A 71,668-nucleotide genomic window follows, 5' to 3' on the forward strand; every position below is an offset into this window, starting at 1 on the left:
CTATTATTATCTTTTGTACTGGCAAAGCTATAAGTAGAGAGAAAAATAAACATATTGATAAGAATTTGAGGGCCACAACCACCATCAGACCAGTAAGGTTTTTTATTCCACTTTTATAAATTTGGACTCTTTAGTATTGTGGTTAGGTTTGTTTTTATTTAGGAATTTGAATTAGTGCGTAGGCCTTCATTTGGGAAGAACAGACTCTTGAAACCTATACTTTTTCCCCTGAAAATAATCATTGTGTATTAGATTATATAAATACCTACATGCTATCTTCAAAGTTCAAACCCATAATTGATATTTTGATCAACTTTACCATCCCCTTTGGGGAAGTAGCTACTTATGCACATAGATATTAGTATATGTGTTTGACTAAATGCTCAAGTTAAAATCTAGCCAGGCAACATAATTATGCACACAGAGAATTAGTTTGGCTATCTCTTTGGTTGCAACACCTATATGTTCTATGATATCTATTTTTGATGTCTTTGTTTTAGACTAGGTTGAGAAGTCTACAAACAAAGACTCTTTGTTTTGTAATTTTTATCCCTGTACAAGATATATATTTTTTATGTTGGAATGCTTGAAATAAATAATGGAAACCAATAGACTTTGATAGTTCTTCATGCATGAGAAGAGAAGAGAGGCCAACCCTTCACCCTCAAAGTGTTCGACAAAATGCCTGAGCCAAACTGAAAAAAAAAAGGGGCCTAGGCTTGGAGGCTTGGCTTATAAAGATAGTGTTGACATTAAGCATCGTTCAAGTTTTATTATGTATCATCTTTAAAGGATGCCAACAATATTGATCTTATGGGAAAAGTTACATAAAATATTGAGAAAAAAATGTTTTATATTACAATTTACTAAAAATGGTTTTTAAATATTTAAAACTTTCTATTTTTTATATCACTAACGTGTTTTACAGCTACCACATATACATGTGGTAACTTAAGTTTTAATATTCTTAAGTTGTTTCGGCCAAAAAAAAAAAAAAGGTTGTCACAAAAGAGGAGTTCATGTAAAGTTTTTTACAAAATGAAATACCTATTTTGTAAGGCCACTAAACTTGATAATTTGCAAATGGTGGAACCACTTGCAACAATATTTGCATAGTTATATAGCTCCAGTTAAAGCAATCAAGCATACTTTTAGCCTTCAAAGAACACATACTTACCAGTGGTTAAACGTTCATCTTGGGTGGTTTTAACTTTTTATATAATTTACCTTCACATATTCATCTATTTTAATTTATATTTTTCTATAAAAAAAACTTTAATGATTCATGAAGAATCAGAAGCAAAAAAAATATTATCTATACATTTTCATCTTGTGCAATTGTAATGTTATATATAATTTTGCATTTATATATTCATCTACTTTAATTTAGATGTTTATAACCAAATAATGAAATCTATGAACAAGGTAATTAAAAAAAATCATATTTCTACTCTTCAAAAAGTCACCAATTTTTTTTTTTTTCAAAAAAATACCTTTTACATTTCCTTGGAAAATCATTTGAAAAAAAAAAAAAAAAAAAAAACTTTGACATACCACTAACCTAACCACTTCATACTTTAAAAAAATTAAGGCTCATTATTACTTCCATTAAGATATTAATTATGGGTGTCTTAATTGATTAAGACCAAACTAGAGAAATGCCTTTATATTTCTTTGAAAATTTAGAAGGAAAAAAAAAAAAAAAAACATTTGACACACCACTAACGTAACTACATCGATCCATAACTATTTAAGACATCCATAATATCTATTTCTTATTGATAATCATAAAAAGTACATCTAGTAAGGGAACATACAAAGTAATCTATTTATATATAATAATAATAATAATAATAATAGGTGAAACTGAGAGAAACTCAAATTAAAACTCCAAATTAGAGTTCCAATTTTGCGTCATGTGTTTTAAATTATTTATTCTTAAAGAGTTTTATTTCTTAATTTTAGAATTAAATGTGGGACCACATCATAAATGTTCATCCAAGTGAGTTATTAAGTATAAAAACCAAATAGTCTAAAATAAATTAATCCTAAAAAAAAAAAAAATAGTGCTTCACAATAATAAAAAAGGGTTGGGTTCAAATTACACTTGGTGTAACTCTAAACAATGTTACATCACTCAATATTTTTTAATTGGAAGCGAATATTTACAAATCCATCATTAGATTACATTATCTTTGTATATTTTTTATGCTTGCAAAATTTCAAGGTGATTAAAAATTAATATCCATGTCATCAATCAATTGTTAAAATTCAAATTTTTGTAGTTTAAAATAATACATAAAATATGAGTTTATGGGTCAAATGGTAAAAAACATTTGATTGATATGAAAATTGGCATGCATGTTAAGAACATATAGAACATGTAATTCAACGGTTGGATTTTCAAAATATTAATTCAATAACAAGTTATTAGGTGGTGTAATATTGCTTAGAGTTACACCAGGTGTAACTTGAACCCAACTCAATAAAAAAAATGGACAATTTACATTTTATACCTAATAATATCCTTACAAATTTTTTTAAAGAGTTAACAAAATATAAAAATAACTATCAATAGTATTTAAATTATATATGTAAGGGACGGATTTTGGGGCCCAAGCCCAGCGAGCGAGCGATTCTGGCCCAAAAGACCCTCAACAATGAATTTGTAGAGAGTGGGACGTAGAACTAGGTCTTGACAGAGTAAATGTAGTTGTTAGTAAGCCATGCAACCATTTGAACGTGGGAATACTTCATTAGGTTTCCTGGGATAACAGTTCGTAGGGCTGTACCCCAAAGTTTCGTTTACAGAATTCATTTCTTTCTCTCTCCTCCTTTCTTTTCTTTTTGCTCTCCAGCTTCCGATCCCTTGATCATGGGGGTTTTCTTCTCTTATATAGCATCCTTTGAATGATAATGACCCTACACTTGTTGATCATCTAAGCCTCTACTTGAGTGCCTGTCCCATAGGACATCCTCCCCCTTTTCTGTGAGTTGCACTGGCCAAGATAATACTGTTCTCCTGTCCTCTCCACATTAATGCGGCTGGAAAAGTAGTTTCTTTGCATTTAATGCGGCAGTTGTGGTTGCCCCCTGAACGTCTAGCATTTTCCTTTGATTTTAGATGACCTTTCACTTCGTAAAGGGTGTGAATTGGACTCTCGTTTGGTGCGTCCGAGGAGGCACTCCTCCTCTGAAGCCCCTTAAACAAGCCCGGCCCAACATGGTTGGGTTGGGGGTCCTCTATCTGTGTTTTCGCTTCCTATTATGGTTGGGCTTTGTACGGGTTCCACGGCCCACAGTTTACTGGCGAATTTTACCCCCCACAATATATATATATATATATATATATATAGGAATTATATTATATATCTTATTGTATATCTTTAAGTGTATCCATGCATATGCATGAAGTTACAAGTTAGTAAAGAATAAACAAAGGAAAAAAAAAAGAAAATAAATAAAGTGAAATCAAACGTCAATTAGTAACCGTTAAATGAAAAATAAAGTCTTCTCTAGAAAAAATGGAAAATAAATAAGTGGTTAAGAGGAGTAAAAAAATAAAATAAAGATGACTATATAGAGGACATTAAAAACTTTATAGTACAATAAAATCAACCATTACATTCATTAATTAAATCAATAATCTGCTCCAAAAAAAAAAAAAAATCAATAATCAACAATTAAACATAATAATACAAATTTAAACTTAAAACTAATTAAACTCTAACTAGAAAAATTATATTTCCTATCATAAATAAAAATGAGATGTTCTCCAATTAATAATAATAGAAATCATATAAGAAACAAAGTTGAAAAATTTTATAATCTCATTTTTTGACATTTCATTTAACTTTATATATATATATATATATATATATATATGAGTAGGGTTCAAGTTACACCTGGTATAACTTGAACCCAAACTTATATATATTTATATATAGTCTTCATACACCATAACTTTTAAAAATCTAATGAATAATTCTACCTCTCATTTTATGTCTGTGTTATGCAAATTATCAACCAGTAAATATATGATAATAATAAAAAAAAACGTTATGGATGAGAACATGAAAAATATGATAAAACTAATTATAAAAAATAAAAATAAAACTCTTTACAAAGTTTAGAGACTAAAATAGCATTTTACCTAAAACATTATAACGCGTAATGCACAGGTTTGCGACTTGTAATAATAATAAGCCTCTCACCTAGCACAATTTTGTTTTTTTTTTTAAAGACTGGTCAATAGAATATCTTGTTAATTTGTCCTTACAATATAAAAAAAATTTACTCAATTTTTTTTCTATCCAAATTAAAATTAGAATTAATAGTTTTCAGAAAATTTTATTATTAAAATCTATTGTTCATACCTAAAATCCTACATATGGCCAAAAGAGACTTTGAATATCTCAAACTGTGTATCCACATATTTGTGCAATATGTTTTTCCTTATTAAGAAAGATAAATAGATGTTACATCATGCAAAGGAGACGGAAGAAGAAAATTGGGGTGGTTGATGAATAGCAATATATATATATATATATATATATATTTTTTTTTTTTCTCCTCATTATATAGAAGGATCGCTTATCAACTAATCATTATCAAAGCCACCTTTTTTTTTTTTTTTTTTCTTTTACTCCTAAATTTATTTTTAAGAGTGACATTTAGAGAAAATAAGTTTATTTTATATTTTATGATTTATATATAATTGGTATGAAGAGTTTTGGTATTGCTTTTATTTTAAGTGAATTCAAAATTTTATATTTGCTTTTGAAGTTTAAGGATGTTATTTGGTTTTTTTTATTGTTAAGTGAAGTTGTAATAGTGCTTTGATAAATTAGGTCTAATAGATGAGGAGAAATTATATAAAAATAATAGACTATTTTTCAAATGTATGTATCATCACTTTTTGAAGATTACTAACAATACTTGTTACAGTTGTTTTATGAAAATAATTTTTTAATAAAAATAAAAATTAATTAAATCCTATATAAGATTGACTATGTTGCAAGAAAAATTAAGTAATTAGTCATATTATCAATTAAAAAAGAGAATTTAGCACACAATGAAAAGTAGGAATATATGGGTGATAGAATATATTCAAATTTAGAAAAATAAATGGATCCAATTGCCTACTACTTATAAGGTGGTCTCACCAAGATTGATGTGTGTACGTGCTCTCATTGATCTGGGTACACAAAATTGGAACCATGTACTTATTGATGAGATTTTTCTCGTGTGTGATGTTTCTATTATAAAGAGTATTCCATTTTACAAATAAACTCATCGCCTCCTTCCTTCATGAAGCTAGAGAAGGCCTAAGGATGTGCTATTCTGGAATAGAAATGTTAGGGGGAGTTCTTGGAAAAAAAAATGCCTATTATACATTGCAACAAATACAACATATAGCTAAGTTGGGGGAGTCTTCAAATGCTATTGTATGATTAGGCAAATGTGCAAAGGGCAAAAACAGTTCCTCAAAAAATAAAGAGAGCTTGTTAACCGTTGGGAAAGACCAATCTCTACTCTTCAAAAGAAAAGGTGCTGAAAAATTACGATAACACAACAATACCTCACAACATTTTCATAATTCTCTTGTTGTGAATTGTGGTGAATCTCAATATAATTTATTTATATTTTATTTTGACTTATGAGGAGTTAATGACTCAATGAAAATATAATGAGAGATCAACCAAATTTCATTATTAAATAAAAGAAACAGTCTTTTTTTTCCCCTTGGGCTGAGCTTAAAAACTTCAAAATTCAAATCATAGATGGTGTGTAAATTGGTTAATTTTCCCAATTGCTCCTCCAGTTTAATCAAACAATTAAACAAACAAAGAATACAGAAGGGCAGTTTGGTAATGATTTAAGATTCAAAATATAGTACTATTTGTTAGTCGTTATGGAGTACATAAAACAACCAAACCATGGACAAGCTTCCGAGCTTGTTGCCGCCATTCCAACCGCTACTGCTCTTTCTCTCTCTCTCTCTCTCTCACATTCCCAAAAAAAGAAAACCAAAATAAATATCCTATTTTTGCATCGAAATCCAATCCCTCTCAAGAAATCAAATCTCACCCACCCCAATAAAAAAAAGAGCATTCACAGGGGTGGCCAAATCTCCAGGTATTTCTATTTCCTGAGAAACTCCTGCGTCTCTTTTTTTATTTTATTTTACATACTGTTTGTTTCCAGGGAAAATGTGGGAAAATACGATATGGGTTTTCTTTGGGGGGCATGAATATGATAAGAACGAGAAAGATTAGTCTGCTGAGACTCACAAGTTGTGGGGGCTTTTCATGTTTTTGAAACTAGGGCTATATATAATAAAACAGAGGGATCAAAGTTTTCTGATTTTATTTTCTTTTATTATCAAGCTAGCTTCTTTTTTTTTTTCATTGATTCTGGTGAATTTTGCTAAGTATGTGGTATATTCGTATTTTTATGTGTTAAAAGATAATATTAACATATGCTTTTACCCATAATTTTATTTTCAGGAATTAGAGAACTAGTTCTTAATCATGTTTTGTGCGTGTAGGGTTAAACTTAGGTATAGTTGCTTAGGTGATGTATTTTAGGTTCTCTAATTAAATTGAACTAGATGGTTGTATTGATTAATACAGAAAAAAAAAAATGGTATCTACTCAAAGGACAATTAAGTTCAACCATGTAATTTGTTCGTCAATCCAAACACAATGCTGAGTTTTATTGAAGGGAATTTAAGGGCTCTTGTTTGGATTGAGAGGGGAGGGAGAGGGAGTGGAGTAAAGTAGAGTTGGCTAAAAATAGGCTAATTTTGAAACAATTTTACTTTATTCTACTCTACTCTACTCTACTTTTCCTCCCTCCCCTTAATCCAAACAGGCCCTTAGAGTAAAGTTGACTGAAAATAGGTTAATTTTGGACCAATTATACTCTACTCTACTCTATTCTCCCTCCTTTCCCCTCAATCCAAATGGACCAAAAGATACAATACCGAATTATACCTAATTTTTACCTCTATATATATAGCCATGGCCTGCCATAAATTTGATAAGTCACATTACAAAGCTATGACTACAAGAATCTTACAACTATCATTCAGTGACTTTGAAAAATTTACCCACAATCCATCACATGATATTTCTTCCAAAGATTTGAACCAACCATATAATACACACACACATATGAAGGAAGAATGATGGTCGTATTACTATAGTTCTGCTTCTCTGGTGTAAAATTTCCAATATGTCCTGGTTGTTATAAGCGAATGGAATGACAAAGATAGTTTATATTCTCTGATTGTAGATTGCAAATTTGTAACTTATGTCCCTTCTATTCCAGCCAAAGAAAGAGGATTTCTTGATTTATATAATGCGGTACCTTTTTGTTGTTGATTTTCTTGTTTCTGTGTTACCTCGTACAGCATTTTTCCTATACTGAGCATAAATCCAAAATTTGGTGAAATAAGCTGGAGTAACTGGTTGTTGTGGGAAAAATGAGCTTTGAAAAATTTTAGTTTCAAGTTTGGATAGTAACTCTTGCATTATTACTTGAGTAATATACCCTGGAGGATATCGACTCTTACATAATAACTTTTGGTATCAAAGTAAAAACTCACTGAAACAGGCATTGTGGCATTGGGGTTGAATAAATTTTAGATAGGAAAATCTAACATGTGGTATCTTAGTACCATATATCTCACAACTATAGCTCCTTGGTAGTTAGCAACTGAGATGTTCCTTTTTTGTTTATGCTGAATCATGCAGATCAATAATTTTCAAGGAAACAGATGGCCACCCTTCAAGATATTTGTGTTGCAGCTGCTATTAATATTCTGTCTGCATTTGCATTTCTTGTGGCGTTTGCAATATTGCGGCTACAACCTGTCAATGATAGAGTTTACTTCCCAAAATGGTATCTCAAGGGTTTAAGAAGCAGCCCAAAGAGCTCTGTGGCTTTAGGCAGATTCGTCAACTTGGACTTCAAAATGTACATGAGGTTTTTGAATTGGATGCCTGCTGCATTGAAGATGCCAGAACCTGAGCTTGTTGAACATGCAGGGCTTGATTCTGCTGTATATATTAGGATCTACCTTCTTGGGTGAGTTCATAGTTTATAGTTCCTGTGAATTTGTATCTCTGTATTTTCCACTGTGCATGGTATCCTAATCCTTGTGACTAAAACTAATTTAAAGACTCCCTTTTTTTTTTTTTTTTTTTTTTTTTTTTGCAGTTTGAAAATTCTTTTCCCTATAACCATTCTTACTCTTGTGGTTTTGGTACCCGTAAACTGGACTGGGAAGACACTAGATTTAGCAAAGTTTAAGAATCTTACATTTAGCAATATCGACAAGCTTTCAATATCCAATATTCCTACAGGATCGAAAAGGTGAGAAATGATTCAGTTCCACAAACATGTATATATTCAGTTTAGATTCTCAATTTGTATGTTTTTTTTCTTATAGGCTTATAAGCTTTTTTCAGTTATTTTGTAAAGCTGTGTAACAATTCTTTCTCTTGCAGATTTTCTGTTTTCTTATTTTTGATAATTAAATTTTCTTGACATTATTTTTCTTCAAGTACAAAGGGCTAAAAGTGATAATTTCATTATGGTTCAGTGGAATGAAGGTGCATAATTCTTTTCACTATTATATCTAAAAATTGAATGGAATTATATGATTTTGAATGCTATTTCAACTAAGTTTGACATAGTTTGAAATATCTCAAACTTTACACCTACATTACTTGTACTACTTGCCGTCACTACTAATGGAAAAACTTATCAAAGATTGAAATCATAGAACTGTTCATAATTTAAGTTTCCATATTGAAATATGGTATACCGGAGGAACCTTCTTGAATGTTGATTTCTCATGAATGGTACAAAACACCATTAACAGCTCTTATCCTAATTTTTAGCATAATCTTGGGTTTTCTCAATTTAGTGAGTGAGTACTTGAGTTTGTCTCATTGATTTCTTTGAAAAATATGTTCTTCTGTTTCTTTTTGTTTTTATTTTTCATTTTTTACGTAGTCCAATTTGGAAATGTTGGTCCATACTGCTAAGAAATTTTGTGTTATTCTCTTCCAGGTTTTGGGCTCATCTTGTAATGTCGTATGTCTGCTCATTTTGGACATTCTATGTTCTTTACAAGGAATACAAGAAAGTAGCTACTATGAGGTTGGAATTTTTGGCATCTGAATGTCGTCGTCCAGATCAATTCACTGTAAATTTTAGAAACTTGTCTTACATTATGGTTTTTTCTGTTTCTTCAGGCTTGTAGACATATTCTATAAGGAGCAAATTATGATTAATCGAATAATCAAGTACTATGATTCATAGAATAATTACATGTATGGAAATACTAATTAATAGGAGAGATACTATAGCCTCTTATCATAGATGAATATTAGGAAATGCTAAACCTTCAATCCAAGTTCAATCTTTATCTGATTATGGGACTTATCCATGTTGATCTATTGCGGAGAACGTAGAATTTTATAGAGAAACATTCACTTGTGCACAATGATATCAGATAAACTAATCTCTTGCTTTTTATTAATATTTCTTTAAATTACCCTTATAATGCTTCAAAAGTTGAGGGCTTATCTGAAACCTACACTCCAACACATGAATAAAAAGTGCCAGTCTTTAAAAAGTGAAAAACCATATTATTCAAATGGAGTTATTCACAAGTTATTAGAATGTTTTTCTGCTTTCCTGTATCATATTATCTCTCCATGAATTTATACCGTGTATTTAAAAAAAAAAATTATTCAGTCAAACAGTAAAAAATTCCACGTAAGACTGCATACTACTAATAACGCATCTAAAGATTTAAAGAAAAAAATTATTTGTCATCATTGTTCTGGTTCCAGATATCAATATTCTGCATGTATGGCATATAACTCCATTTTAATGACAGGATTAAAAATAAAAATAAAAATAATTTTGCCTGATTTAATTCAGTGGTCCATTTGAATTAGAATTCATGAAAACTTGCAAACACTTACATAACTCTCTCTCATGCATGTGCGCATACTTGCTCATTAATTTGTAGTATATAGCCCTTGTTTTACCTATATTAAACCATACCTTGTGAAATTTTGTTTAATGCAATCTCAACTATTAAAGAGTTTCATTAACATGTTGCATTTGTATACCATACACTTCAAAACTTTTTGTGAGAACTTCATCATATACCTTCACATATAGCTGGCCAACCAATTTATTTATTGGTGACAAAGATGCTCCTAATTTGGTATCTGTTAGAATAATGGTTAAATAATTAAATTCACCATTTGCTAACAGCTTAAGGTTTTAGGACAATTGAGAATTTATCATGTATCAAAGCAGGTGGCCCTAAGTATAAACCTTGTCTCCACTCTACCTCCCAATATAAAAGTTAAAAATTCCATTTTTTGGGGCCCATTTATTTAGGGAGAGTCTGGGCCAATACGTGAAGGGGAGTGTTAGAATAATGTTTAAATGATTAACTTCACCATTTCTTAATAGCTTAAACTTTTGGAAGAATTGGTAATTTAATAGTCATTCTATATTCTTGCCACTAGCATATCTGAAGAAAAATGTGTATGTGTGTCCATTGGTTGCTCCCATTAGCATTTTCTTATATACGAATTTCATTTCAGCCTTCTGTTTATAATATTTACTCTTAAGTCCTTTTGCAGGTTCTCGTGAGAAATGTTCCCCCAGATCCGGATGAATCAGTCAGTGAGCACATTGAACATTTCTTTTGTGTAAATCATCCTGATCATTATCTGACACATCAAGTGAGTAACTGTATCAAATTCTGTTAATAGTTTGACTGGTGCAGGCAATAGCATATAGTTACATGAAGCTCCATGTATTTTAAATTTTGTAGGTTGTACACAATGCAGTTAAGCTTGCAAAATTGGTTGAAAAGAAGAATAGCTTTCAAAACTGGCTTGTCTACTACCAAAATAAGTACGAGAGAAATCCTGTGAATAAGCCTATTATAAAGGTACTTCTCTCCGAATGGTAAAATTTGGCTTTTGTTCTTGTTGAATTAGACACCTTTCTAATTGAGCCCCTTGTCTTACTTGCATAAAATGAAAATGATAATAAATTCATAGTGATTTAAGACTCTTGAGTTCATCTGACCTCCATTTATATATAGACAGGTTTCTGGGGACTTTGGGGAAGTAGAGTGGATGCTATTGACCATTACACTGATGAGATTACAAAGTTGAGTGAAGAAGTAAGTCTTGATTTTGCACTGGCAAATGAGGTTTAGTGTCATCTTTCTAGATTCTTTTTTAACATTTAGTGTCCTATTTCTTGTAGGCTTGTTATTTTTCTGTAAGTACTTTATTCTTTTTTACTGTTATTATTGTTGTTACTGTGGCTTTGCTATTATTTGTTTTATGTCCTTTGCTTTGCCACCTCATTATTTGCTCATGTGATTGTGTTTACATGGTTAATGGTCTGCTTCATTCTCCGTGTTGATGGTAGAAAGTACAGCCTTTTTTTCAAACTCAGCTAGTATGTTTGTCATCATAAAGTACATGATGAGGCCTGATAAAATTTTATGATAACATCTAAGAAAATTTAAGAGTAAATTAAAGACTTGCCAGCATCATACTATAAAATATGGACAAATTTTGTTTTCTTACTAGTTTGGTTTAAATTATTGGAACTACAAATTTTTTTTTTTTTGGTGGGGGGATATTGGGAATGGCTAGGTGTTAAGAATGTTTGAATAATGTCCCTGTTTACACAGGTTAGAGATTTGCAATTTTTCTTTAGTGGAAGAGTGTCACTCAGGCTATATTATGTTTGCTATTTGAAAACACTGTCTTTGGAGAAGGATGACATTGACATATAAGAAGTGATAAAATAATGTTAAACCTTCTTAATGCCTGTATATCTTCTTGACATATAATGATATAACAGAATGTGCTAATAATTAGCTATTATTATACATTGTTTATATTAGCCAATGCAGTCCTTATATCGATGCCTCTGGATCTTCTCTTCTTTTCTGAAAAATGAAACTGATTGATAAGGATGTTTCTCTTTTTTGTCCTTTAGATGTTTAACAATGTTACTTTCATTCAGGAAGAAGCAGAAAGAGAAAGGGTAATTATTGATCCCAAGGCTATAGTTCCAGCAGCATTTGTTTCATTCAAAACACGATGGGGAGCAGCTGTCTGTGCTCAAACTCAGCAATCAAAAGACCCTACAATTTGGTTGACAGATTGGGCTCCTGAGCCACGTGATGTCTTTTGGGACAATCTTGCGATTCCATATTTTGAACTCACTATTCGTAGATTGCTTATGGCTGTTGGTCTATTTTTCCTTATTTTCTTCTTTATGATACCAATAGCGTTCGTTCAATCTCTGGCCAACATTGAGGGCATTGAGAAGGTTCTTCCTTTCTTGAAGCCACTAATAGAAAAGTAGGAACCTTTTCCTTCTATTATTAAATGCCTTCTTTCAGTATGTCAAACCCATTCTATTCTTGAATTGAATGAATCAATTTTTTTTAAATGCTATACTGAACCTCTTGGCTTTTACTGTGCTATTTTCTTGGTTTCATCATCAAACGAAATTGTGAGCTTTCCAAGCTAAAAGGAGAATCATGATATTATTATTATTATACTAATATTAGGGGGCACACTGCAACTATAAGTTAACAATATTGACAAATTCATGCTCATGTTTGAACTGGCTTTCTTATGGAAAGAATGTGGTAGGATGTAGACACGGAGAAAGTGCATATTACTTAATGATTTCAATGTCTACATGTTTTATTCCTATTCATATGCTGAAATTTAGGAAAAATATACTTATTTTATCTTCTTCTTATTTCCTACAGTATAAAAGCACATCAAATTTTATTGTCGTGCATTAATAACTGAGGCTTGAAATCTTTGTGCAGGAAAGTTGTCAAGTCTGTAATCCAAGGATTTCTCCCAGGCATTGCATTAAAGATATTTCTTATTGTACTTCCAAAAATTCTTATGACTATGTCCAAAATAGAAGGATTTACATCACTCTCATCATTGGAGAGGAGATCTGCTCAAAAATATCATCTATTCATACTAGTTAATGTGTTTCTTGGAAGTGTTGTCACAGGAACAGCACTTCAGCAACTTCATCAGTTTATTGACGCCCCTGCTGGAGAGTATGCTGCTCCTTTATTTGCTCATTTGTAAAAATGGTCTAAGAATAAGTACATTATGTTACTTTTTAGTCTTTTCCATCAACGCAACCGGAAAAGGACAGAATATAATATTTTGTTCGGCAAAGCATAGTTGAGATCAATATTTTGTGTCAAGAAGATCCCTTCAATCCTCAATTTCCATTTGAAACATTTTCAGAGAAATAAATCATACACTACCCTGAATTAATGTGATTGAATATAATTTCCAAAGAGCTAAACTCAGCACCTGCTCTCTCCAAACTGCAGAGCATGCTTGTGTTCATAATATTCATATCTGGATCTATTTATGATGCAATGTGTTAATTACAATAAAATATTTATTGAAAACTATGAGTACTTTATGCTTGCATTTTGAAGTCCTGGGATTCTTTCTAGTGTTCCTTTTCTTGTGCCATATCATTACAGATTGTCCTACTGAAAATGAGAATATCCAACATCAAAGGTTCTGCTGCTCATGCAGGTTTGCCAAAACCATTGGTATGTCTGTCCCAATGAAAGCGACATTCTTCATCACCTATATAATGGTCGATGGATGGGCTGGGATTGCTGCAGAGATCCTCAGAATGGTTCCATTAGTTATATTCCACCTTAAGAACACATTTTTGGTTAAGACAGAGCGAGATAGGGAGCAGGCAATGGATCCTGGTTTTTTGAGCTTTGCTACTTCTGAACCTCGGATACAGTTGTATATCTTGCTGGGGCTTGTTTATTCTGTCATCACACCCGTACTTCTTCCATTCATAGTTGCCTTCTTTGCCTTTTCCTTTTTGATATTCCGTCATCAGGTACATCAAGATATAGGGTTGGCTGTCATCTTTAAATGTTTTAACACGTGTATAAATGCATCAGATAGAAGCTAGGATGTGGAGAAGATAAAAGAGAAAAAAAAAAAAAAAAAAAATCAAATGAATGTGTATTGAAAGTTAGTGCAATATGTTTGCAGTTAAGAGTTCATTTTTATTTTCACTTAACCCCTGGCAACTGACATGCCTCTCTTACGGTTTCAAGCTATAACATAAATTTCTATATTTATTCTAACCAATCAACATCATACCTACTAGAATAATTCTTTATATGTTATGAGTTCTAGCATACTACTAAAAAAAAAAAAAAAGGGAAAATGTTGTGGCTCCCTATGTGGCAGTTCCACATTAGTCAAGTTGTAAGTGTAACCCTTAAATTATGCATTCCACGCACCTTGAAATGAGTGATACACATGCAATGACAACTTAGCCGTGAAATGTTCTTTCAGTTCTGTAAATTTTCTTTAGCACATTTTCACTATTTATATTTTAATTTTCTTGGACCTTGAGTTGGTAAAACTCAATAGACAAAATATCCTGCAGAAACCTCATTATCTGATCGATTTCTTTTTGCAAGATTATCAATGTGTATGACCAGAAGTATGAAAGTGGGGCATCCTTTTGGCCAGATGTTCATCGGCGCATAATTATTGGCTTGATAATAGCTCAAATTATTCATATGGGATTGTTGGGTGCTTCAGGTGCTGACAAATCGACAACACCATGTCTCATTGCACAGCCGATTTTGACACTCTGGTTTCATAGATTTTGCAAGGGGCATTTTGAATCTGCTTTTGTGAGATTTCCATTGCAGGTTAGTGAGGAAGACATTTGGTGAAGAGCTATTTTTATATGTTAAGCTGTATTTGTCTTCCATCTTTATGAGATTAGTGGATTCATAAAATTATGGCAAAATTTTAGTAATGGATTTTTGATGAGATCATTGACATATCCTGAAGTTGAGGTGTCAGCTTTATTCTGGTTTCTTTAAGTTTTTGTATTTGCAAAAAGGACCATTCTTATAATTTTTTACTAAATTAAATGCTAAAATTAATACCAGCATTCTTTCACATGTTTTTTTCTTTTTAGGACCAGCTGTGGAAAGAAGTCATGGTTTGAGGAAAGCCCAATCCTCCTATGAACTGTTTTGTATTCCAAACTTCTTCTGTACTTTGTCAGATAGTGATAATACAGAACATAGATGGAAGATTGCCACATGTGACCTCCTATTCACAACTACCCATAAAAGAGTTCATTGTGTTTTAAATACAAGACTATTTATGCTATACAACTTCTTAGACAATTCTACATAGTATTACAGGCACAAACTACCCCAACTCAAATAAACTTCAATTTATACAAATAGGACACTTCTTGTGTCTAGTGCACTAATGCTCTGGACACAAGCCATGGACAATGTACTAGACACATTGGGATATGGACACTTGTCCAAAACTGGACATGTGTCCAAAGCAATTGATGCACTGGACACAATCCCAACCCATACAAATAACCCTTACATGTTGAGACACATCACACATGGATATAGAACTTTCTGCATTGTACCTAGGGGAAACATATATGTACTTTCAATACTAAATAGAATGGGTGGTATGCATTCAAAAATCACTATATTTCTTATGAAATGCCATTTACCCTGATATACCTGATGGTTTGCCCATGGTGTCCTCATAAAGAGAATGTCTCTTGAACAATGTACAGCCTACCACCTTAGTATGAGCTACTGATGAAAAATGTACAGGAAGCTGACACTGTTTCTTTTTCCTTGGCCATAATTTTTTGAAAAGATTCTGTATAACATTTTTTTACAGGAGGCCATGGTGAAGGATACACTTGAAAGGGCTACTGAACCAAACCTGAACCTGAAAACCTATCTTCAGGATGCTTACATACACCCAGTTTTCAAGGGCAGCAAGTTGGATATACCAGTAGCCATTGATGAAGAAGAGAACAATCCACTTGTTCCTACAAAGAGGACTTCTCGTCAGAGTAGTATTCACAGTTTTGATGTCAGTTCTGAAGCTGATCTTTGAGATATTAGGAAAGAATCATATAGTCATTCCATAAGCACAGGGATTCTAATAATCTTTTTTCAATAATTGAATAGGTACATGATAAAAGTCACTCCTCATGAATGCTCATAAAGTGCGAAGTGACAGACAACTTTATAGAAAGCACAGTGGTATTGCCTCTTGAGAATTCCGGTAACCTCTTGACCAATAACTTTCCCTTTTTTAAATTTCAATGATATCATTTCTAGCAGAAAATGTGTTGAGTTTTTGGCATGCTAGAAAGCTAACTTCTCTGTGACAGCTTTGTTTTTACCAGGGAAATTATTTGCTGGCTTGAATTATTGTTTCTTCCAAGAAACCTGTGTGTAAGAACTAAGAAGACTGTTTGAGGTTGTGCAATCTCTCAATTGGCATTCTGGTGGAATAGAAAGAGTAATTTGCATCCATTTTTAAATTTCAATCAGATTTGGGGAACTTTTTGGATTGCCAGGAAATGAAATATGCAGATGCACATGACATGGAGGGCCTAAAGAAAACTTTGTTCAGTGTACATCAAAGCAGCTTGGGGGTCTTTTAAGGTCATTGTGCACAAACAAATGGAAACCTCAGATTTTTCTACTCTCTTTCTATAGATCACTCGTCTTTTGCCAAACTCATGTCTGCAATTCTTACATTAAGTGATGTCTTTAATTTAGAATGTGAAGCATGTCAGTTTCCATAGCTCTTTTTCAACTTGTGGTCATGGTCATCAGTCTCGATCCTTCAATGTTGACACACAGACATATATGTTCATTCCCACTCTTCTATGTTGAGTTTCCTTATTTTTATTATATTTGTTGACAATTATTTTCAAATGACACGTTTGTTTTTATTGAAAGAAGGATCCAAGTTATCTCATATTGTTTCTAAATTTTATTGAGAAATCTTTATTCAATTTGATAATCCCATTAAGATTCTTCAATTTGGTAATGTATTACGATAAATCACAATCTTTTATAAATTCTTTTTTGGCTGATCATCAAACTAGCTATGCACAGACCTTTAAATTCAATGATGTTGCTGAACGAAAGTAGTTCTATTTGTTAGAAGTTTGCACCTTGTTCAATACCCAGGTTCTCAATCGGCTTTGGGGTGATGTTCTCACTGCATGCCATTTCATTAATCGTATGCCTTCTGCTATTCTGAATTATAAGTTTTCATTTTCTCTTTTATATCTTGATTACCAACCACTTGCTCATTTTGTGTTTTATACAGTGTTTCACCTTACCTGCACTCCTTTGTTGGTATTATTTCCTCTATTTCAATTCCATCATCTTATAAGCAAGTCTTATCTTCGTCCAGATTACATGTTATGGAAGAGGAAATGAGTGCTATTTATAAGAATCAAACCTAGGAGTTTCTTCCTTGTTGGGTTTACACTGTAAAGTACTTTTCTGATGGATCTGTTGAGCACCTTAAGACATAATTGGTTGTCAAAGGGCACACACAAACATATGGTGTTGACCATCTAGAGACCTCTCTAGTAGCCAGTCTCAATTTCGTTCAGATTTGCTTTCTGTTGGCATTTCTCTGACTCAAAGGAAATATGTCCTTGATCTTTTGTTTGAAATTGATCAGCTCTTGGGTTCTTATGTTGTTGATAATCCTATGGGCTCTACTGTTAAACTTGATTTTGAGCAAGGACAACTATATATTGATGTCAGTTGATACCGGTGCTTGGTTAGGAAGTTGATTTATCTTATTGTTACTAGTACTGAAATTTTTTATTCCGTTGTTGTGTTTAGTCAATATATACATGCTCCCTGTCAGCCTCATTATGAAACCTTTTTCATAACTTGTGTTACCTGAAGGGTGCTTTTGGCCATGGATTGCTATATGGGCCTTCTACTTCTTGTGACTGGTTTTAATACTGACTGGACTGGTATTCTATTTGATAAGCTTTCTATCTCAGGTTATTTGATCCTTTAATTGAGGTAATCTTATTATTTGTCATAGTGAAAAGTATAATGTTATTGAGCGCTTTAATGTTGAAACTGAGTATAGAGCTATAGTTCATACTAGTTCAGAAATGTTATGGGTTCATTCCCTCATTCAGGACATTGATGTTGATGTTCCTACTCGGCTACTCCTACGTGGATGTGTTATGATAATCAAGGAACCATTTTTATTGTGAATGGTCTTATTTTTCATGAGTGCATCAAACATATCAAGATTGACTATCATTCCATTCAGGTTACTGATGAGGAGACACATTGTCACTCCCCATGTTCACTGGAATGATCAATTAGGTGATATTCTTATAAAGCTGTTAATTTTTGCCTCCTTCCAGTATTTGTTTTTCAAGCTGGGCAGGGGTGTGCTTGATCTGTATGCTCCAGGTTGAGAGGAACAGTTAACAGTTAACAATATTATTTTATATTTATTTGTATGTTAGTTTAACAGTATTCTTATAATGAGATCATTCACTTCAATATAAATATATAGGCTGCTATGGTGAAGGGGCTAATTAATTAAGCCCTAAACTTATTTTCTAATCCCTTTCTTTTTGTTCATTTTTCTTCCCACCAAACTCTAATCTTCCATATTTTTCTATTCAACTTACAAAATACAAGCCAAAACTTGTTTAATTGTACATGATGATCCAACTCAAAAGCATTTGTTGGTGATATCATAAATAATACAATGGAAAAAGCAATGTTGTTGGGGGGACACCTCAAGCTCAAAGACCCAAGCCATCGCAGATGATCATGCAATGGGATGCTTCTCATATTTTGAAACACGCTTTCTAAAGATCCTATATATACATACACACACAGCGTGAGGGAGGATGGGTGTTGAAATTGAAAAGGAAAATCCAAAGCATCATAGCAAAGTTCAAGCTGTAGTGGCAGAGTCAATTTGGGCCAGTAAGTTGTTAGAAGCAGTGCCATACTGTGAACGGTTCATCCATTCCTTTGAAGAGCTGATGCCACGTGGTTTAGGAAGTTAGAAGGCAGTTAGTGATTGAGCTCCACGTGTAATACTTAGATAGGATTTTTCTTATAACTGCTTTTCCCTCCAAAATAGGGAAGCTAGTTTTTCTGTTTTCTTTGCTTGCTTAGACGGTACATATATAGGATTAGATGCTATGTATTATAACTCAGTTGCTTGTATTCATTTTCTCTAATCAATAAAATCTGAGTTTTATTTAGAGAGAGTGTTCTAGAGTTTTTACAATGGAAAATGAAGCATGGAAAAGCAAATATTCATTTTTTCAATTTTGCAGATTTGTACCTCCTGCACCCCCAGACCTCCCTGTTGTCAGTTCTATATCTTTACCACCTCAACTTCATCCACCTAAATCAAGAATTAGCATAAACTCGAAGGATATATATAGTTAAATAAATAGACATCAAGGAGAGAAAATAAAATACAAGACAAACAGCATTAACAAGATCACAGCCACAAGAACAAGCATCCGGATTCTGTAGCAGCCTTAGACTAATGTTTTCTAAAGCAGTCAACAACTATGGATCCAAGTATGAAGTATCAACATTATGGGGGCATTGTTAAGGATTTGCAATTCATTTTAAAAAAGAGGAATTGCATGAAAAATTTTCAAAGTATAAAATTTCTTCCTTCCCCTAGACTAGACAATAAAAACCCAGTAAAACTTGATTCCCTCCCACTACTTCCTGACAGTGAAGATTCTAGTTTGAAATTTAAAATATTTGACATGAATATTATTCAAAACCCCAGATGTAAATGGCACACCAAATGCACTCTACCTCTGGCATTATGGCTACAGTTGCAGTAGACACATGCACACGACCCTGTGTTTCTGTCTAAGGAACGTTGAACCCAATATTGAACACCATTTTCAGCCTTAAGAATAGAGAAATAAATACATAAATAAAGATACATCAAGTCACATAGAAACAACAATTCTGATGGAAAGTTAGGAACACATACATCTGAGCTTGATAAGGGAATGAAAGGAGCATTAGAATGCATGCAGAAGCAATTTCAGAAAGAAAACATAAAGGATGAAATGTAGTACAGAAGCATGTAACTAATTCATATACAAGTCCAGGAAATCTGTAACGAAACAAGTACTAATATTCCATATATTCTGTAAGCTAGACCCACTAATCTCCTGTCAATGGTTACAACTTTGACTACATTGGCTAGCATCTTTTTCCGCATATGTCAAATAGTGTGTGTGTGTATATATATATATATATATATTTCTGTTTTCCAGTGATGTGTGCAACTAGAAATGAGTCCATGGCATAGATTTGGAAGCATAGAAGAAGCATGTACCTACAAGAGACGGTGCCATACTCTTTTGCCAAAGCTGAAATGAGAAACTAGCACGAGAGACGAGAGATAAGAGTCAGAAAAGAAAGAACAAAATTTTACATGGTAACTGATAGTCTGATATCAAGTACCATGTAAATTTTTATTCTTATTTTTATCCTAAATAAAAAAATTACCCACTTTCAATTTTTTTTTTTTTTTAAAAAAAAAACACTAGTTAGTGATCATTGATTTTCCCATTTTAGAGCTACAAATTTTTTTATAAATTATTGATGTTGTAAGTGATTATTAGTAAGTAAAAAATTGATGTTAATAATGTGCTTAAATAAAAACAAGTAAGAATTTGTCACATCAACCATTTGTAAAAAATTTGCAATTCTAACATTACTTAAATATTTGGAAAGGTTTGCCAAATTAATATTTCACACTTTTGTGTTCGAGGATACAATCAATTAATCAAGGACATAGCCTCATTGTGATCCTCACTTATGCTGATAACATTATCTTAACATGAAACAATCTAGAACAAATTGAGGAGATTAAGAAAATTTTGGGAGAACAATTCCAACTTATAGACTTTGGGAATTTGAAATATTTCTTGGGCACACAAGTTTCTTGATTGAAGAAGGGAAGGGAATCTTCTTATCATACCGCAAGCTTTTTTTTTTTTTTTTTAATAATTAAAAAAAAGACGATTTTATTTCAAACCTTACATAAATTAATGGGTGTTAGGACATATGTAATTCACTTGTTAGGAACATATGTCATTATTTTATGTAATTGGCTAATCCTTTGACAAAACGCACTTTACTTGTATTTGGGTAGATTTAGGATGTGTTTAATACTTTAAGAAACATTGTTTCAAGTTCAAGAGTTAAAACCATGCAAGTCTATCCAAGAATCAAGTGAGAAAGTGCTAAATTTTAAAGCTCGATAGCTGCTCGACACCTCTCGATAGTTAGGCTATCTGTCGAGCTATTCAAGTGATTTTTATAGCAATCTGGACATCTCTCGATAGCTAGGTCGATCGATCGAGCAAATTTCTGTCCCCTCGACACCTGCTCGACACCTCCTTGATCGATCGAGAATTACGAAATTAAGATTTCCATATCTGATTTTCGGCCCATGCTGACATGTATGTGTAGGACTTCTTTCTTCCTAATCCTAGACATATATAAAGCTTATTTTAGAGGCTATCACATAAGAGAATACAGGGAGAACATATGCAAAAGGTGACCGATGCTTTATTCTCTCTAAAAAGAAGCTATTGTGTCTTTGCGCCTTAGAGTTTTGTAACCAAGTGCTTCTTGATCTTCATTGTTGATGAAGTGAAGAACTTTGCAGCCAACATCTTCTTCTAGTTGGTGTGTTAGTCACGTACTGGGAACAGTGCATCATTGGTTAATCACGTATTGGGATCTGTGCAAAAAGGATGGTGTTCATATATTGAAGAGTTCAGAGGTTCTGAAGCGGTAGAAGGTTTTTGCTGTGAGTTCATCTACGAGGATTGTAAAGTCTAGGGACAAAAGTTTTGTACTAGATCTGAAACTTCTCTTTACTATAGTGAATTGCTTTTTGGGAAGGTTTCCTCCCAGGTCTTTTACTATGAAACTAGTTTGTTTCATTGGTTTTCCTGGGTCATCATATCTTGTCTTATTTATTTTTTAGCTGTATGATTTTGACATGATATTGATGTTTCTTTATTGTAACAAGTTTTATTCATAATAAATCTAATTAACAACTTGGGTTTAAAACTTGTTAATTCTATCAACTGGAGTCTAAATTTCCCAACAAGTGGTATCAGAGCGGGTACACTCTGATTGGATTAATTTCCTGAATGTGATCTTTGATCCCTGTTATCATGGATCGTGGACAATCTTTTTTGATTCCTCCTTTATTTGATGGAACTAATTATGTGTATTGGAAAGTTCGTATGAAAGTTTTTTTGCAGGTTTTAGGTGAACAAGTATGGCAAGCTGTTGAAGTTGACTGGATTAAGCCAAAGGAAGCATCGATGGATTGGTATGATGCAACAATCATAGCGGAAAATTTCAATAGTATGGCCTTGAATGCTTTGTTTTGTGGGGTGACCAATGAGGAATTCAAGAAAATATCATCCAGAGAAGTTGCTAAGGAAGCATGGACCATTCTTGAGACCACCTTTGAAGGTACCAAGGCAATAAAGATTGTGAAGTTTCAAAGACTCACTAGTAGTTTTGAAGAAATAAGGATGGAGGAGGATGGGACCTTTGATGAGTTCTATGCTAAACTCAAGGATATTGTGAATTCTGCTTTCAATCTTGCAGAATCTATTGCGGAATCCAAAATTGTTAGGAAAATACTTAGGTCCTTACCTGAAAGATTCCATACCAAGATCACTGCTATTGAGAAAGTGAAGGACATTGATCAACTTCCTTTAACTAAGCTTGTAGGGAACTTTCAAACCTATGAGACGGGATTAGGCTCAATGGGAAAAGGTGGAAAGAGTAAAAACTTGGCTCTTAAAGGTATAGAGGAAGAGATTGAGGACTCTAAAGATGAAGATGAAAGTGAAGATGAAGATGAAGATGAAGATGAGGATGAGGATCTAACTTTCATAACTGATGAGATTATCAAGCTTCTTCAATTTAGGAAAAAGGATAAGGACAAACCTTCTAGGAAATCTAAATCCTTAAGGAATGGCAAGAATGAGAAACCCCTCATCCAATGCCATGAGTGCAAAGGTTTTGGTCATATGAAGATAGAGTGCCCAAACTACCTCATGAAGGAAAAGACCAAGAAGTCAAAAGACAAATGGTTGGTTGCTACCTGGAGTGATACTGAGAATGACTCTTATGTGGGTGAATGTAGTCACGTTATGGCCTTTGCTGCCTCAACGAATAAGGTGATTGTGGAAAGTGCTAATGACAGTGAGGATTCTTTTAATGATGAAGTACCTAAGAAGATGACCCTTCAGGAAGCCTATGATAAGCTATGAACTAAATTTATAAAATCTGAGAAGACTTCTCATCTTTGTAGAAAAGAGCTTAATGAGGTAAAAACTGAAAAAGCTGATCTGTTAGTCAAACAAGATGAGACTACAAGGTTAGTTGAGACTCTTGTTATGGAAAACACCTCATTAGAAGAGAAGGTCAAGAATCTCGAGGTTGAGCTTAGTCAAGCTAGAACTCAATAGAGAGGATGTCTAGTGCAAAGCTTGATGAGATATTGAGTGCTCAAAAGCCTAGTTCTGATAAAACTGGCTTAGGATATGCTGTTTCCTCCAACCCCTCCTCTTCCACGGCTTCTGGATCAAGGACTGTCTTTGTGCCACAATTTGAGATAGGTGATAAATGTATGAAATCCAAAACTGTTTTGGCTAATTCTAAATCCTTTGTTAGACATCATGTTTGTCACCATTGTGGTGTTTCTAGACACATTCGTCCTAATTGTTTTAAGTTGTATCCTCATAAGCAATTGTCCATACGGTCACAGGCTTCCTCTCAAGGACCTACACCTTTGTTTGGAGAGTTATTAAAAGCTTTGGGCTTTTTAACTCACTTTCAGGAGAATTATAATTCTTCTATGTCCTTAAGTAGACATATTAGGACATGCGCCTTTTCATCTTCACGGCCAAAGACTCGTGTTATGTGGGTGAGAAAGAAGCCTATGTCTTTTCTGTTTATCTTCTGCTTTAATTCTTTCTATCTAAAGTAGGACTCTCTTTGCTTGATTTCTTATCTGCTTTTGGAATTATGCTTTCATGCATTTGCACCTTTCTATCATGCCTTCATGCATATGCATATTTCTTTCATGCTTTCATGTTGTTTGTCTGTTTTTGTTTGGTTTTTTAGTTTTTATTTTGTTTGTTTTTCAAAATAAAAAGAGAAAAATAAAAAAAATATAAAAACAGTGTGTGTTTTGTGTACATTGGTACTTGTGTACCTTGGATGGCCATTGAAACAAAGTTTTCTAAACTTTGTATCTTTTGTAGTTTAGATGAGCATCTCTATGCACAACTAAGCAAGTGAGATTTGTGGCTCTTGTTTGTGATGAGTAAGATTAAGTTATTTCTTGTACTTAACACTTGTATCACTCTTTTTGATGGGAATGACTAAAAAAATCCTAAGAGAAAGACATAAATAACCATCTCATCACTGTTGCCCGCCAATCATGAAATAACATCTGTGTGCTTTGGCATAACAAAATTGGAATGTCAAAAGTTTAACATAATGGGGTATTTCTTTTCTATCTCTTATATGTCCATGCATGATTTGCTTAAAAAGAAAAATATGTAAAGAAAAATAAAAAGCAAAAAGATCAAAATGCTTTATATATGATTGCAAGCGTGTATTCTAGGAAATGTGAGAGTTATAGGATGTACCTTGAAGGTGATAGTCTCCATCAAACAGTTATGATTTTGTGTGAATTAAAGTGATTCTCTCATATCTCAAATCGTCATAACATGTATATACTTATGCAATCTTGCGATGTTTTTCACACACGACACGTAATATTCTTTGCTACTCTTGATACATGTGCAGTTACAATGTAATTTGGTCATCACAAGATTTTACATGTGTTAATGTATGCTCACTAAACTGTCTTGACTTGTTTTTGAAATATAAAATTGGTTAGACTTGTTTAATGTGTTTGTGTGTTTTGGGATCTATGTGCATAACATTTTTCTTATTGAGAGATTTGTTTTTCACATGTTTTGCGTCCTTCTATTATCTTGTCATCCATAGCATATTGTTTCATTACATTCATGCATTTATATGGATTTCTTGTGCCCCCTTGATCATCCTTGATCATTTTTATGTTTTTCGGGTGAAACTTTCTAACTTCTTGTACCCTTTGTCAATCATGACAAAAAGGGGGAGAAATTGTGGAGATTTTGTGGTTTTTTTTTAAGATTCTACATCTTAGGGGGAGAAATACATGCCTCTGTAAGAGGGAGATGTGTTTCATCTTGTTAGGGGGAGTGCTTACCTCCTTCTTCTTGTACACCAGTCTTGTGACCATGTTTACATACATTGTACTTTTTCTTCTTTTTATCTTGATGTATGTTTCTTTCACCTACCCTTACATGTGTTGTTTCTTTTCTATCTTTATACACATGTTTCTTATATATTGTATGCAATCTATTATTTCTGTCTCACACTAAGATACCTTGATGAATTTTGTTTAAAGTGTTTCAGAAATACAGGTTGTCAAAGTCTTCCTTGCCATAAACTCTCTTCTTGCAAAGTTTTTCAAGAGTCTGTGTTATGATAGATTTTATTGTATACAACAAGTGAATATGAGTTGAGTGATTTATGACTTCCCTCATATGTTCATTTGTTTGTTGTGGTTTTGTCACAGGTTGCCGAAGGGGGAGATTATTAGGACATATGTGATTCACTTGTTAAGAACATATATCACTATTTTATATAATTGGCTAATCCTTTGACAAAACGCATTTTACTTGTATTTGGGTAGATCTAGAATGTGTTTAATACTTCAAGAAACCTTGTTTCAAGTTCAAGTGTTAAAGCCATGTAAGTCTATCTAAGAATCAAGTGAGAAAGTGCTGAATTTTAAAACTCGATAACTGCTCAACACCTCTCAACAGCTAGGCTATCTGTCGAGCTATTCAAGTGATTTTTATTGCAATCTCGACACCTCTTGATAGCTAGGTCGATTAATCGAGTAAATTTCTGTCCCCTCGACACCTGCTCGACACCTCCTCAATCGATCGAGAATTACGAAATTAAGATTTCCAAATCTGATTTTCGGCCCATGCTGACATGTATGTGTAGGACTTCTTTTCTCCTAACCCTAGACATATATAAAGCTTATTTTAAAGGTCGTCACATAAGAGAATATAAGGAGAACATATGTAAAAGGTGACTGATACCTTATTCTCTCTAAAAAGAAGCTACTACGTCTTTGCACCTTAGGGTTTTGTAACCAAGTGCTCCTTGATCTTCATTGTTGATGAAGTGAAGAACTTTGCAGCCAACATCTTCTTCTAGTTGGTGTGTTAGTCATATACTAAGAGCCGTACATCATTGGTTAGTCACATATTGGAATCCGTGCAAAAAGGGTGGCGTTCATATATTGAAGAGTTCAGAGGTTCTGAAGCGGTAGAAGGTTTCTGCTGTGAGTTCATCTACGGGGATTGTAAAGTCTAGAAACAAAGGTTTTGTACTAGATCTGAAACTTCTCTTTATTATAGTGAATTGCTTTTCGGGAAGATTTCCCCCCAGGTTTTTTATTGTGAAACTAGTTTGTTTCATTAGTTTTCCTGAGTCATCATATCTTGTCTTATTTATTTTTCCACTACATGATTTTGACATGATATTGATGTTTGTTTGTTTTAAAAAGTTTTATTTATAATAAATCTAATTAACAACTTGGGTTTAAAATTTGTTAATTCTATCAACTGGGGTCTCAATTTCCCAACAATGGGTCTAAACTCTAAACTCGTAATCTTGTTATAAGGTATTCAGATTGCTTCAAAAACTTCAAATACTTTACTAGGTTCCCTTTTTCTTCTCTCTTAGCATTTTATATTGTTGGAGACACTTTATTACATTTGATTAAAAACTTTAGGTGAAACTATTCTTTTAATCCTTAATTATGTGTCATAACTCAATTTTTTCCTGGCCTCTTCTTGCTGTCAAAACTGACTGTAACTACTCAATTTTTAAATAAAAAAAAAATTAATTATAAGAACCAAAGATACTTACATGTCTTTTTTTCTTTCTTTTTTTTGCTCAAAAAAAGATATTTACGGGTCGAACTACTCAAATTTATAAAACAATGTTACTGACATCACTTGATTTTTGAAAAGAAATGGAACTAGAAACAACATTAAACTTTATCTCAAAAAAAAAAAAAAAAAAAAAAAAAACTGTTCCAAAATTGTATAAAATAAATCAATGCAAAATAAAGACTTAACAAATAATTTTGGGACTAAATTTGTGTGAGGGGCTGTACAAAATGCATTGTCACAAAGTGTAAACCGAATACAAGCCACTCCTAAAGGGCACTAATTAGAGAAGGAACCAAGTGATATTAAAGAAGTCTTTCTGGGACCGATGTCATCACATAACAAGTAATGTCATAAAGACATGATTAGAATCATATTTATTGTGCCCCAACAACTTTACATCACATATAATGTGGTTTGGTATGTCCCTTCTAGGGGCAAACTGATAGCTGCCCATTCGTATCCTATTGACCCACACGTTTAATGACAAGCATCAAATCAACTCAAAAACTTGAGTTTAGGGAATACTTTAGTTTTGGGTGAAAAAAAAGATAATAACTAGCTTGTATAAATAGGGTTGAACAATACGAGTATGAAAATGTAATCTCATAACTTAAGCTCTCATTTACTGACTTTATCATCGGAGTGTCATTGATAATTCTTTTGGGAGAGGGCCGAACTCACCCAAATATTTAGTATTTGTGTAAAAGACATTATCAATGGATCATCCCCAATCAGACGGTCTTCCCTTCTCTAAAGAATCCCACCTCCCAAAATTTGTAAAATCTATCCTAAGATTTATATGGGGAAAGAATGTCACACTATTGAGAAATTGTGAGGGGGTGGTCAACCATTCAACTGAAGATTCGAAGAGTGAGGGGGGAAGCTACATCCGAGTAAGGGTAACTTTGGATGTTTTCCAACCTCTTTGCCGAGGAAGGATAATCAAGCTTGATGAAGAAGAGAAAATTTGGGTCAATTTCAGGTATGAACGATTACCAAATATCTGCTATTGGTGTGGCTGTCTTGATCATGGATACAAGGAGTGCAATCTCTAGATTTAGAGTAAGGGTACTCTCCAAACAACTTCCCAACAATTTGGATTGTGGATTCGGGCAATTCCGATGGGTTCATCAAGGAAGAACGTGGTTCGGGTTTCGGGGTACTATGAAGATAGGAGGGAAAATATCTCGACACAGCGGCGAAGGGCAAGCAAGTCAAGTCCGACTCCAGTGCCACCACCAAAAACTATGAATCAAATAGATAAGGAAAATTCTAATATGGAGGTGGATTTTGTGGAAGTTCCAAATTTAAAATCCCACGAGTCCATGGTTTTAAAAAACAATTCACATCCTATTTTCCAGGATCTCGAAAATAAAGGAGTTTCTTTTTCTTAGCAACTAAAGGATATTGATGATGATCTTGGGATTTATGAGGATCCCTTGAATTTAGCACATGCCACAGTTACCAAAACACGTAAGAAAAAATCTCCACCATTTGATTTGGGCACGTTAGGGGATAACCTGGATGCAAGTCAGAGTATGTCATGTGCTCCAACTCTAGTTCCTCCACTCCTTCAGAATCATGCTACACCCCTTCACGATATTTCCAACAATTTACAGGTATCTGATATCCCTAATGGCACTGCCCAAGCCAAATGGAAGCGCTATTCTCACCATAGATGATTCTATTGGTTCCAAACAGCCCATGGACATGGTTATTGATCATAGTGAGTTACCAAGCAAGAAATTTTTGGTTTCACACAATGATAAAGAAAATTACTCTATATTGGTGGAGGTTGGCTTCTAGCCCCGCCAAGAGCAATGAGTTGCATAGTTTGGAACTGCAGGGAGCTTGGGAACTAACTAGCAGTTTAAGAGCTTGTAGAATAAATGAAGGCAAAAACTCCCTCTGTTGTGTTCTTAGCCGAAACATTGGTAGACGAAGCAAGGCTAGACTATGTAAAAGATCAGATTTGTTTTGATAAGAAGTTTTTTGTTCAAAGAATTAATAAAGGTGGATGTTTGGTGCTGTTTTGGAAATATGATATCAACATTGATGTAGAGTTCTCATCACTAAATTATATTGATGTTATGGTCAATAAAAATTTCGGGAAAGCTTAGAGGTTCACTGGTTGCTATGGTGAGCCTGAAACACATAAAAGACATGAATCATGGGATCTTCTTCATCATTTACATAGTCAAAACTCCTTACCCTAGCTTTGTGCTGGAGATTTTAATGAGATTACCAGGTAATTTGAGAAGTTAGGAGGAAGATTAAGACCACACAACCAAATGCAGATATTTAGAGAAGTTTTAGACGAATGTGAATTTATGGATTTGGGGTTCAAAGGCTTCCCTTACACTTGGAGTAAACATTATCATAGTGGGGTGTCAATTTGGGAAAAATTGGACTGAGTAGTTGCTTCACATGAGTGGTTTACAGAATTTCCAAGTACTCGAGTACATCATATTGACAGCATGACCTCTAATCATAAACTGTTATGGGTTGATTTATCAAACTTGGAATTTCAGCAAAAGAAAAAAATGTTTAGGTTCGAAGAAATGTGGCTAGCTGATAAAGGCTGTGGTGAAATAGTTGAAGGCGTATGGCAAGCCAGCTATGAAGGGGCTAAAAAAACAAAGGTGATTCGGAAATTGGAAAATTGTGGAAAGGAATTGACTAGATGGGGCAGGAATTGTTTAGGCAATATTCGAAGAAAGTTGGAGAAAAAAAGAAAAGAACTAACACGGGTTGAGAGATTAGCTTTACAGGGAGGAGGTTCGTTTCAGGTTGCGCAATTGCAGAAGGAAATGAATTTGCTTATGGACAAAGAAGAGAGGATGTGGAGGCAAAGATCACGTACACTTTATATTAAAGATGGGAATCGAAATACTTGCTTTTTTCATTGCCGAGCCATTCAAAGAAAATGAAAACACTGCATTGTTGGAATCCGAAACCAGGCCAATGAATGGTGCATCTAGCAAGATCAGATTTCAGCAAGTTTCTTGGAGTATTTATCAATAGTTATTTACTTCATCAAATCCAAAAGACTTGACAGCAGATTTAGATTTCATTCCTCAGATTGTAACCGAAGACATGAATGATATTCTAACAGGTGAATTTCAAGCATGGGAGGTTGAGGCCGCTTTGAAACAAGTGGCTCCACTCAAAGCTGCGGGACCGGACAGAATGCCTCCCTTATTTTATCATAATTTCTAGGACTTGGTAAAAGGTGATGTTATCAACACTATTTTGAATTTTTTGAATTCAGGTTTTTTGCCTAAACCATTAAATCATATATTCATTACCTTGATTCCAAAAACAAAAAATATGGAGAGAGTTACTGAGTTTAGATCCACAACCTTTGCAACATACTTTACAATTTTTTTTCAAAAGTATTAGCAAACAGATTGAAGAAAGTGTTACCTCATATCATTTCCAAACATCAAAATGCCTTTTTGAAGGGTTGCTTGATCATTGATGATATCCTCGTGGCTTTTGAAACACTGCATTATATGAAAAATCATAACTCGCGGAGTTTGGGTTTTATGGCCCTCAAGTTATATATGAGTAAATCCTATGATTAGGTTGAATGGTCTTTTTTGAAAGATGTCATGTTGCAGATGGAGTTTAATGATCGGTGGGTGGCTCTAGTCATGGAATGCATCACTTCTGTGACATATTCCATTTTGATTAATAGGGAACCCAATGGAAACATTAAACCAAGTAGAGGTATTCGCCAAGGAGATCCACTTTCCCATACCTTTTCGTGTTGTGCTCGGAGGGCCTACATAGATTGATACAAAAAGCAAATTGTAATGGTGATATCAAGGTGTATCTATTTGTCGTAATGGCCCAAAACTAACACTCTTGCTCTTTGCAGATGATAGTCTTTTGTTTTGTTAGGCTACCACCCATGACTATCAAAAGGTTGGAGATTCTTTCTTCCTATGAATAGGTCTTAGGGCAAAGACTGAATAGAGACAAGACAACTCTTTTTTTTAGTAAATCCACTCCTATTGATATGCAAAATTAGATTATGGGTGATCTTGGAGTTACAGAATTGAAGCAATATGAAGATTATTCGAGCTTGCTCGCTATGGTGGGGAGGAATAAAAGAGTGAGTTTTGATCAATTGAAACAACGAGTATAGAAGAGATAATAGGGATGGGAAGGAAAAAGTTCTCATTAAATCAGTGATTCAAGCAATCCCCAGGTATACCATGAGTTGTTTTAAGCTTCCGTTCACCTTGTGTTATGAAATTGAATTGCTCATTAGGATATTCTGGTGGGGACAATGGGGGGATAGAAGAAAAATCCATTAGATGAAATTTGATGATATGTGAAAACATAAAGATCAAGAAGAAATGGGTTTCAAGGATCTCACAATGTTTAATGAGGCAATGTTGACCAAATTAGCTTGGAGACTCCTTCATGATGACAATTCCTTCTTTTATAGAGTTTTTAAGGCAAGATTTTTTCCTAAAGGGTCTATTCTTGAGGCAAAAGATTCATCTTCAGCCTCGTATGCATGGAGAAGTATACTCAAGGGAAGAGATGTTATTTCTAAGGGTGCACTTTGGAGAGTGGGTGATGGGAAACAAATCAAAATATGGGGAGATAATCGGTAACCATTTAAAAATAAGGCCAAAATCACCTCACCTGTGTTGTATGGACAAGAGAACTCTTCAGTGGCAGTTTTGATCAACCAATCTACAAGAAGATGGCGAACTGATGTTATTGACCATGTGTTTGGAGCGGCAGAAGCAGAAGTTATAAAAAAGCATCCCTCTAAGTTCATCCAGTCAACAAGACATGCTAATATGACCTTTTACTCCAACAGGCCCACTCTCTGTCAAATCAGGTTATGGTTTCTTGCATGAGGGTTCTGCACCGAAGCAGTTGACAGCCCAAGAATTAGTTTTCTGGAAAAATGTATAGGGATTGGAGGTTCCTAACAAAGTAAAAAACTTTGTTTGGCGAGCTTGTAGGGAAGCTCTTCCAACAAAAGCCAACTTGGGTCGCAGGAAAATTGTCCAAATGCCCTGTGTGAAAACTGTAAGGTGAGGAATGAGGATGGTTCACATGCTGTTTTCTTTTGTTCTGATGTGCAGGAGGTATGGAAATTAGAGCCACAATGGAGCTAGATCTCGGCGTTGGAAGGGAAACCTGTGATGGATATTTTTACACATGCTTTCTCAGAGAACAAAGACATAGCACTACTGGCATTCACGGGGTGGGCTGTATGGAACCACAGAAATCAGATTCAATTCAAGGAAGCTACGTGTCCTTTGAACCAAATCCTTAACTTGGCGAAGGAAAGGAAGGCTAAGTTTCAACACACTCATCCAACCATTTCTAAACTGCTACATAGAAGCACACCAAGTGGAAGCCGCCAGACTTAGGTGGTTTTAAAGTAAACTACGACGGAGCTATTTTCTCTGAGCAAGGAAGAGCTAGAATTGGAGTTGTGATTTGTAACTTGAAAGGAGTTGTTATGGCATCTTTGTCATAACAAATTCCCCTTCTGACAATCGTGGCTCAGGTAGAGGCTATAGAGGTGAGGAGAGCAGTTGAATTTGCTTTGGAGCTCGGCATCACTACTGCAACTATAGAAGGAGACTCGGACACCATTTACAAGGAGCTGATCAACTCAAATTTATCTTTAGCTTTACACAGACATTTGATTCAAGATGTAAAACTATTAGTCTCTTCTTTTGATTGTATTAGTTTTACCCATATTAGTTGACAAGGAAATAATGTAGCCCATGGGTTGGCTAAATGGGTAATTAATTCACTCAGCTTAACTGTCTGAATGGAAAGATGTACCACTGTACATTCTTCATGTTATTGAGGCTGATTTAGCCTCTTTGATTAATTAAAGGAGCAGGTTTCATTCTCAGAAGGGAAAAAAAAAAAAAAAAAAAGTTGAACCATTAGGGTCCGTTTAGGAGTTTATAAAGGAATGGAATGGAATTGATTTAGTAGGGAAAGGAATGAAATGGAATGGAATTTAAAAATCTTGTTTGGATGTTATAAAATGAAGGAGTGGAATGGAAAGTAAATAACACTGTTTGGGAGTGATATTGGAAGAAATGGAATGGAATCATTTTATAATAACATTACTATTATACCCCTCATTTTAAAGAACATAAAAAATAATCAATGAGAACTTATAATTGCTTTGAAATGCTTAGTATTTAGTGGATGATGTGAAACTAGTTAGCCACAATTAGGTTTGTGTTAGATTATTGAATTACAATATTGTTTTGTCAAGGTGAATAGATTGCATCACGCTAATCAATAATTTAACAGATGAAGATAATGGCATGAAAAATTGACAATAGTACAATTTCTTTATTTCAATTTGCAAATTTTTTTTAGAGCTGCTAGTTTTAGATTGGATCTTTTTTGGCTGGTGTGCTTTATAATGGATTTGATAATTTAATACATCTCCATCTCCCAATTTCATTAAGGAAAAAAGAAAATTTTATTGTAGCTAAAAAACAAGTTATGTATATTTCTATGTTGTAAAGAAATTCACGCATCACATATTTATTCTCAACAAAATAAATATTGTCTAACAATGTAAACAAATATCTTTAAAAAAAAAAAACTCCGGTAATGAGTCTTGCCAAAACAAAACAAAATAACATAATTCATTCCAAAACTAAGGTTGGCCAAAAAACCCCACACTTTTTTAATTTTTAGGCCTAAACATCAGTGTCAATAAGACACATTTGCGCTCATGATTTGGGCAACCAAAGAACATCTCTTTATATGTTGGATTTTCCATCAAAAATATGTAGGCCTCAGTCTTTGATATTGGATCTAAGTCCAATACACCCAAAGCTACGTGAACTTCTGCTCCATATGACTTTGAAAAGCACTTTGCCATAACCTCAGTCGCCTTATCAATTGCCTTTGATACATTATCAAATGACTGGGAAATTACATTCCTGAGTTCATCATATTTTGCCAGTCGTCTTTTCTTGCTTTTAGAAGATATTACATCTTGTGATGACACTCGAGAACGTGCAACATTAATTTCCAGTGACCTCTGATCATCTTCCACTTCAAAGTTCTCCAAAGAAACTTCATTTTGAGATATCAAATTATCAATCTCATCAATAGTGGTCAATGCAGCATACCTAGCATATTTCTCCTTTGCAATTTCAGCATGATCACCTTTTGCTCTATCGTTAGCCCAAAGTTGTGCCATCTTAGAGTAGTTGGGTATAGATGTTGTCATCCACTTCTTGGCTGCAGGTTTAGACTGTTACAAACCAGGACAAATGGTTAAACAACAAATATAATTATTGTATGGACTCAATTTGTAACGATCCCAAACCGGTCTTGGGTTCGTACGTTAACAGGCTCAAACAATAAAATTTGTAAAGCGTGGGCGTCCAAGAACTAGATTAACCTCTGTAAAAGTAAAAAGATTCAACCTCATATTTATAGATGGATCAGAGCTGATATAACAATCGATTTTTCTTTGAAATAAATACAGTTCTTTTATTTTTCAAGTTTTCTTCCTGAGTCTTCTCTTTGTTTTTCTCTATCTTCCGATCCCCCTTTCTGCATGCCTTTCTTTCATGTTATATATCGTCCTCTTTATTCCATCTTCACCACACACGTGTAGGTTGGGTTCAGAGGGATTTCTTTCTGTCCCATCTAACACCTTCTGGAACCTCCTTCTAGCAGCTGTAAGGCTGCTTCATCACTGTTCAGGCATCACTTCCACATTAATGCGACCAGAGAGTTGGTTGAGAGGCAATTAATGCGGAGGCAGCTGTTACCATAGATATTTGTTTACCTTCTCTCTCTCTCACCTTTGGCCCCTTATTCCACCTTTAGTGGTGATGTAGCTCCGAGGTATATCTGTAACAAGATGGCATCCTGATCGTCCTCGGACTCATATTACCGAGAAGGTTTTTGTTCTCAGACGAATACTGAACTCACCTTTCGTGATATTTATCCTTCCCTTCGTCTGGTTACTCCTTCAATCTGATATGGGCCTCCTCGGGCAGGTTTGCATCCTCGGATGGGCCACAGGCTCAATTAACTTGAGTTTAATAACTTTAGTGACCGACCGGCCCCCACAATTATGTAATATAAAATTAAACTCGCAAAAAATGGTAATTTACCGCTATGAGTGGCTCCCAAACTTCTGGTTCAGCTGTCCATATATTTAAAGAATCATTCCATCCAAAACTACTCAATCCATCTTTAAATATGTCATAGCATTCATGAAAATTCTTCTTCAGTGTCTTTTGTCGATTTTTCACCTTATCCTTGTTAATCTCCATGTCAAATTTTTCAACCAATTCTTTCACTATGTCATCATATGCTTTAGAGGTAAAAGTTCCATTAACTCTACCACCTATGATCACCTGATATAAAAAAGCATCCACTAAAGCATCATCCATAACACTACTCCATTGTACTTCTTTGCTTAGATCTCCACCATTCTTCTTTGATATCTTACCCATGCTATAATTAATAGGACAAAAAACACATAAAATATTGTGTAAATATTAACATTAATTATCAAAAGGTAGAGAGCAATATCAAAATAAAAAGAGAAATTTGCATAACATTTAGGTCTAAGTAATTGAAACATAGCATAGTCTTAAACGACATGACAACAATAAACTCAAAAGCTATCACATTTGGACATAGTTTTGCCACATGACTGATATTAAAGAATCTCTTATAATATCTCCTTGCCTAGCATCCTCATCATCTTCTCTTGGAGTAGAGGCCACACGTTCACAATGAGAATGCAAAACCTCTTCATCAACTTTAGCAATAAGACTTTCATCAGGATCGACACCCATTAAATAATTATGAAGTATGCAACATGCTAAAATGATTTCGTTTTGGGTGTCAACACAATAATTAGGCTCTATAGTACTTGCTATGATAGAAAATCTCTTTTTAAGTATACCAAATGCTCTTTCAATAGTAGTGCGCAGTGATGCATGATGCAAATTAAATAATTCTTTAGCATTTTCAGGAGGACGAACAAAGTATTCTTTTAAATGATAGCGCACTCCCCTATAAGGTGCAATTAGACGACTTCTATTCATGTATCCTGCATCAACAAGATAATATTTACCTAATAAACAATAACAACCATTAATTATATACTACAAATTTTTTAATTATAAATAATACATCCTAATACGTATTTGAATATTACCTTGTGGGATTTTCAAGTTATCGTTTCTAGTTAAAACACTCTTTATTATTCTTGAATCTGAAGCAGTTCCTTCCCAACCTGGTAATACGTATGTGAATTTTAAATCAAATGAACATGCCGCCAACACATTTTGTGTTGTGTAACCCTTCCTATCCCGATATCTTGGTGCATCCTCATTAGATATTTTGACACGCACATGTGTTCCATCAAGTGCCCCAATACAATCCTAAGATTAACATTATCTCTCAAAAACATTTACCTTAAAATATATTTGTACTATACTACTATCAAATATAAATTATATGCATGATATATTTACCTTAAAATATAGGTTGAATCTACTACTTTGTAGTATTTCAAGTGGCACTTGGGTTCCATCAGGTTGTCAAAGGAATTGATCCTATAACATAATTATTGATCTTAACACGTTATAAAAATTGTGACTAATGGTCTCACCGGAACGACAAAAAAAGGACATTGTACGAGTCGTCTGATTATGTGAGCATGTGAAGAAACTTGCCAATTTGCTCTTCAACCGTGGCATGCTGTGTGTCTTGAAGATCACCATCTCTCCGCAAAATGTCACACAAACCTTGAAAGCTTGTGGACTCATGCGTATTACATCATAGCATTTTTCACTATTCTTAAGTCAAGACATTAGTTCATCACGAACTTTTTGTCTTTCTATGGTTGATTGTGTAGGAATGTGGGGAACACGTCTTCTTTTTAGTTGTTGCCTTTGATGGATAATGTAACACAAATAACGGCATGCAGCATGAACCAAGCCTAGTTTCCGCACAAAATCCGAAAAAATTATGGTTTTAAGTACCTCATCATTCAAATCCATCTAAGTAAAAAAATAGTTATGTTATTAGTCCAACTTAGAAAATTATGGACACATGTTCTAAAAAAATAATACCGTTTAATGTTTATAACCTTTCACTTTCATGCGTCTCAATCATTATTAGTAGCATTGGATACTTTATGCTCATGCCATCAAAGTACCCAATGCAACTAATAATGATTCTTTCAGCACTGTTGTCTTGCACACATCCTACAATAACACTAGATTCACAGCCATAGCAGCAAAGAGAAAAAGGGGTTTTATATTTTTTTTTAAGGATTAATATGTCAAATATTTTAATAGTAGTAGACAAAGTGATATAAAGTATATATCACAAAGTGGCATAAAAAAATTTATATTAAAAATAATCAACTCCAACTCATTAAAGTTCTAAACTACTATTATTTTAATTAAAATACTTTTCATTTTTTTCAATAACGCATCATTTATTAAAAAGAAAAAAAAGTACAATATTGACCGTTAAAGGAAAACTGTTTCTCAACATGTCAGATCTAATGGTGAGGATTGTGTAACCTATAAAAAAGCGTAGTACCATTAACGAACGCTCGTGACTCGTGCACTAGTTCCAACCAAATTCTCCAAATCTCTATCACTATCAGCTTACTCCGTTGTGCGGTGACAAGTGACAACACAAACTCTCTCTCTCTCCCTCTCTGACTCTCTTTCTCATCTAATGGAAAATATCAGCTTCTCACACTGAGGAAACCCCATGATGTAAGTTCCATTCCCTCTCTCGTTTGATTGTGTTTGAATGTAAAGTTTTGATTTTGGCTTCTGGGTATCATTTTTTTGATGATTTGAAGTATTTGTTCTTGGTTTTGGATTCTGGGCGTTACTGTTTTGATAATTTGAAGTATTTGTTCTTGGTTTTTGACTTCTGGGTGTCACTGTTTTCATGATTTGAATTTGTTATTGGTTTTGGCTTCTGGGTATCATTGTTTTGATGATTTGAAGTATTTGTTCTGTACTTTTAGCTTTTTTTCTCAACTGGGTGTAATTCAATTTTAGTATTTACGAGCTTATTTATTTTGTTTATCTTTCTAGTCTCGATATTCTGATGATGGTCCAGTTCATTGTCAAATAAATTTTATGCCTTTTCTCGGCATCTTGTGGGCATTGAATAGGTTAATTGCATTATGTGGAATTTAAAAATGATTACTTTGTGTTCAATGATAGCATTTAAAATGAGTCTATACGTTGTTGTGAATGACTATTTTACATAAGCACATCTCAGGGAAATCGATATCTTGTTTGGAAACAATTTTGGTGATCTGTTGATACAATTTTCTCCCGTGTTTTGCTTTAACTATTTGTGAAGTTATCTTCTGTTAATGCATGTAATTGAAGCTTTTCAGTCTGGCTTATTTCTGCAACACTACAGTTTAAATTTGGTCCTGCAGCTAAGTCATGCAAGTCAAACATTTTAGTCTGTTTCTTGGTATAAACTAATATTAGGGAAATTGGCCACAATACTAAATCTTCTGTTTGATCTATTTATTCAAAAACTAATTTCTTACTATTTTGAAATTTGAACAGAAAAAACTTTCAAATTTAGGAGGATAATCTTCTTCACGCTTGCAAACATCTTACCCTCTTTCTTGTTTGGGATATGCTTGTTGGACAATAGATGGCAACTCTTCCACCATCACTTGCAATACAGTCCTGCTATTTGAAGTGTAGAATCAGTGATGTTTCTAAATCGTCACCTGCCTGTCATTATATATATAGAAACCACATCAGATATGGCTTTGAAAAAATGGATTTGGAAAGAAGGCTAATTTGTGATGAAGTTTCACAGAATGTGGTGAAATCTTCTTGCCGGCATCTTAATTCAAGATTCTTTGCTACATCACGAGTTTTGGTTGAGGAAATTGAACAGAAAGACAGTACAATTACTGAAGCTGATAATCAGGAAAAGGCATTAACTTATCTATTTTGGACAGAAGTTGGTGGTCAGGTGAAAGTTTTTGTTAGAAAGACAAGTGTCAAATATGCTGTGAATATTGAAGTTTCATCGTTACAACTACAAAGCATTGATGATAGACTGATATCAAGTTGGGGCAGGTACAGAGCTGATTCGTCAAGTTTCATACCTCTGGATGTTCAAAGTTCAGTTCCAGATTCTAGAACCTCAACCAGTGAAACCCCATTCACACAGACCTCTGCTGGCAGGTTTGCACTTGAGTTAGAGTTTGAAGCAAAACAAATTCCCTTCTATCTCTCATTCATTTTAAAATTACCATCAGATTCTGGCTCCTGTGGCTCAGAAATTAGAAGTCATAGGAAGACAAAATTTTGTGTGCCAGTTGGTTTTCGTAAAGGTTATCCAGCTCCATTGGGTCTCTCCTTTTCACCTGATGGTTCCATGAACTTTGCAATTTTTTCAAGAAATGTAGAAGGTGTAATTTTATGCTTCTATGATGATGCAAAAGCAGATGAACCTGCTTTAGAGCTTGATCTAGATCCATACATCAATCGATCTGGTGACATCTGGCATGCCTCATTTGAAAGTGCATGGACTTTTGTGAGCTATGGTTATCGGTGCAAAGGGTCTCTACTTCAGAGAAACAATAATAAATTTGATGCAGGGCAAATTATTTTGGATCCATATGCTAAGATTATTGTAAATTCTATTCCTAGTAGTGATGGATCTCAGAAGTATCTTGGACAACTATGCAAGGAACCTGGTTTTGATTGGGGTGATGATACTCATCCTTACTTACCAATGGAAAAACTAGTGGTGTACCGGTTAAATGTGAGGCACTTTACGGAGCACAAATCTAGCCAGCTAGCTACTGATGTAGCTGGGACCTTCATTGGTTTGACAGAGAAGTTGCAGCATTTTAAAGATCTGGGCATGAATGCTGTTTTACTGGAGCCAATTTTCTCGTTTGATGAGAAAAATGGACCATATTTTCCTTGTCATTTCTTTTCACCCATGAATCTGTATGGACCTTCTGGTGGTTCTGTATCTGCTATTAACTCAATGAAGGAGATGGTAAAAAAATTGCATGCCAATGGGATAGAAGTTTTGTTGGAAGTTGTTTTTACTCATACTGCTGTCTCTGGATCGCTGCAAGGCATTGATGATATATCCTATTATCATGTGAATGAAGGTGAGGATTTGGAAGCAACAAATTATTTGAATTGTAATTATCCTATTGTGCAACAATTGATTTTGGATAGTCTGCAACATTGGGTGACTGAGTTTCATATTGATGGATTTTGTTTCATAAATGCTTCATCTTTGTTGAGAGGGTTTCATGGAGAATACTTGTCTCGCCCTCCCTTGGTTGAAGCAATTGCTTTTGATCCACTACTCTCAAAGACCAAAATCATTGCAGATTGCTGGGATCCACATGACATGCTACCAAAGGAAACTCGTTTTCCTCATTGGAAGAGATGGGCAGAAATTGATACAAAATTTTGTAACGATGTGAGAAATTTTTGGAGGGGTGAGGGTCTTCTAAGTGACCTTGCGACACGGCTTTGTGGGAGTGGGGACATCTTTTCAGATGGACGAGGCCCAGCATTTTCTTTCAATTTCATTGCTAGAAATTTTGGATTAACTGTTGTGGACTTAGTCAGCTTCAGTAATGATGCATTAGCTTCACAGTTAAGTTGGAATTGTGGGGAAGAAGGACCTACAGATAACACCACTGTCCTTGAAAGACGGCTTAAACAAATCCGTAATTTTCTCTTTGTCCTGTATATTTCATTGGGTGTTCCTATTCTTAACATGGGAGATGAGTGTGGCCAATCTTGTGGTGGTTCCCCTGCATATGGTGATAGAAAACCTCTTGATTGGAATACTCTAAAAACGGGTTTTAGTATTCAAACCTCGCAATTCATCTCATTTTTGAGTTCGTTGAGAATGAGGCGAAGTGATCTTCTTCAGAAAAGGAATTTCCTGAAAGAAGAAAATATTGAGTGGCATGGAAGTGACCAGTCTCCTCCTAAATGGGAAGATCCATCATGCAGATTCCTGGCCATGACATTGAGGGCTGATGAAGTGGAGAGCCCATTGAACTCTGAATCTTCTTCCCATGTAAGGAGGGGTGATTTATTTATTTCTTTCAATGCAGCTGACCATTCAGAGTGTGTTATTCTACCCCAACCCCCAGAAGGGATGTCATGGCGCTGTTTGGTTGACACAGCTCTTCCATTCCCAGGGTTTTTTTCAACCAGTGGTGAACCCCTTCCTGAGCAGATGGCAGAATCAGTTGCTTATGTGATGAAGTCTCACAGTTGTGCTCTATTTGAAGCTAGCAGCAGCCCAAAAAGTAACTGAAAATTTCCCAGACCTACTCTTCCCCTTCCACAATGTAAAGTTAGTAACTGTGAGAGGTTGAACCCCTTTGTTGTATAATAATGTAATAATAAAATTGAAGTGCAGCAGATCATAATGTTCTTTTAGTAGTCAATAGCTGCTGAAAAAACCTGTGTAAATTCATTAATAAGATTATTATTTTTATCTTTACCAAAGGATGTGACAACTATATTAATCCCATTTAGTTTTATGTTAAAGATATAATTTTTTAAGCTGCTTCAAGTGATTATGTCCAGAAATTAAGCATGGACGTGCTTGGGTTAAAGTGCTCTCACCAATGTACACAGTTCCAACACATGTTCACAATCACACATGGTTGTACGATATGTGGAAAAACCGATTCAGTCAACATTTCAAGGTTTGGTCATGCAAACCTGTACTTTGGAGGCAAAACTTCTATTCTATGCAGCAACAGAGCTTTTCTTTGTTCAATTTCTTTTCCTTTAAAGAATTCTCAGCCAAAAGAATTGAATATTGGTTGCCTGTAGGGTATGCTTGGGTTCAGTACACACCAGGCGAACCCATACATATTTTCTCAATAGGCCCAATGAAGGGCAGTGCTCTCACCAATGGGTTTTGTTTTTCATTCCATGTTTTAATTGGTTTTAGCAGAACTGTGTTTATTTTAGTGTATGAGAAAGTGTTCGGTTTTGTGTGATTAAATAAAGCTCAAAGTGCTGAACTAGGTGATGTTTTGTGCTAAAGTGAATGATTGATTTGGCATGAATATAAACTGCATAGTGAATGCCCCTAGATTAGCTGGCAAATGGTTTTGTCAGGTGGATTTATTTGTCAATTGGTTTTATTGGTTAGAGGCAAGCTCTTCTTTAGAAAGGTTCCAATAAATGAATAAAAGTGAATTTGAATGGAGAGGATGATTTAGAAAATCTCTTCGCTTGTGCATAATTAATCATTAGGCAATTGAAGCTTATTTATTAGATGAAGCTTGAAAAATGAACTACTACATAAAAATTGCAGATGATGGTTTAGGTCCTTTAGGAGTTTTGATTCATTACGTGCTCCTTGTTAATCATGATACAGTAAGCACTCAAACATAATTTGTTACTAGCATTTGTGTTGTAGAGATGGTGTAACATCATGGAACCAGTTCAACTTTTATTATGGGGGAGTTTGGGATAGGCCATTGATTGTCACATCCACTAAACTCTGAACTCTTTAAGAAGTGTAGTAGAAGTGACCACAGCTTTAGTCCTTTAGGCTTATAGCAGAATTTCAAATAATGAAGAGATTTACAGCTGAAAAATGCTGTTTCTGTTTAACTTTACCACGCCACGCGTCTTACTTAACTAATGTTCAACTGAAATGGTGTCGTTTAGGTCTAACACAGAACTCTTCTCCTACATAACAGAACAGAGAATTTGCTCTGTTTAGAGTACAAAAACAGAGCATTGCAATGCATTAATACATGGACAACAATTTTGACTACTATGTCAAATAACCATAATAACACAATACCATAACTGAAAGATAATACATCATAACTTAAGTAAACAAACTAGAAAATTAAACATAACAAGGAAACTCTTCTCACATGAACCCACTAGACTATACTACATAAAGCTAGCTTTAATTCATTACTAAAATTCACTTTTCTTCAGCTTTGTCTTCTTCTTCTTCTTCATGGATAGGCACAGCTTGAAGAATGAGGCGACCACCTTTTCTATGAGGCACAATACGCAGCACAGCACTTGAGCTCAACGGTACTGGGAAACTACTACTCCTACATTCTTCATCATTCTTCTTTGATGATGAAGATGAAACTTGCTGCTTTTTTTTAGAATTCTTTTCAGTACTAATTTTTTTGTTTTCAGTGACAACCGCACCTGTATCATCACCTAAGATTTCTGCGGTAGTGTGGGAATTGTTGTCAATTTTAGCTTGGAAGAAGCTCCAGCCACCCAAGTTTGGCTCACTTGAGGACATGTTTTCACAATGGAGATGTGGAGAATGCAAAGAAGAAGATGGGTGAGTTGAGACTTGAGAGAGAGAAACAGAGGCCTGAAATTTATAGTGAAATTTGCTAATCTTTCCTACATTGAGGCTTTGATTGCATAACAGTAGTAGTCAAATTGCCTCAATCTTCTCAAGACTGGGGGGCTTTGTTTGCATGAACAATAATAGTAATTACCCACTAACTCAATTATTCTTCTTTGGTTTGTTCATTGAATCTTTAACTTGATGTTAGATGATCATGTTATATAAGTTGTGTTCAATTTAATAAACACACTTGCACTTGTTACTTGGATTAAAACCATCATTTCGTTTTTGTTTTTTTGAAGTAGTAAGTTTTATTGGACCTCTCTGGTTGATCCTATGCCTTCTAAAGTTAAAAGAGAGATTCTATTTTCTTGTTTAGTATCTTCCATTCCAAAAGGAAAGAAAAAAAAATTTATAGATTATAATTTTTTATAATACCTTTTTCTTGATGTAAAATATTTTCTTGTCTTTGTTGGCCATTACTTAATTTCTATTGCAACTTCCTAGGTTCGATATTTAACATCCATCTGAAATCAAAGCATGATGTAGCCTTAATTTCAGAACCTCTGAAATTAAGATTATAAAAGCAATTCTTGTTACGTTAAATCCTAAGTCCTAATGCTGTAGAAACATTTGTGTAAACTATAGTAAGCAGTTCAAAACTCAATTACTTAAAAACATTTTTATTTTAAAATTTAACTGAATGATAGAAATCTTTTATATGGATTCATCTCACATGCATGTCCATCTGAGCTTGAAGGCATTAAAGCACTGTTTTCATAGTTTAGTGATATGCATATTTTCAATCTTGCTTGGACTATCAATTTTCTGGTTACATTCATACAGAAATCTTTCTTAGATTGAGGTTTTGTTGCATAACAATAATAGCAAGTTTTAACTCTCTATTATTGTAAGTTTGTAACCCATCAACTAAAAGCAATGACCAACCATTGCTATATATTGCCTCAATTTTCACAAGGTTGGGGCTTTGTTTGCATGAACGACAATAGTAATGAACCACTAACTCAAATATTCGTCTTTATTTTAGTTCATTGAATCTTAACTTTTGGATGATCATGTTATATAAGTATTGTTCAATTTAATTCACATCCATGCACTTTTCCTAATTTGCTTGGTGATGGGAGAATTTGATGTCAGTGTAATGATGCAAGAAGCAATATGGTTTTGAGAAGGGTAGCTTTTGTGATTGGAAGACTGTTTAACAGCTAAGAAGATGGTGATAATATTCTTATATGTGGATGTGGTGTATTATTATTATTTTTTCTTGCATAACAATAATAGCAGGTTTTAACTCTCTATTATTGTAACCCATTAACTAAATCAGCCATAGCTATAAATTGCCTCAATTTCTCAAGATTGGGGCTTTGTTTGCATGAAAGATAATAGTAATTAACCACACTCAATTATTCATCTTTAGTTTGGTTCATTTAATCTCAACTATAAGTCGTGTTCAATTTAAGGAATACAAACTCATGCACTTGTCCTTATTTTGCTTGGTGAAGGAAGAATTTGATTTCAGTTAGAGATGCAAGAAGCAATCATGGTTATTGGTTTTGAGAAGGGTATCTTTTGTGAATTAATCTTTGGACTATCAGGATATTTTACAGACAGGAAAATACCCATTTAGCCTAAAGTTATAGGCCTCATTTTTGGTCAACCACTAGTAAGTTCAATATTAGATGGACATAAGCCCAGTCAAGAGAGGGGAATTGGGATTGCTTTTATTTTTAATGGGCAAAAGATAAGTCCACTCGATACTTCTTTCATTTCCCCTCCGCCCCACCTTTTTATTTTTGTCATGTTGATATTGCTTGCTTCTTCATTTGTGAATACTAGAGAGATAGGCATTGTCTTAGTTGCTTTGGGTGCCACTACAAATTTTAGCATGACTTGGCAGTGTTCTTATAGCAGTGTAGAAGTAACCACTACCTGAGTTCATTGTATCATGGTACGTTCTTTAACTGCATGAGATTTGCACAGCTGGAAGCTTTCATGTATTTTTCCAGTTTGGTTGAAGGAAACTTCTATTCAATGAAAAAAGAAGAAAAGGAAAGGAGAAGAAACCTCCAATTTGAAATTGTGCACAAAAACACATAATTTCTTTTATAGATCAACTGTAATATAAGCGCACAAAGGTCCTAATATAAATACAACTGCTACAATAAACCCAGGCACAACATACAAATGTGGCAAACTGGGATTCCAAAACCCCATATTAGCAATAAAAGGTACAAAGTATGGCTACCATTTCAAATTTATGGCCAGGTCCAGCAGTGATTCTACTTGGCGTATGGCTCTTTGTTTCTCCTGTTGCTTCAACCTACTCGCAACAGATTCAGGATCAAACGAATCTTGTGCATGCTGTGCTTCAGTTTGTTGATACCGGACCTCTTGTAGCAATGCATTAACCTCTCTGACAAAGTCTACCCTTAAAAGTGTATCATCAGCTTCAAGTGGAGGTCGAAGTGGCCCTTGATGCTGTTGGGGAAAAAGTAAGCCGTTATGAAGTTAAATCAAACACAAATTAATTTGACCAATAGGATATAGTGTTTATATTAGATCTAGTTGTGACATATATCATCTGCTCCAAAGTTGAATGAAGCAATCCCAGACTGGTTAGTTTTATCTTGAACATTAAATGATCTCCCATTAGAAAAATATTCCATTATCTTGGATATAATAGAACCATGCTTTCATTTTACCGCCCAAGAAGGAGAAATGTGAATGTTCCTCTAATTAGTCTAGGTACTTCCTACAATCGATACCAACTCCTATAATTTTTCATTCTATGCCTTCACGAAAAGAATGGTTATGCGCTTGTCCCTAAATGCAGAGATTGTCCTGGTTGACTTAAGAGGGCCTGATGCCACTCCTGATTCCATGAATGTGTGCATGCAAGAGAGGTTTCTGTGAGAATGACCAATATGTCATTCTATACCCTTATAGATTTCTTCAGTACAGCTAAAAGAAAAGGGCACCATCATACAAGTAAAAAAGAAAAAAAGAAAAGATCCGTGAGTTCTACAAGAAACGTGCTAGTTGTGGCTATCATGTAGTTCGATCAAAGCCATAGGAAATATAATTTGTATATTTGCAGCATACCTTATCAATGTCAAATCCTGCTGGAACAAGAATGCTAAATGGATCCTCTCTAGGAAAGGTGTCAACCATGCGTTTTTTGCATTCCTTCATCCAGCCTTCATCATCAAACCCATCATGCATATTCAAAAGATCGTTGAGCAGTCTCATGGCAGGAGTAGCCTCCCGTTTCAAAATCTCAGTCTAAAATATTAAGTAAAATTCAAAGCTTATAATTCTATTTTCTCCCAAGTAAGGCAATGAAGAAAGGAAATAAAAAATGAAAAGGGCCTAAAGGAGTATCATGGTGCAAGATGTGCTAGGCTAGAATAATTATGTAAGGATTCTACTAAAAATCAGCATGATTTCAGACAAGATTCAACAATGATCAGCATTTGATTTTGAAAGTTAAAACCCATCTGTGTATTGAAACAAATGAATTTAAGTCTGGCACTATTATATGAAAAGTAGTGTATACCTCAACCCTTCTATATAACAGATCAAGACTTCTTATAGCATCCTTTTCTTCCTGGAAAATGAGATAAATATCTAAATCAACACTAGAGAGAGAGATAAAGAGACTGCATTATATTAAGTTCTACTGAACTCATACTATTAAGATTTACAAGGAACCAAAAAAAAAAGAAAAAGAAAAAAGGACAAGGCAAAGCCTTATGCTAAAAAGGACAAATAAGTTCCCAATTCTTGCCTTAAAACAAAAATACAAATTAAGAGGACTTGAGCAAATTTATTTGTTAGACATATGTATTAAAACCTATGAACAGTCAGCTAACAGCCAACTGCTTTACCATTGAGTTGTTGAGGAACAATGAGAAATTAGATATTGATTTAAATTCCCTTTCTCAACCCATGACCAGTATAAGCTTGATTTTCCTTAAGTTACAGGTATTGTGTTGGATATCAGATTGACATTGAAGGTTCAATGGTTTTTAATTTCTCTATTTGTTTGATACCTTATTCTTTTCTAAGTAAGAGAAGCCTCCTAAAAGAAGACCTTGAACTCTCTTTTTCTCCAAATAATCATAAGTAATATGCGATTTAGAGTAACTTTGGTCATCAGAGTCCTTAATCAACATGGATGCCTTGCTTATAAGAAATAGCTAATCATAGTAACTTCATCACTTTTCCTTAATGAGAAATATTAGTTGAGAATTTGATACTCATAAATTCCAGATTCTAATCTATGATACATATTATTTTCTTCAAACTCGTGTAAAAACAAACTTTCTTTTAAATAAATTAAAAAAAAAAAAAAAAATTGGTTCTATAAGTATTTACAAATCTTTGAGACTTATGAAACTAATGCTGAAAAGCAATAAACACTCCTACACCTATAGAGAAATTAATAAAGGCAGCCATCAAGTTTGAACGTTACAATAATCAGTGATTGCAAACATTTACATTGGCACACTAAAAAATGTTTGCAAAACATTACACTACAACAACATTGCATAAAAAGAAAAGATGCAACACAAAATTTAGAGACAACAAAAGAATAACTTACGTCACGTCTAGCAAGATCAAGGCGATTCCATATGACCATTAGAACAAGTTCATTGAGTTCTCCTTTCTCAGCAGCTTTCTCAATTTCCTGCTTATAAGAAAGTTAATCAATAGTCACAATTATCCTACATGAATAGTTTGACTCAGCTTCCCACTTATGGAAAATGCTACAAGCTACAAAGGATGTAAGTATAGACAGCAACGAAATGAGATGTCCTTAGATATAAGACCTAAACATTTCCTTCATAAAGAAAACAAAAGCAGCCAAAAAAGGAAAAAGGGAAGGGCTTTTACTTTTCAGAAGGACTTCTATCGACTCGTGTGTATGCAGAAAGCACTCTTTAGAAATGAACACATTCTCATAATTTTAAAGTCTTAATCTCTCGACAGATTAAGCCATTTGTGAGGCTTGAATACTGTAATTTATGATTACCTCTTCAACTTCTTCAGCAGCTCTGATCAAGCTCGAAACCAATCTCCGTGCTTTTCTGACATCTTCTTCCGGATACCCTTTCAAGCGTGTGCCAATTTCACGATACTCTTCAATCTTTCTTTCCTCTTCTTCTTCTTCCTGTTGACGTCTTTGATGAAGCTCCTTTGTCTTTTCCCGTTGCCGTGCTTGCCATTCCTAACCTAGAGTAGGTTAATGCAACTTTCCAAATAGTGCATATCTTAGAGGTTACATGAGTTCAACATAATAAGAACGTGGGTTTTACATTTAGGCAACATATTGTTATATACAGAATGCCCACAATGCCCCAAAACCCATCAATCAGGACCAGTTATCCATTCAATTGAGGGAGTGATCATAATCTGAACAAAATATTTCAAGAATAAGAAAATTATAGCATTGGATTAAGCTATATATGAAAGTAATAATACGGGAAACAGTAATGCTATAAATCAAATTTAATTCTGGAGGACATGGACAAGGCAATATAATTCAAAATCAATTTTTCTTAACTGGTAAGAGGCAACCGTGAAAAGAGGTTTGTCTTTTAACTTGCATGTCAATTGTAATTTCACAAACAATAAACTCAGATTGCTCAATTTGTAAGCTATGAAGGCATTCCATTAACGCTGTTATAGAAAAGCACTTCAAATTGACTGAGATTGAGTCAAGCCTAACTTCTTAAGCTATTCTAATATTTTTCATAGTAATAGAGGCTCAAGTGTAATATGACCCTGCATGATGTAATTTTGCACACATAAATCTCAAATATGTGATCACTGTCAAAACATACCAAACCATTTATTGGTGTGGTGCCAAATGATTCCAACACACTCTTTTACTGTATTTAATTTGTATTAAAAATTCCAAAACACTCTAGTCAGGACTAAGTGTAGCAGAATCAGTGGGCCTTTAGTTATCAGCTTGAAAACAAATCAATAAGACCCACTCTATACCTATATATATATATATATAGACACACACACATACATACAAATTAATGATTTAGTGGCATATATGGCAAATCTACCATTGACCCATCTCAGGAAATCAATAAATTTGAATACCCAATAATCAAAAACGAACAATCATCCAGTCTATATAGCAAAACAAGAAAAATAAGAGACACCCATTTAAGAAAAGGTGCAAAGAATGCCATAGCTGATACATATCAACAACTACATACATACATACATCATCATAATACTCCTTTGGAAGCCCATCTATAAGCTGCTCATCCTTGTTCATACACCGCCTCAGAACTGGTTATCAAATCCCAACCAAAGAACCAAAAAAAACGAAAACAAAAACTTTAAAATTAGCAAAGACAAAAACTTTTGAAAGTGCAAATGGTGTTTGTGGTGGTGGGGACTAACCTGAGAAGTGTGAGTGCTTGGGATTGAAGGGAGAAGGGTGAGGAATTATTGGAAGCCTTGCGAGGGCAACAGAGAAAGTTGGTAATGGCGGGGGAGCGAAGCACGTTAGTGCTAACACATTTGCCTCCATTTTCTGTTGAGATATCTAGAGAGAGCTCAGTGGGTCAGGGATGTTAATAATGGAGAATGTAGTTTAGGCATGTACTTGGCCCAAGGCTAAAATAGCGTCAATATATTCACATTTTAATCAAAAAAGTAATATGTCACTTTCTAATTGCAACAAAACATGACAATAGCTGTAAAAATTAAAAAGTGTTGTATCCTTAAACTTATATTGTACTAGTAGTAGGTAAAAAGAATAGAGGTATGTTTTAATTTTAAAGAAGTGTTATATTTACAATATTTTTATAAGTTTTCACAATAAATTTTAAATAGCAAGTTGTTATTAGTTTTAATATGAACATATCATTAAAATTACTTTTTTACTCACTAGTACCAGTAAATAACAATCTCACTTGAAATTTATTGTGAAAGTATTGTGCATATAACATTTCTCTTAATTTTATTGTTGGATGTTTGATATATGACTCAAGATTATCATCTGTCATCATTTTCATGAAATGAATTTGTAGAATAAATTGAAAATTTACATTTTAAAAAATTGTATATGATATATATTTAAGTATGTATTAAGAAATAAAAAGTCAAATTAGACAATTTTTAGAAAGAAAAAAATATGCATAATTTAAATAAAATTTGTTTAGAGAAGATAAGCAACGGGTCAGGTTTGGGATTTTTCTAATTAAAAAAAATAAATAAAAAATAAAAAACAAACAAACAAACAAATCCTTTAAATATTTCACGTACCAAAACCTGTTAAAATTTCCGAATTTCATCACAAATACATCCTATTTCTTTACCTATAATATAAAGAGTGAAATCAAGCATCCAATTTGTTGAGCACCGTAACTGATTACCATGCTGTCCTTGGACTTTGAGAGTTTTGTGATAGCTGAATCAAGTAGATGTGTGTTTATTAGCAAGTAGCTGATTTTCGTTTAGGCAAAAAATTTAAATAAATATATTTGAGATCGATCTCGCAGTAAAAGTTGACTTCTATGGGTGTTTCTATTTCTGGGTCTATTTCCTTTCTATGTTTTACGCAGTACTATGAAGAAAAAATTTTGTTTATAGAATTATAGCAACCATTTTGTTATTATTATTATATTTTTTTGTAGAAAAATAAAACATTGTTTATTGTTTTTAAGGTTAACGGGAAGTCTTGAGTCGTTATTCGTTAATATCAATAGCGTTGCTTCCGTTAGTAAATAGAAAAAATAGAGAGAGAAGCACACATGGCTAATTATCTTTTGTGAAGCATGAAAAGGAGCATAGCGAATGGTTTGGAGGATTTTCATTCCTCTTTATATTATAATAATAATAATAATAATAATAATAATAATAATAAAGAATTAATTACAGGGTAAAACTTAGTTACAAGGTTCTATCACTTCTGTCCAAAAAAAAAAAAAAAAAAAAAGGTGTCCTTAAATTCAACAATGTCATTGTATTGACCAAAGAGATGTGCTACGTCCACAACATTTTTACAACGAATCATAGGTGATTAGTTATTTATTAGTTTAAATTTGAACCTAACACTAAGATTATTTTTTTGTCGTAATAATAACAACCAGTAACAACATGCCACTTATGATTTGTTGTAAAAATGTTGTGGAAATATTATTGACATATCATTTCTCTTGACCAAAGGCCTCGTAGTCAAATTTAATTATCCTTATAAAAGATACCACTACTTTTTCCATACTAATCGATACAATTATATGTTTGATTTCAATTGTAAAACCTAAAATAGAACAACTAAAGATGTGGATTTAAGTTTTTCCTCATTACAAATTTTCTATTACACTTCACCTTGATAGAGCTATTTGATTTTTCATTGTTGCGTAAGACACTTATAAGAAGACAATGATGTCTTTTTCAATCTAGTTGAAAAAGTCTCCTCCACCTTATTATGTGGTTATTTATAAGATTAATATATACTATTATTTAAGTAAGTCACTGGACTTATCAAAAAACTCATTGACCAAAATTACATGTTCATGATTTTTTTAAACAAAGTGGCAAATTTGATTTTAAAATTCCAAAAAAAAAATAAAAAAATAAAAAATAAACTTATGTTAGAGAGTTCCCTTCGTGTAAACTGCTTTTAATAACTGTTATATATCCTTCATTTGTGAACCCAATCATAGGTGCTAGGGGAGTACTTTGCCACTCATATTGATTGCGTGGAGATCAAGGAGTTGAGATTGAAGCTTGGACAGTTGGACTACCATATGTGATGTCCAGTTTACTCGTTGATAAGCATTAGGCCATTTGCCAAGTTGTTAGTACTTTTAAGAATTACCCTTTAGTTTTCAATTGTTTATACTTATATTCATTGTAAAATTCTTTCATTTAGAGGATTTTTCATTATAAGTGTGGGTATAGGAATTTCAATAAGGTAATTGTGCTTCCTTGGCTGCCGCAACTTACAAGGGGTTTAAAAAGGTGTTTGATGGGACAAGTACTCAAGTAGTGGCCTGAGAAATCAACAAATAGAGGGCCAAGATCATTTAGAGGGGGCTATATAATGTGAGAGACCCTCCAAGGAGAAGGGATCGAAAAATTTGTAAAGAAAACACTAGAGCAGTAAGAATTAAAATTACTTCCTAATTTAAAAGAAATATACATAAGAACCACTCTCCTCGGATTTTGCCGAGAAGGGTTTTCTTTGAACAGAGCTTTCTTTTCTTTACTTTCTTACTATCTTTGATTCATTGTGCGTGTTGTTGATCCATTGAAGCCTAGCTTTTAAGCCCACTCTCTACAAATTCATTGTATCAGGCTCTTTGGGCCTTAATCCCTTTATCTTTTAGGCTTAAAAACTAAAACCTGCCCCTACAATTGGCACTGTCTGTGGGGAAGATTGAGCTTTAGTGAGTTCAACGTCCAACCATGGTAGGATTAGGGCAAGACCGGGAGGAGTCTATTGGTTCCTAACGTCAAGACCAATTCCTTAACCTTGAGCGAAGGAGGGACCATGTGGTTAGTGTGTACACTACGCATACTAGCAGAAGTCAGTCTTGAGGCGGGAGTTACATCTCTCATGAGGAGAATACCAGAAGCATGCATTTGGAGATTGACCATCTTCGCATGAGGCTATGCTGCAAGCGACGGAGAAGGACTCCTTCAGATTTTGACCCTTCTTCTGACGATGATAGGGATGGCAGTTACAGGCCCTGATCAAGGACTCCCTCCAGCGAGTCTTTCTTGTATGATGAAGATCACCATCATAAGCACAAAAATAAGAGCCCATCTTGCAAAGGTCTAGGAAACGATGCTATGAGCAAGGCGTTGAACCAAATTTCCAAGCCACCTTTTGCACGTAGAATTGAAAAAGGAAAGCTTCTTTGACGGTTCACTCAGCCAACGTTCACCATGTACAATGGAAGAACGGATCCGGTGGAGCATGTGAGCCACTTTAACCAGAGAATGACTGTGCATTCCAAGAACGAGACTTTATGTGCAAGGTGTTCCCATCCAGTTTGGGGCCTGTGGTGATGAGGTGGTTTGACGGCTTGAAGGAAGGTTTTATCAACTCCTTTAAGGAGCTTACTCAGGCATTTGGGGCTCGTTTTGTTACTTGTAGTAGGGTTCCTCAGCCTTTGGACTCTTTGTTGTCCATGGCAATACAGGAGGGGGATACCCTGAAGACGTACTCTGACAGGTACTGAGAGATGTTCAACGAGATAGATAGGGATTTTGATGACGTGGCTATAAGGACTTTCAAGGTCGGCCTGCCTGCCGAGCATGATCTAAGAAAGTCTTTGACCAGGAAACCAGTCAAGAGTGTACGTCAGCTAATGGGCTGTATTGATGAATATAAGCAGGTCGAGAAGGATCAACAACAAGAAAAGGGGAAAGCTAAAGTGGTCCATCAGGATAGAAGGGAGTTCAGGTCGAATAGGTACAATAACAACCGACCTCAAAGAGATTTTACGAGGCATTCAGGATCTACTACTACTCAGGTAGTTAGTACTGTGTTCCGAGAGCCCGTACACCAAATCCTAGAGAAAATTAAGAATGACTTATATTTTCAATGACCAAATAAGATGGGAGGAGACCCTACGAAGCGCAACCAAAACCTTCACTGCTAATACCACAAGGAGTGGGGGCACATTACTGAAGATTGCAGGATGTTGTGGAATCATTTAGAGCAATTGGTTAAGGTTAGGAAGTTAAAGCAATTCCTGTATCAGCCCAATGGATAGGGTAGTCAGACTAGGTTAAGAGCGCAAAGAGATGCTTCCTCAAGACCTCCCCATTAGGTACCATTAGTGTGATCTTCGTTGCTCCGGGGAGAACCGACTCTTTTCCATCTAGGGTGATGTCCATAGATCAACCATTTGTCGAGGACTTGGCCCCTAGTTCGAAGAGGAGCAAAGTAGAGGTTCGACCAGTTTTGAGCTTTTCTGATGAAGATAAAATTGGAACCTCACAACCACATGATAATGCCCTAGTGGTTACCCTGAGAATTGTGGGATACGGTGTAAAGAGGGTGTTAGTAGATTAGGGCAGCAGTGTAGAGATTATGTACCCTAATTTATACAAGGGGCTAAGGTTGAGGCCAGAGGACCTAACCTGCTACAATTCCCCTTTGGAGGGTTTTGATGGGAAAACTGTTATTCCAAAGGGCCAAGTCAAATTACCTGTGCAGACAGGATCAAAAGTGGTGGAGGTAGATTTCATCGTGGTGGATGCTTACTCTTCTTACACTGCCATTGTGGCAAGACCCTAACTCCATGCCATGGGAGCCGTTTCTTTCACTCTGCACTTGAAAGTGAAGTATTCGTCCGGGAATCAAGTTGAGGAGCTAGTAGGGAGCTAATCTATGGCCAGACAGTGCATGGTGGCCGCGATTAGACATCAGACTGGAGGTGAGCCCTCAGCCCTTATCGGGCGGGATTCATGGCAATCAAAGGAACCCTGTTGCCCTCAAATGTGGCGGTAGAAGGGGTAGAGTGCGGGCAATTAGAAAAAGTTGTTATTGGCAACGATGAGTAAAAGTTCTTTCAAGTCAGAGCTCAGTTGCCTCATTGGGAGAAGGAAGAGCTAATAGGTTTTCTAAGAAAAAATATTGATGTATTTGCGCGGAGCGCCTACGAGGCCCTTAGGGTGGACCCAAATTTCATTTGCCATCATTTAAACATCAATCCATCGGCCATCCCCAAGAAGCAACCACCTCAGCGCTCATCTAGGGAACATTCTGATGCTGTTAAAGGGGAGGTGCTCAAGCTCAAGCATGCTAGGGCCATAAAGGAGGTTTTTTACCCCAAGTGGCTGGCTAACATAGTGGTGGTGAAAAAGAAAACTGGGAAGTGGTGAGTATGTGTAGACTTTACAGACTTAAATAGAGCTTGCCTAAAAGACCCTTTTCCCCTTCCTCGGATAGATCAATTAGTGGATGCAACTGCAGGCCATCCTCGTATGAGCTTTTTGGACGCTTTTCAGAGCTATCACCAGATACCGTTAGCTCTGAATGATCAGGAAAAGACTACTTTTCTTACACCCACAGGGAACTACCATTACAAGGTAATGCCCTTTGGGTTAAAAATGCAGAGTTTATTTACCAAAAGATGATGACTAGGATGTTTGAGCCTCAGTTAGGGAAAAGTATTGAGGTGTATATAGATGATATGGTGGTAAAGAGTAAAGTATAGTCTCAGCATATAAATGACCTCGGGAATATTTTCGAGATACTAAGGAAACACAAATTGTGCTTTAATGTCGCTAAGTGTTATTTTGGCATAGGCTCTAGCAAGTTTTTGGGTTATATGGTTACCTATCATGGAATCGAAGTTGACCCTAACCAGATTAGAGCAATTAACGACCTGCAGCCTCCTCATAATCCCAAAGAGGTCCAAAAGTTGACAAGAATGACTACTGCTTTGAATCGATTCATCTCTCGATTAGCCAACAAGTGTAGGACCTTCTTCCAGTCGTTGCATAAATGGAAAGGATTTGAATGGATAGAGGAATGTTCCTTGGCCTTCCAGCAATTGAAGGGATACCTTTCTTGGCCACCTATTATGTCCAAGTCTGAGGAGGAGGAGAGGGTCTATTTGCTTACACTGCTGAGGCCTCACATACGGTGAGTCTGGTACTGATACGGGTTGATGATGAGGTGTAGAGATCAGTTTATTATGTAAGCAAATCATTACATAAGGCAGAGGTTCACTACTTACCACTAGAGAAGACCATCTTGGCAGTAGTACATGCTACATGGAAGCTCCCACATTACTTCTAGGCTCACACTGTTGTGGTTCTAACCCAACCCCATCTTCGATCACTGCTTTGGAAAGTTGATTACACAGGGAGGGTTGCAAAATGGGAAACAATCCTAGGAGCTTTCAATATTAAATACATGCCTCGTACCTCTGTAAAGGGCCAGGTCCTTAGAAGAAAATGGTGAGAAGCCGAACATGGATGGAAAATCAGTTGGGACGATCTCCTTGCAAGAACCTCTATCTTGTAAGGTGTACGTCGACGGCGCAACAAACCAAAGGGGATCAAGAGTGAGGCTAGTTATAGTATCTCCTAAAAGGATCATCATTGAGAAATCCTTAAGACTAGGCTTCTTGGCCATGAACAATGAGGCTGAGTATGAGGCTTTGTTAGTGGGAATGGCTATGGTTCAGAAATTGGGAGGAAGAATAGTGGAGATATTTTCAAATTCGAGTTTAGTTGTAGGCCAAGTAAAGGGAGAACTAGAGGCTAGGGATGTGAGAATGCAAGAGTACTTGAACCAGGCTAGGCACTTGCAGTCAAGATTTGACTATTTTTCCTTACAGTAAATCCCTAGAAGCAGAAATATGCATGTTGATTCCCTTGCCACTCTCACAACCTCCTCAGCGCAGAGTCTACCTAAGGTTATCCTAGTCGAGGATCTATGTAAGCCTACGGAGATGAAGAGGGAGAACATCTAGATTCATCAAATTAGGGTTGGATCTAGTTGGATGGATCCCATTGTATTATTCCTCAAAGATGACATCCTACCCGTGGAAAAGGGTGAGGTTGATAAAGTGCAAAGAAAGGTTCCACGATTTTGGTTGTTCGATGACCAAAAGTTATACAAGTGCTCTTCTTCTGGGCCATATTTGCTATGCATCCACCCTAAAGCAGTGGAGCCACTCCTAGAAAATTTGCACGAAGGGATTTGTGGAAGCCATACAGGAGGTAAATCCTTGTCTCACAAGGCCCTTACTCAGGGATATTGGTGGCCTAATATGCAAAGGGAAGCGCAATGATGCGTGAAGAAGTGTGACCAATGTCAAAGATTTGCTTCCAACATTCATCAGCCAGGGGGCGCTTTTAATCCTCTGTCTAGTCCCTGACCCTTTGCTTAGTGGGGTTTGGACATTGTGGGGCCCTTCTCCAAAACAGCAGGAAACAAGAGATGGCTTTTGGTTGGCACTGATTACTTTACTAAGTAGGTTGAAGCTAAGCTACTAGCAAACATTAGGGATGTGGGTGCCAAAAGGTTTGTATGGAAGAACATTGTCACTCGATTTGGGATTCCTTATACCCTCATCTCAAACAATGGACTTCAGTTTGATAACAAATCTTTCAGAAGGTACTGTTGTGAATTGGGTATCACGAACAGGTATTCTACTCCTGCTTACTCCCAGGGGAATTGGCAAGCTGAGGTTGTTAATAAGGTTATATTGAATGGACTCAAGAAGAGGTTATATGATGCAAAGGGCAAATGAGTGGATGAGCTTCCACATGTTCTCTAGACATATCAGATTACCCCTCGTAGGTCGACGAGGGAGACACCCTTTTCAATGACTTATGGGGCTGAGGCCATGATTCCTCTAGAGATTGGATTCCCGGCGTTGAGGACTAGCTTATTTGCTCCAGGCAACAATGACAACCTATTAGAAAAGAGCCTAGACCTAGTTGAAGAACAGAGAGAAAATGTCATGGTTTAATTAGCGTACTATCAGCAAAAGCTCAAACAAGGGTATGATTGAAGTGTGAAGTTAAAACCATTGGCCCCTAAGGACTTTGTATTAAGAAAGGTTGTAGGTACTGCAAAAAACCCAACATGGTGGAAGCTAGAGCCCAATTGGGAAGGGCCATACCGTATCACCTTGATAACATGCATAAGTGCATACTTCCTAGAAGATTTAGACGAAAATGTTGTACCACGACCCTGCAATGTAAATAACCTACGAAGGTACTATTATTAATGAAAGGAAGCTCTGCCATGTTTACATTTATGACACTATGTGTTGCGTTAGTTACTGGTTTGAACATTAAACAGAACCTTGGTTATGCCTAGCTCCTCGGACCACATACCTTAGGTAAATTAATATTTTGAGCTACTAGTTTTCAGGGCCCATGGCCTTAGAATGTCCTCAGATCATTTGCTCCCACAGGGTATGTATGTAGAATTATTTTATCAATTGGGCCTTTCTAGAATATAAGTTTATGGAGGGGTAGTATGTATAAATTTTGAAAAGTCTAATGGGAGAGTCATCAACCCATTTTTCCCTTAGCAAGACACATGCCCTACCATTTCTTCTTAATCTTTTCTTTACTGCACTAGAATGTTAATCTGTTGTTCTTCTTCTTTGTTATTCTTTCCTTGTTCACGCATCGGCCATCCTTCACCTCACCAACAGCCCCTTCTTTCTTTCGCCTTCTCTCTCACCGAAACTATATAGATATATCTCTCTAAAGAGGAAATCAAACACTTACACGCTAAAGTTTCAGCTTTAGTTTGCGGGTAAGTAAATAAAAATTATTTCCTTGTATTAGGTAATTTTAATGGTGTAATTGTTTGCTTTATTTTTTCCTTTCTATATTCTCTAATTTGATTTTTAGAAGCTGGAATTTGTGGTTTTGTGTTAGCAATTTGAAAGATTGAAGATATTATGGTTAATTTATTATACTTGGAAAACTGTGAGTTGAGATAATGGATTAAGGATTGTAAAGGTTGTTCTGTATGTCGGTTTATTATGTAATGATGCTATTTCACTATGAAATTTATTTATTAGTTGATTAAGTGTGTGTTTGGCTCCAGCTTAAAAAGCCAGTTTATTTTACTATTCAACTTATTTTTGTTACTATTCATCGGTCCCACTGCACTTGTTGGTACTATTCATGGGTCTCACTGTACTATTTCAGTTAACTTTTACCTTTATCTACAGTACTTTTAGCAAAAAAATTTCAGTTTCAGCAAAATAAATGGATCCCAAACAGACCCTAAGTTTTATTGTTGGCTTATAATTATAACCTGAACAACATGTTGCTATGAGATTTTTCTGTTTTGTTGCTTGGTGTGGTAGAAGCTTCATAATTCTAAACTTAGTCTATGGATTTTACTACTTTAGCAAAATAATTCTCTTGATCATTTGATTTATATATATATATATATATATATATATATATGTATGTATTTATATGTGTTGTTGTGGGAACCTTTTGAGATAGGAATTTAGATTTTTTTAAGTTTGAGAGTTAGGTTGTGATTCATGTATAAGTTTAAATACTTAGGAAGATTTGTTAATAATAAGTTTTGGTCTTTCATTTAGGTGATGAGAACAAGAACGTGGACACTTGAACTCCTCTTATTGAAATCTCCTGTGTCTTTTGCTTTCAGGTAAGGGATATGTAACATATGCGTTTAATAAGTATAAGGATTGTTTAGAAAATTTATTATGCATTAAAACCTTTTAAGTAGAGATGTTACATATAATCATGATTTAAGTAAAGATGTATGTTCATGAATGTTGGGAAATTTAGACCTCGGTTGATTGAATTAACAAGTTTTAAACTCAAGTTGTTAATCAGATTTATTATGAATAAAACTTGTTAAAACAAACAATTATCAATATCATGTCAAAATCATGCAGCGGAAAAGTAAACAAGTCAAGATATAATAACCCAAGAAAACCAATGAAACAAACTAGTTTCACAGTAAAAAAAACCTGGGGGAAACCTTCCCAAAAAACAATCCACTATAATAAAGAGAAGTTTCAGATCTAGTACAAAACTTTTGTTTCTAGACTTTACAATTCTCGTAGATGAACTTACAGTAGAAACTTTATACCTCTTCAGAACCTCTAAACTCTTCAATATATGAACGCCACCCTTTTTGCACGGATCCCAGTACGTGACTAACCAATGATGCATGACTCCCAGTACGTGACTAACCACCAACTTAAGAAAGACGTTGGCTATAAAGTTTTTCACTTCATCAACAATGAAGATCAAGAAGCACTTGGTTACAAAACCCTAAGGCGCAAAGATGCAGTAGGTTCTTTCAGAGAGAATAAGGCACCCGGTCACTTTTTGCATGTGTTCTCCTTATATTCTCTTATGTGATTCCTTTAAAATAATCCTCGTATATGTCTAAGGTTGTGAGAAAAGAAACCCTACACAAATATATAAGCATGGGTCGAAAATCAGATCTGAAAAATTGATTTTCGTAATTCTCGATAGATAGTATCTGTCAAGCAACTGTCGAGACCTCGATAGATAGTATCTGCCGAGCAGCTGTTGAGACCTCAATAGATAGCTATCTGTCAGGAATCTGTCCAGCTTTAATGAACAGCCCTTCTTCATTTGTTTCTTGGACAGATTTACATGGCTTCACTTCAATACTAGACTTGAACTCTTGTTCTTTTAAGTATTAAACACATTCTAGATCTACCCAATTACAAGTAAAGTATGTTTTGTCAAAGGATTAGCCAATTCTATATTTGACATATGTTCCTAACATAATTTACATATGTCCTAACAATCTCTCCCTTTGGCAATCCGTGACAAAATCACAACAAACAAATGAACATATGAGAGAAGTCATAAATCACTCAACTTATACTCACGTGTTGAATACAATAAAATCTATCCTAACACAAACTCTTGAAAAATTTTGCAAGAAGAGAGTCCATGGCAAGAAGACTTTAACAACCTGTATTTCTGAAACACTTTAAACAAAACTCATCACGACATCTTAGTGTGAAATAAAAATAAAAGATTGCATACAATAAATAAGAAACACGTGTATAAAGAGAGAAAAGAAACAACACATGTAGAGTTAGGTGAAGAAGACATACATCATCATATATATATATCAAAGATAAGCACAATGTATGTAAAAATGGTCACAAGACCGATGTACAAGAAGGAGGTAAACACTCCCCTTAACAAGATGAAACATAACTCCCCCTTAAAAAGGCATGTATTTTTCCCTCTAACATGTAGAATCTTAAAAAGAAATCACATATTCTCCACAATTTCTCCCATTTTTTGTCATGATTGACAAAGGGTACAAGAAGCTAGAAAGCTTCACCCGAGAAATATAAAGATGATAAAAAATGACCGGGGGGTACAAAAAATCCATATAAATGCATGAATGTGATGAAACAAGATGCTATGGATGACAAGATAAAAGAAAGATGCAAAACATGTGAAAAACAATGCATGCAAGAGGATTTCGACAGATCGAGAAGCTGTCAAGCAGCTATCGAGCAGAAGCCAACCTTGATGGATCGAACAGCTATATAGCATCTATCGAGCAAACAGAAAGTTTCTCGATGGATCGAGAATCTGTCAAGAAGCTACCGAGACAAAGTCCAGAAATCTCGATGGATCGAGATTGCGATAACTTCTATCGAGACAAGAAGAAAGAAGGGCTCGATAGATAGCCTAGCTATCGAGAGGTATCGAGAAGCTGTCGAGATTGCTTAAAATCAATTTTTCAAAGAAGAGAAAAACACAGACATGAATGCTACTCAACCAAAGATCCAATCAACATTATAAGCTCTTAAAATCATCTCTCAATAAGAAAAATGTCAAGCACATAGATCCAAAACACACACACACACACTAAACAAGTCTAACTAATTTTATATTTCAAAAACAAGTTAAGACAGTTTAGTGAGTATACATTGACATATGTATTCCTTGTGATGGTCAAATCACATTGTACTTGCACATGTATCAAAAGTAGCAAAGGATTTTGCGTGTTATGTGTGAAAAACATTACAAGATTGAATAAGTGTCTACATGTTATGACGATTTGAGATATGAGAAAATCACTTTAACTCACACACAATCATAACTGTTTAATGGGGACTATCACCTTCGAGGTACATCCTATAACTCACACATTTCCTAGTATACACACTTGTAATCATATGTAAAGCATTTTGATTCTTTTTTGCTTTTTGTTGTTCTTTGCATTCATTTTCTTTTCAGCAAACCGTGCATGGGCATATAAGAGATAGAAAAGAAATACCCAATGATGTTAAGCATTTGACATTCCACTTTTGCTATGCTGAAGTATACAAATGTCATTTCATGATTGGTAGGCAACAGTGATGAGATAGTTATTTATGTCTTTTTCTTAGGATTTTCTAGTCTTTCCCGTTAAAAAGAGTGATGCGAGTGTTAAGTACAAGAGATTACTTAATCTTACTCATCACAAACACAAGCCACAAAACTCACTTGCTTAGTTGTGCATAGAGATGCTTATCTAAGCTACAAAAAATACAAAGTTTAGAGAACTTTATTTTAATCGTCATCCAAGGTACACAAGTACCAATGTACACAAACACACTGTTTTTGTATTTTTCTGATTCCCCCCCTCCCCCTTTTTTTTAAAACAAAACAAAATAAAAACTAAACAACCAAACAAAAATAGACAAACAACATGAAAGCATGAAAGAAAGATTCAAATGCATGAAAGAAAGATGCAAATGCATGAAAGCATAATTCCAAAAACATATTAGAAATCAAGCAAAGAGAATCCTACTTTAGATAGAAAGAATTAAAGTAGAGGACAAACAGAAAAGACAATTAAGTCTTAGGCTCCTTTCTCACTCACATAGCACGAGTCTTTGGCTGTGAATATGAAAAGGCACATGTCCTAGTATGTCTACTAAAGGACATAAAAGAATTAAAATTCTCCTGAATTTGAGTTAAAAAGCTCAAAGCTTTTAATAACTCTCCAAACAAAGGTGTAGGTCCTTGAGAGGAAACCTATGACCGTTTGGACACCACAATAGTGACAAACATGAGGTCTAACAAAGGATTTAGAATTAGACAAATCAGTTATGGATTTCATACCTTTATCACCTTTCTCAAATTGGGGCACAAAGACAGTCTTTGATCCAAAAGCCGTGGAAGAGGAGGGGCCGAAGGAGATAGCATAGCCAGTCTTTTGAGCACTCAATACCTCATCAAGCTTTGCACTAGACATCCTCTCTATTTAAGTTCTTGCTTGACTAAGCTCAACCTCGAGATTCTTCACCTTCTCTTCTAATGAGGTGCTCTCCACAACAAGAGTCTCAACTAACCTTATAGTCTCATCTAGTTTGACTAACAGATCCGGTTTTTCAGTTTTTACCTCATTAAACTCTTTTTTACAAAGATGAGAAGTCTTTTCAGATTTTATGAATTCAGTGCATAGCTTATCATAGGCTTCCTAAAGGGTCAACTTCTTGGGTACTTCATCATCAAAAGAATCCTCACTGTCACTAGCACTCTCCATAATCACCTTATCGGTTGAGGCAGCAAAGACCATAACATGACCACAATTATCCACATACTCATCAGAAGAGTCATTCTCAGCATCACTCCAGGTAGCAACCAACCCTTTATCTTTTGAATTCTTGGTCTTTTCCTTCATAAGATAGTTTGGGCACTCTATCCTCATATGATCAAAACCTTTGCACTCATGGCACTGGATGAGAGGTTTCTCATTCTTGCCCTTCCTTGAGGATTTAGATTTCCTAGGAGGTTTGCCCTTATCATTTTTTCTAAATTGAAGAAGCTTGATAATCTCATCAGTTATGAAGGTTAGATCCTCATTCTCATCATCATCATCATCATCTTCATCTTCAGAGTCTCCAATCTCTTCCTCTATACCCTTAAGAGCCAAGTTTCTACTCTTTCCACTTTTTCCCATTAAACCTAATCCTATCTCATAGGTTTGAAGATTCCCTACAAGCTCAGTCAAAGGAATTTGATAAATGCCCTTCACTTCTTCAATGGCAGTGATCTTGGCATGGAATCTTTCAGGTAAGGACCTAAGGATTTTTCTAACAATTTTGGATTCTGCTATAGATTCTCCAAGGTTGAAGGTAGAATTCACAATATCCTTGAGTTTAGCGTAGAACTCATCAAAGGTCTCATCATCCTTCATTCTTATTTCTTCAAAACTACTAGTGAGTCTTTGAAACTTCACAGTCTTTACTGCCTTGTTACCTTCATAGGTGATCTCAAGAATGGTCCATGCTTCCTTGGCAATTTCTATGGATGATATTTTCTTGAATTCCTCATTGGTCACCCCACAAAACAAAGCATTCAAGGCCCTACTGTTGAAATTTGCTGCTATGATTGTTGCTTCATCCCAATCCATCTACACTTCCTTTGGCTTAATCCAGCCAACTTCAACAGCTTATCATACCTGTTCACCTAGAGCCTACAAAAACACTTTCATACAAACTTTCTAGTACGTATAATTAGTGCCATCAAATAAAGGAGAAATCAAAAAAGATTGTCCACAATCCATGACAATAGGGGTCAAGGATCACACTCAGGAAATTAATCCAATCAAAGTGTACCCACTCTGATACCACTTGTTGGGAAATTTAGGCCCCGGTTAATTGAATTAACAAGTTTTAAACTCAAGTTGTTAATTAGATTTATTATGAATAAAACTTTTTAAAACAAACAAACATCAATATCATGTTAAATTCATGCAGCGGAAAAGTAAACAAGACAAGATATGATAACCCAGGAAAACCAATGAAACAAACTAGTTTCACAGTAAAAAAAATTGGGGGAAAACCTAGTACAAAACCTTTGTCCCTAGACTCTACAATCCCCGTAGATGAACTTACAGTAGAAACCTTCTACCTATTCAGAACCTCTGAACTCTTCAATATATGAACGCCACCCTTTTTGCACAGATCTCAGTACGTGCCTAACCAATGATGCGGAAACCAGGAATCTCAGGTTGGAAATTGATCATTTGCGTAAGAAGTTGCGTCGTAAGCAACGAGATGCATCCCCTCCTAGCTCTGAAACTGACTTAAATGAAGATTGTAGTTACAGGCAAAGGTCTAGAACACCTTTTAGCGAATCCTTCTCCCTATCTTCACACTTGGAAAGGGAGGATCGGTTTCGCAGAAAGAAGGATAAAAGTCCGCCCCAGGAGCATGGGGAATGACGCAATGAGTAAGGCATTAGCCAAATTTCTAAGTCACCGTTCACACATAGAATAGATAAGGCTAAACTCCCTCATCGTTTTACGCAACCAGCTTTTACCATTTATAATGGGAAAACCAACCCAGTGGAGCATGTCAATCATTTCAACTAGAGGATGGCTATGCATTCCAGAAATGAAGCCTTGATATGCAAGGTTTTTCCCTCTAGTTTGGGACCTGTTGCAATGAAGTGGTTCGACAAACTGGATGAGGGGCCAGTAAGCTCTTTTGAAGAGTTAACTAGGGCTTTTGGACCCCGATTTGTTACATGCAGCAGAGTTCCTCAGCCTTTGGATTCTTTGCTATCTATGGTGATGAGAGAGGGTGAGACCTTGAAAACCTATTCAGATAGGTACTGTGAGATGTTTAATGAGATAGATGGAGATTTTGAAGATGTAGCAATAAGAACATTTAAAGTGGGCCTTCCCACTGACCACTACTTAAGAAAGTCTCTTACAATGAAGCCCGCATGAAGTATGCGTCAACTCATTGATCGAATTGATGAGCATAAACAGGTTGAAAAGGATCAGCAGCAAGGGAAGGGGAAGGCAAAAGTTGCTCCCCCTGATCGAAGAGATTCTCGGGCAGAGAGGTTTAACCATAACCGACTTAGGAGAGATTTTACTAGTCACACTAGGCGTCCAAATGCTCAATGGTCAGCTTCATGTTTAAGGAGCCAGTTCACCAAATCCTTGACAAGATAAAGAGTAAGCCTTATTTCAAATGGCTAAACAAAATGGGAGGCGACCCCACCAAACGCAACCAAAGTCTTTATTGTCAATATCATCAGGATCATGGGCATACCATCGAAGATTGTAGAAATCTTCGTGACCACTTGGAGCAACTAGTCAAAGCTGGAAAGTTGAAGCAATTCATGCATCAACCCTCTAGGCAGGGCAGTCAGACTGGATCGGTGTACCAAAGGGAATCTTTATCGAGGCCACCATTAGGAACTATTAATATTATTTTTGCAGCCTTATGTCAGACTGGGGGATACCCTTTTGGGGTCATGTCCATAGCAAGACCACATACCGAGGACCAAGTCCCTGAGTTTAAGTAGGGAAGGTTGGAAGTCAAACCAACCTTGGGTTTTTTTTTTTTTTTTTTTTAAATGAAGACAAGATTGAGACTTATAAACCACATAACGATGCCCTAGTGGTAACCCTTCATATTGGAGGGTATAATGTGAAAAGAGTCCCGGTAGACCAAGGAAGCGGAGCTGAAATTTAAGTATGACTCCCCTTTGGTGGGATTTGATGGGAAGACGTTTATACCAAAAGGCATGATCAGGTTGCTTGTATAGACTGGGTCTGAGGTGGTCGAAGTAAACTTCATAGTGGTGGATGCCTATTCACCTTACACTACTATCCTAGCAAGACCGTGGCTCCATGACATGGGAGCTGTGTCTTTGACTTTGCATATGAAGGTGAAGTACCCCTCAAGGATGCAAGTCGAGGAATTGGTAGGAAGTCAGGCCATGGCTAGGTAGTGTCTGGTCGCCACTATTAGATATCAGTCAGAGGATGGAGCCTTGGCTTCCCAAAAGGAAGCTTCATAGCAATTAACAGAAGTAAGTAAACCCCCAAATACTAGAGAAGGGGGAATGATGTGTGAAGATCTAGAGAAGGTAGTCATTGATACTAACACGGAAAAGTATTTTCAAATTGGGGTTCAATTTCCCCCCAAGAAAGAGACAAATTGTTGGCTTTCCTTAGGAAGAACGTTGATGTTTTTTCTTGAAGTGCATATAAAGCCCTAGGGATGGATTCAGAGTTTATTTGTCATCATTTGAATGTAAACCCAATGGTTGTATTTAAGAAGCAACCACCTCGGCACTCCTCAAAAGAGTACGCTGAGGCCGTTAAAGAAGAAGTAAATAAGCTTAAGCGTGCGGGAGCAATCAAGGAGGTGTTTTATCCATAGTGGCTGGCTAATATAGTTGTGGTAAAGAAGAAGTTAGGGAAGTGGAGAGTGTGTGTGGATTTCACTGATTTGAATAAAGCTTGCCCTAAAGACCCCTTTCCGATTCCTCGGATTGACCAATTGGTTGATGCTACGATCGGACATCCTAGGATGAGCTTTCTTTATGCCTTTCAAGGATATCATCAAATACCATTGGCCCTAGCCGACCAGGAAAAAACAGCGTTTTTAACCCCTACTAGAAATTATCATTATCGGGTAATGCCTTTTGACTTGAAAAATGCTGGGTCTACCTATCAGAGGATGGTAACTAAAATGTTTGAGTCTCAACTCGAGAAGAATGTAGAAGCATATATTGATGACATGGTCGTGAAGATTAAATTGGTAATCAAGCATTTAAGTGATCAAGGAAGTGTGTTTGAAGTGCTAAGAAAACATAAGTTACGCCTCAACGCCTCGAAAGGCTCTTTTGGTGTTAGTTCTGGCAAGTTTTTAGGGTATATGATTATTCATTGAGGAATAGAGGTTAACCTTGATCAAATTAAGGCTATAAGTAACTTACGACCTCCTTAGAATCCTAAGGAAGTTCAAAAGTTGACTGAAATGACTACTGCCTTAAATAGGTTTATTTCTTTATCGGCAGACAGGTGTAGACCATTTTTTCAGCTCCTTCACAAGTGGAAATTATTTGAGTGAACTCAAGAATGTAGTCTTGCCTTTGAGGAGATAAAGGAATATCTATCTCATCCTCCTATCCTTTCTAGACCAAAGAAGGAGGAAGTTCTTTTTGCTTACATCGTAGTTACATGTTATGCAATCAGTCTAGTTTTGGTAAGGATGGAAGCCGAGGTACAGAAATCGGTCTATTACGAGAGTAAGTCTTTACAAGAGGTAGAGATCCGTTACTTGCCATTGGAGAAGGCCATTTTGGCCATTGTGCACTCTACGAGGAAGCTCCCTCATTATTTTCAGGCACATACAGTAGTGGTCTTCACCCAACTCCTTTTGCAATCGTTACTTCAAAGGTCTAATTACATAGGAAGAATAGCTAAATGGGGAACGATCCTAGGAGCATTTGACATCAAGTATTTGCCTTATACGACCATTAAAGGGCAGGTGCTAGTAGATTTAGTAGCGAAGTTCACTGAATGCCCTGAAAGGGTTACCGCCGAGGTGAAGGAATCATTAGGGTATGCAGGTCACAGCAATTACTGTCCCTGGACAACCAATATGGAAGCTTTATGTAGATGGGGTGGCCAACCAGAAGGGGTCAGGTATTGGAATAGTCCTGGTATCCCCAGAAAAGATTACCATTGAGAAAACTTTGAAGTTGGGTTATTTAGCCACAAATAATGAGGCCGAGTATGAAGCCCTGTTAACTGGGATAACTATGGTGAAAAAATTGGGAGGTAAAGCTGTGGAGATTTTCTTGAACTTAAGGTTGGTCGTTGGACAAATTAATGGTGAGTTGGAAGCCAGAGACCAGAGGATGCAAGGGTATCTTAATAAAGCTTGGCGATTGCAGTCTAGCTTTGGATCCTTCTACAAAAGTGAATGTTCCTAGAAAACCCCTGAACTCAAAGGTTTTAAGATCAATAGAATTGAGCTCAATATGCCATGGAAAATGGGTGCAATTCTGGTGAACAATCAATGTCTTCAGCCGGAAGAGTTGATGGCCATGTATGCAGAGTCTCATAGGCAGCCTACAATTTCTCAGCACCAGCCACCAAGCACTCAAAGTTCATACAACCTGAAAGGATACTCTCCACGTCATTATTTGTATCTAAAATTACATTACTCAAGTCAAGGGTAGCCAAAGAGCTTAATAGGTTTGTGTGCTCAGGAGAGGGTCTAAATGTGCATGCTCCTAGGTGCAAATGCTTCAAGTGAGAGTAAAGCAAATGACAAGGGAAACTATAGTTTTCACTCCGTTGGTAGAAAGAAGGAAAGTAAAGATCAGCAATTTTCTTGGCCTCCATTCTAGCAGTGAAGGTAACCCAATTATCTATATGAGAAGCAGACTCATTGCCAAGACAAGAAGTGAACCATGAGTGTTCCTATCTTTGGAGCCATATATTGCTGCAAAAACTGATCAACTGATGTGAGAAATCTAGGCTTAAGTTCATTTACAAAATTTGCAGGCAGTGTATCGAAGTAGCCTTTGTTTTCATCATATTCAATTCCAAACATGGTAAATAGATCAAACTGAAGAGTGGAGATGGGTGCGGAAAGATGTCTCCATCTAGGTGACAGTGACCTTGCCTTGACAGCATCTCTTAGAGTTAGAGAGGAGAGAATGTTGATGAGAATGTCATCCGGTAATTCACTGATATGGTCACTCATTCTCTTATGATCCTCAGCACCAACCACCTAGCTAGCAAACATCAGGAATATACATCATATTAGCAGCAGCCAGCACAGTTTGTGTTTTCTGGTGAAAACAATTTCATGCAGAGAGAATTTTTCTTGGAAAAAATGGATAATGGCTAGGCTATTGATAAATTTGAAAGAATAATTTGATTTCTTAGGATAAACTATAAAAATTATATGTAGTCCACTACTAATACAGTAGTTAAAAAGCATACATAAAAATGCAAGGCAGACACCCAATAAAACTCAGTCTACGAAACAAGACATTTGGACTAAAATATTATTTGGGTCTAAAAAGCTTAGACATAATTTTTGCCACAATTGATCAGGTGATCAACTTTTAGTCACAGATAAAAAGTGATGGGTTAATGCGTAGTTTAGGTTCTGAATATCAAATACCAAATCTAAAGCAATAAAGATAAAAAGTAGTAAGCACTCGGGGTGAGTTGATATTCTTTAGGTTTGAAGGTTCTGCCAATAGACTATATTTCAGAATACGCCTCGTTAGAATGACACTTTGCCGCTAAAACAAACTCCTTACTACTACTGCCACTTCCATCGAGATTAACCTGAATTACCTCCTCTTTGTCATTCATGGAAACTCCATTCCATTTGCTTAGAACAGACTCCATAAAGTAGACAGAGAAAATAGAAGAAAAGAGATGAAGAAAAAAGGCTTAACAGAAAAGAACACTGTTTCCACACCCCAAAAGAAAACCCTACAAATTAGGGCTGTAAATGAATCAAGCCGATCATGAAAAACTTGGGCTTGACTTTATAAAAAGCTCGTTCATGTTCGTTTGTTTATAAATAAGCCAACCTTGAGCTTTAGTTTAAGGCTTGTTTGATAAACAAGCCGAGCCCAAACAAAAAAATATATATATATATATATATATATATATATATATATATATTTGTGAACAAGCTTTTGAACAATAGGGCTCGATAAAAACATGCCAAGCTTAGGCTCATTTATAGCTTGATATATGTTTACTAAATAAGCTCATTATTATGACATTACACATATGTTTTAGAATGTTAATTTATAGCTTGTTTATTCATATATGTTTTGGAATGTTAATTTATTTAGATTTGTGAAGATTATAATTGCATAGATGACAAATGTGGATGTAAAAATTGTATTTTGAACAATTACTCAAGCTATAAACAATGAATGATGAATGGATGGATTTAATTATGTAAAGTTGTAATTTGAACAATTTCTAATCACGGGTGGAATTAGAAGCATGATAAAATGAGTATATTATTATTTTTTGTTTACTTGATTTTTGGTGATATAAGCATTTGATGATGAAATTTTTTTTTGGATCCCAAGCTAAAAAGCTTGACTTGAGCTCGAGTTTGAGCTCAAGCTTGGCTTGACTAATTAATCAAGTCAAGCCAAGCCGAGCTTAAACTTTTTGGCATTCTCACGAGCTCAAGTTCAAACATTATTTTTAGGTTTGTCTCAAGCTCGTGCATTTGATTTTTATTGACAAGCCAAGCTCAAACGTGTACTACTCGACAAAGTTTGGCTCGTTTACAGCCCTACCTACAAACTCTACCAGTAACGTTGAGAAGGCCAATTGTAAGTAGGGGTGTGCGCGGTTCGGTAGAGGTGGTTTTTTTCTAAATTTATTACCGAACCAATAGAGATCGGTTTTTTCATAATTGGAATCGATACACACCACTAGGGTCGATTTTTTGACCTATAACGGTGCGGTTTTTTGAGGTCGGTTTGATCGGTTTGAAATATTAAAAAAAAAAAATTTTTTAATAAAAAAAAAATTGGGCACATATATCAACTTGTTCAAAATTGGGCACACACAATCTGTTCACATATACTTGTTCAAGATTTCAAGTAATCTGTCTTTTAATACTTGTTCACATATATCAACCCGTTCAAGATTTCAATATATCAATATATCCAAAAAAAAAAATTGTTCAACAAATCTGTTCACATAAAAAAAAAAATCTATTCAACAATAAAAAAATTTGTTCACCCAAATAGTAATGATCCAAACTATCCAAATTTTTTCATTTCATTCACCATGCAAAAATATTTTGAAATTGTCTGAATAAGAGTTCAACTCTCAAAATACTATCAT

The 71,668-nt window shown here is 35.2% G+C and overlaps 6 protein-coding genes across 8 annotated transcripts; 2 read left to right on the forward strand and 4 right to left on the reverse strand.

Annotated features, from left to right (window-relative positions):
* The first annotated feature begins 5,950 nt into the window (after window positions 1-5,950).
* Window positions 5,951-16,912, forward strand: LOC115970071 (CSC1-like protein At4g02900). 2 transcript variants are annotated; one of them, XM_031089740.1, is made up of 14 exons: window positions 5,951-6,138; window positions 7,761-8,094; window positions 8,227-8,382; window positions 9,085-9,220; window positions 10,683-10,784; window positions 10,877-10,996; window positions 11,153-11,233; window positions 12,094-12,434; window positions 12,917-13,162; window positions 13,662-13,986; window positions 14,582-14,818; window positions 15,837-16,034; window positions 16,133-16,229; window positions 16,339-16,912. In XM_031089740.1, the coding sequence occupies exons 2-13, from the start codon at window positions 7,784-7,786 to the stop codon at window positions 16,157-16,159; spliced, it is 2,280 nt and encodes a 759-aa protein (XP_030945600.1). In that variant the 5' UTR covers window positions 5,951-6,138; window positions 7,761-7,783; the 3' UTR covers window positions 16,160-16,229; window positions 16,339-16,912. The 2 variants fall into 2 exon arrangements, with proteins under 2 accessions (XP_030945600.1, XP_030945601.1); XM_031089741.1 differs by having other exon boundaries at window positions 16,354-16,912.
* Window positions 16,913-33,775: 16,863 nt separating this feature from the next.
* LOC115970404 lies at window positions 33,776-35,570 on the reverse strand. The gene is made up of 2 exons (XM_031090041.1): window positions 35,226-35,570; window positions 33,776-34,351 (listed from the first exon to the last, which is right to left on the reverse strand). Exons 1-2 carry the CDS (start codon window positions 35,568-35,570, stop codon window positions 33,776-33,778), a joined length of 921 nt encoding a protein of 306 aa, XP_030945901.1.
* A 174-nt stretch (window positions 35,571-35,744) lies between these two features.
* On the reverse strand, window positions 35,745-37,130 carry LOC115970405 (putative nuclease HARBI1). Its single transcript, XM_031090043.1, has 3 exons — window positions 37,113-37,130; window positions 36,284-36,509; window positions 35,745-36,175 (listed from the first exon to the last, which is right to left on the reverse strand). The coding sequence occupies exons 1-3, from the start codon at window positions 37,128-37,130 to the stop codon at window positions 35,745-35,747; spliced, it is 675 nt and encodes a 224-aa protein (XP_030945903.1).
* Window positions 37,131-37,673: 543 nt separating this feature from the next.
* On the forward strand, window positions 37,674-41,574 carry LOC115971711 (isoamylase 2, chloroplastic). Of its 2 annotated transcripts, none has more exons than XM_031091726.1 (2): window positions 37,674-37,862; window positions 38,685-41,574. In XM_031091726.1, the coding sequence occupies exon 2, from the start codon at window positions 38,776-38,778 to the stop codon at window positions 41,437-41,439; it is 2,664 nt and encodes an 887-aa protein (XP_030947586.1). In that variant the 5' UTR covers window positions 37,674-37,862; window positions 38,685-38,775; the 3' UTR covers window positions 41,440-41,574. The 2 variants fall into 2 exon arrangements, with proteins under 2 accessions (XP_030947586.1, XP_030947587.1); XM_031091727.1 differs by having other exon boundaries at window positions 38,776-41,574.
* A 4,006-nt stretch (window positions 41,575-45,580) lies between these two features.
* On the reverse strand, window positions 45,581-50,125 carry LOC115972443 (protein PALE CRESS, chloroplastic-like). The gene is made up of 7 exons (XM_031092732.1): window positions 49,927-50,125; window positions 49,745-49,812; window positions 48,533-48,727; window positions 48,101-48,187; window positions 47,054-47,104; window positions 46,600-46,779; window positions 45,581-45,975 (listed from the first exon to the last, which is right to left on the reverse strand). Exons 1-7 carry the CDS (start codon window positions 50,054-50,056, stop codon window positions 45,739-45,741), a joined length of 948 nt encoding a protein of 315 aa, XP_030948592.1. The 5' UTR covers window positions 50,057-50,125; the 3' UTR covers window positions 45,581-45,738.
* A 19,087-nt stretch (window positions 50,126-69,212) lies between these two features.
* On the reverse strand, window positions 69,213-70,192 carry LOC115970406 (putative F-box protein At1g67390). Its single transcript, XM_031090044.1, has 2 exons — window positions 70,139-70,192; window positions 69,213-69,560 (listed from the first exon to the last, which is right to left on the reverse strand). The coding sequence occupies exons 1-2, from the start codon at window positions 70,190-70,192 to the stop codon at window positions 69,213-69,215; spliced, it is 402 nt and encodes a 133-aa protein (XP_030945904.1).
* Between the last annotated feature and the right edge of the window lie 1,476 nt (window positions 70,193-71,668).

This window comes from Quercus lobata, chromosome 12 (genome assembly GCF_001633185.2).
Source record: "Quercus lobata isolate SW786 chromosome 12, ValleyOak3.0 Primary Assembly, whole genome shotgun sequence".
NCBI classification, from domain to species: Eukaryota; Viridiplantae; Streptophyta; class Magnoliopsida; order Fagales; family Fagaceae; genus Quercus; species Quercus lobata.

Coding starts and splice junctions, on each gene's coding strand:
- LOC115970406 (XM_031090044.1), bottom strand. CDS start 70,192: ATGGAGTCTGTTCTAAGCAAATGGAATGGAGTTTCCATGAATGACAAA. Junction 69,561..70,138: donor CCATGAATGACAAAGAGGAG/GTAATTCAGGTT, acceptor TTTGCTAGCTAG/GTGGTTGGTGCTGAGGATCA.
- LOC115970404 (XM_031090041.1), bottom strand. CDS start 35,570: ATGGGTAAGATATCAAAGAAGAATGGTGGAGATCTAAGCAAAGAAGTA. Junction 34,352..35,225: donor TTTGGGAGCCACTCATAGCG/GTAAATTACCAT, acceptor GGTTTGTAACAG/TCTAAACCTGCAGCCAAGAA.
- LOC115970071 (XM_031089740.1), top strand. CDS start 7,784: ATGGCCACCCTTCAAGATATTTGTGTTGCAGCTGCTATTAATATTCTG. Junction 8,095..8,226: donor ATTAGGATCTACCTTCTTGG/GTGAGTTCATAG, acceptor TTTTTTTTGCAG/TTTGAAAATTCTTTTCCCTA. Junction 12,435..12,916: donor TTGAAGCCACTAATAGAAAA/GTAGGAACCTTT, acceptor ATCTTTGTGCAG/GAAAGTTGTCAAGTCTGTAA.
- LOC115972443 (XM_031092732.1), bottom strand. CDS start 50,056: ATGGAGGCAAATGTGTTAGCACTAACGTGCTTCGCTCCCCCGCCATTA. Junction 48,188..48,532: donor CTGCTGAAGAAGTTGAAGAG/GTAATCATAAAT, acceptor TCTTATAAGCAG/GAAATTGAGAAAGCTGCTGA. Junction 45,976..46,599: donor CAGGATTTGACATTGATAAG/GTATGCTGCAAA, acceptor TTTCCCCAACAG/CATCAAGGGCCACTTCGACC.
- LOC115970405 (XM_031090043.1), bottom strand. Junction 36,176..36,283: donor TAACTTGAAAATCCCACAAG/GTAATATTCAAA, acceptor TTGTTGATGCAG/GATACATGAATAGAAGTCGT.
- LOC115971711 (XM_031091726.1), top strand. CDS start 38,776: ATGGCAACTCTTCCACCATCACTTGCAATACAGTCCTGCTATTTGAAG.